The sequence below is a fragment of the Tinamus guttatus genome, unplaced genomic scaffold (assembly GCF_059628265.1).
Source record: "Tinamus guttatus ecotype Peru unplaced genomic scaffold, ASM5962826v1 Tinamus_guttatus_pri_ptg000125l, whole genome shotgun sequence".
In the NCBI taxonomy this organism is placed as follows: domain Eukaryota; kingdom Metazoa; phylum Chordata; class Aves; order Tinamiformes; family Tinamidae; genus Tinamus; species Tinamus guttatus.
This window is the reverse complement of record NW_028288659.1, coordinates 6774619-6846707: the sequence shown is the minus strand read 5'-3', so window position 1 is coordinate 6846707 and position 72089 is coordinate 6774619. Positions and strand designations below refer to the sequence as shown.

General features: G+C 36.4%; 1 protein-coding gene across 1 annotated transcript; it reads left to right on the top strand.

Annotated features, from left to right (window-relative positions):
- The first annotated feature begins 26734 nt into the window (after nt 1-26734).
- IGF1 (insulin like growth factor 1) lies at nt 26735-69303 on the top strand. The gene is made up of 4 exons (XM_010226657.2): nt 26735-26990; nt 31267-31423; nt 62003-62184; nt 69016-69303. The coding sequence occupies exons 1-4, from the start codon at nt 26928-26930 to the stop codon at nt 69073-69075; spliced, it is 462 nt and encodes a 153-aa protein (XP_010224959.1). The 5' UTR covers nt 26735-26927; the 3' UTR covers nt 69076-69303.
- Nucleotides 69304-72089: the final 2786 nt, after the last annotated feature.

Sequence of the window (72089 nt, the reverse complement as noted above, 5' to 3'; positions counted from 1 at the left end):
AGAATGTGGGCCAGCACAATGGACATTTCTTATTTAAATTCATTGCTTTCCTGCTGCTCTATGCTACATGCCTTAGCCAAGAAAAACTCCTACTGACTTCCTGTACTAGGTCCATCATTATTATTTAGCAGATTGATAGAACCAGAGTGGTACCATCTATTACTACTGGCAAATAACATTCATCTTCCCCTTATTCACAGGATGACTCATTCTGTGTCATACACACTTCATTTTTGATTTATGTAAGACATACATTTTAACATCCTTTCTGAGACTCACAGTTATTTAATCTATTTTTGTCATTCTATTCATTCGCTTTTTCAAGTCATTTTGCATTAATAATCAGTCTCCATTCTTCTTCATTATTTAGTATTATTTGGTATAATGGAGTGTGTGCCAACTAACACTTCTGGGTGAGTCTTCTGGATGACTGACACATTTACTGATGAAAGTTAAAACATATAAAACTTCAGACAGCAAAAAAGCAGCATATTTGTAGAAGTACTGTCTAGTTTTGAACATCATGATTGTGACTTGAGCCAAGTTAGTAATAACAGTATGCTTTTCCCAGCTATTTGTATCCGTAAAAGAGATGAATATTTTCTCCCCAACAAGTCAATACTGAGAACCAGAAATATAGCTCTCCTATGTATTTGAAATACCTTTTCATTACAAGGAATGAGAGGCATTACTTTAGAAGTTTTATTTAAGAGACATTATTTACCATCTCATTTATCAGCTAATCATTTTATGTGGCCTGTTCTGCCCATAAAACCATGGGCAGAATCGTAGTTCAGGACAACTGAGGAATGCTCAATGGCTTCAGACATTTCTTCAGTCTTTCAAAGATTATTGAGATTGGCCTTGCAATGACATAGGCCAGCTACCTCAGCATTCTTAGATGATAAATCCCTCAGTAAGATTACAACATATTTAGAAAATGCTATCAAAGTATTCCGGTAGGTATTTAATACACGTATATCAAAAACAAAGCTTGAATAGTGTGATAGATCTATTCTCTGCTTTATATTTCATAGAATCATAGAATCATAGAATGCTTAGGGTTGGAAGGGACCTCTAGAGATCATCTAGTCCAACCCCCCTGCATACGCAGGGACACCTAGAGCACGTGGCACAGGACTGCATCCAAGCGGGTTTTGAAGATCTCCAGAGAAGGAGACTCCACAACCTCTCTGGGCAGCCTGTTCCAGTGCTCTGTCACCCTCACTGTTAAGAAATTTTTCCTTAAGTTCCTATGAAATTTTTGATGTTTCAGTTTCCGGCCATTTCCTCTAGTCCTATCAGTGGCCACCACTGAAAAGAGACCATCACCGTCCTCTGCACTCCCTCCCTTGAGGTACTTATAGACACTCATTAGATCCCCTCTCAGCCTTCTCTTCTCCAGGCTGAACAGGCCCAGCTCCCTCAGCCTCTCCTCATAGGGCAGATGTTCCAGGCCCCTGATCATCCTTGTGGCCCTGCGCTGGACTCTCTCCAGAAGCTCCAAATCCCTCTTGTACTGTGGAGCCCAGAACTGGACACAATACTCCAGATGCGACCTCACCAGGGCTGAGTAGAGGGGCAGGATCACCTCCCTCGACCTGCTGGAGATGCTCTTCTTAATGCAGCCCAGGATTCCATTGGCCTTCTTGGCCATGAGGGCACACTTCTGCCTCATGGTCAACTTGTCATCCACCATGACACCCAGGTCTTTCTCCGCAGAGCTGCTCTCCAGAAGGTCGGTCCCCAGCCTGTACTGGTGTCTGGGGTTATTCCTCCCCAGGTGCAGGACTTTGCACTTGGCCTTGTTGAATTGCATGAGGTTTTTCACCACCCAGTTGTCCAGTCTGTCCAGGTCCCTCTGGATGGCAGCGCAGCCCTCTGGGGTATCGGCTACTCCTCCCAGTTTCGTGTCATCAGCAAACTTGCTGAGGGAGCGCTCTGTGCCTTCATCCAGGTCATTGATGAATAAATTGAACAGGACTGGACCAAGGACTGACCCCTGGGGGACCCCGCTAGCTACAGGCCTCCAACTAGACTCTCCACCGCTGATCACCACTCTCTGGGCTCTGCCATCCAGCCAGTTCCTAATCCATCTCACTGTGCACTCATCTATCCCACACTTCCGGAGCTTGCCCAGGAGGATGTTGTGAGGGACGGTGTCAAAAGCCTTGGTGAAGTCGAGATAGATGACATCCACCGCTCTCCCCTCGTCTATCCAGCCGGTCATTTCATCATAGAAGGCTATCAGGTTAGTCAGGCAAGATTTCCCCTTGGTGAATCCATGCTGACTACTCTTGAGCACCTTCTTGTCCTCCATGTGCTTGGAGACAACGGCCAGCATGAGCCGTTCCATCATTTTTCCGGGGACGGAGGTGAGGCTGACTGGCCTGTAGTTGCCTGGGTCCTCCTTCTTGCCTTTTTTGAAGACTGGCGTGACATTGGCCTTCTTCCAGTCTTCCGGCACCTCCCCCGTTCTCCAGGATCTTTCAAAGATGATGGAGAGCGGCTTAGCTATGGCATCTGCCAGCTCACGCAGCACTCTGGGGTGCATCCCATCAGGGCCCGTGGATTTTTGGGTATCGAGTTTCCTTAGGTGCTCTCTGACCCAATCTTCCTCTACCCAGGGCAAGTCTTCCTCTCCACCAGCTTCTTCTCTTGTCTCTAGGGCCTGGGGCTCCAAAGGGCTGCCCTTGGTAAACACCGAAGCAAAGAAGGCATTGAGCAACTCTGCTTTTTCTGTGTTATTTGTAACCAGGGTGCCCATCCCGTCCGCCAGCGGACCCACGTTTTCCCTGATCGTCCTTTTGCTGTTAATGTATTTGAAGAATTTTTTTTTGTTATTTTTAACGTCCCTTGCCAGCTTGCCTTCCACACGTGCCTTAGCTTTCCTTGTCGCATCTCTGCACTCCCTGACTACGTTCCTGTATTTCTCCCAGGGGGCCTGTCCTTTTTTCCACCTTTTGTATACCGCTGCCTTCTGCTTGAGCATTGCCACAAGCTCCCGGCTCATCCACGCAGGTCGCCTGCCCCCTCTGCCTCCCTTCCTACACACAGGGATGCACTGCTGCTGGGCGTGGAGGAAGTGCTGCTTGAAAACTAAACAGCTCTCTTTTTTTCTCTCTCATTTCCCATTTTCTCTCTCATTTCCCAGGTTAAGATTTTAATGGAGATTCTTTTATTGGCCTTTCTCAGCAGTAACAGTAATTAGTTACTGCTCTTACTCTTCTTGAGAGGATGGGAGTAGCACCTGAGTCCCATTCAAGAGGCAAAGATTGAACAAAGTTCATCTTACTAGAGATGTGTCTTTTATTTTAAAGTGACTGCAGTAGGAAAGGATTAGGTAAGTAAATGGTCAACAAGAGATAAAGTCAACTGGGCTGCTACAAGTTAAATATTAAGAAGGCTAGGGAAATTTTTGAGCATCATGTTAGCAACTTTCACTTTTTCATCCAGAAAGAGTATAGTTGGAAGGAGTAAGTGTACTCAAGTCTGTGATCCTCATTATAGCAATTTTGGCCATTATTACACATTGCCGTTTGGCATCATCCTCTCACACACCCTAAAATATCTATAACAAGGTGTTAAATTCCCAAAGTAAAGGAATATCATTCTTCTTTGACACAAACCTGTACCAATTAACTACCAGAAGAGGCTTTCAAATCCTTTATTGTTTGGCTAATACAGGCATCTCAAAGATATATATAGTGTGAGCACAGCCAAATATTTCTCTAAGACATTAACAGTAATATTTTCAGCATAACTGATATCCAGCTCCTGCATATACACACCATGTCACTGTTTCCCATACCTATATTTCTGTTAATTCTCTGGCTGCTTCCACAACTGGAGTTTAAAAACCATTAATCACTCCAGTGACATTGGGGAAACCAACAGTGATACACAATACCTTCCTCAGTGTGGTGTTGTGCAGAGGTAGAGATGTCATGGAATGCCTGGCTGAGACACAGCTCAGTGTCAACATAATTAATTGCTCTTTCGGGACACAGACAGACTCATTGCAAGTCTGTCCCCTGAGCTTGGGAGGAGAGGCTTCCTACCTTTTATGGAAATGACATTAAACATTATACATGGAATGGCTCATGCATTTCCATAATAGCCCCTCCAAATGATATGGCAGATTTCACTGCCATCTACAAAACTTTTCTTTATACTCCTACATAGGCCTGTCAGCCACAGTGCCAACTTCCATACTGACAGAATTATTCTGAGTACATCTGCATGTCAGAAGAGCAATACTATGGTAGTAGTCTTTTTTTTTATGTTTTAACAGGAGGATAGAGAGACAGGAAAAGTCCAATTTTTCAAGGGAATTAAGTCTCACTACAAGAATTGTTTTTTAGCTAAACACTGGGCATCAGACATTACTATTTAGCTAAGTAATTTAATGAGGGCTAGAGAACAAAAAGGTGAATGTGAGAATTTTTTTTTACTGTGCGATTCAATATTTTTTATTGACAGCTTCAGTTTACCTGTCTGTAAATTGAAGACCCTAATTCAAGATGTTTGAAAAGGTCTGAATGAGAATTGGCTATGGTAAATGTAAACAGTATGAATGTAAATTTTATTAATTACAATTTTGAAAAAATTGTGAGATATTCTGCTGAAAGAGCTATAGCCATGGAAGTTGTTTTTATTATTATTTTATATGTTGCCTCTCTGTCTAGAAGGAAAGTATATCTGCTAATATCTTTTATTTTCCATTATGAAATATGTAAAAACTGCATATGCAAATACTTTCTATATGGAGGATCGCGTATCGAAAGAATAAATGATAGGAAATTATAAATACCCATTCTCTCTCACAGGAAGTGACTGTGCTTTCAGTTTCTTTCAGTAACTCTGCTACTCAATAAAGTAGTAAGGACATTCTCTTTCAATTACTGTTTTAGGCACCATATCCTATTTCTTATTTTTATTTTGTGATTATAGTAATCCAGTAAAATGCCTCACTGTTAACAAGTACCTGGAAGTATCTGTTTTGTGAATTACTGCATTTGCACAGGAAGTAATTTGCATTATAAATTCTATCATCGGGTATTAAGTTTTTTTTAGAATATTTAGGATATCTTTCAGTAATAACTCAGAAACATTACCAAATTGCCCAAGAAATTATCATGCATCAGGTGATCTCTGTCTGCCACTCTTAGAAGCAAAGGGAAAGTACTGTGACTTAGCTTAGTCTATAAAAAAAAACTTAAACCGAGACATAGTTTTGCCAATTTACATTTCCCAGAGCTCAGCAAACACATGATAACATGTTAGCACACCATAACCTGACCCAGATTTGAGAAGGACATAGCAGCAACAACAATTTGGGATCTTAGCTTTGAAAAAGATAAAAGCTTTTCACTGCTCTGCTCTATATTTGTATCTTCTGGGATATTGTGGGAGAAGGAGGGTTGGAAGGTGTCACCCAACTTCTCTAATTAGCTAAAACCGAGTAACAGACTAGTAGCCTAAGTTGCCTGCAAGAACACAGAAAGGTAGCTGGGAGGGAGCCATAAGTATGCAACATACATGCAGTTACACTCATCTAATAAAGAGTATATGCATACAATCTCCATGATTCAAGTACGCTGTTTTTTCATTGGTGGACTTTAGGACACAAAAGTGTCCTAAAGACACTTCCTCTCTTTTCCCCAATTCGTTTTTCTCCAGACATTTAATACAAGTTTTAATGTCTTATTGAATGGCAGTACCACTATGATGTTTCTGGGTAATGCTGTGTGTAAAGAGTTCCCCACAATGAAACATATTCCTTTTATTATCAAAATGATGCTAGCACTTCGTAAGCTAACAGCATGCAAAGTGTTTTAAAGAGAGAAATTTCATGTATTTCAAGATCGCTGAACCAGTTCAATTAATTTTGAATATTCCTTTACTAATTTGATGGGATTCTAAAAGTATTAAAGCTCTCACATTCTGTTTGTCTAAAATTTCACACAGTGGTAGGTTAAACCTTTTCAATGGTTTCAGGATTAGCCTTAGCTTTTAAAGCTCATACAAGGGAAAGTTCTATAGTCCTTTCATCTGAAATCTTATTTTCTTTAGGATTATGAGATAATGCATCTGGAACAACATTCATTCATCCAGGTTTGTGGTTTATCTGAAAGTCAGTCCAAATTCCTGTACTCACAAATGACATCTGGCTAAACATGCACTTGGGTCAAGTTTAGACCTCAGCCACTATAAAAGACTGTGGTTAGATAGCATGCTAAACTTGACACCTTCCAAACACAGCACATGCTCTGTACACATCAGCACAACAAATTAAACTTTTTTTTTTTTTGTGGCTCAACATTTTCTTTCAACAGTCTTCAAGATTTATTTTCAAAACTTTCTGGAGTATTTGTATGCTGCTTTCCTTTAGAAATTCTGCTAAAAGATACTCAAGCCTACATGTGATACCTTCTAGTGTTGTTGAAATTATAAATCAAAATTCCAGAGTTTTAATCATTGGTTCCAAAAGACAAAAATATGGTACACAATTTGAACAGGCAATGAATTTAAGAGAGTAAAAAAAAAAATCAACAAATTTAATAGTATAGGACACATCATCATATTTCAGAATGTCTGTAAATCCCAAGTTAGCCGTAGTTTAGTCAAGCTGTAACAAAACGAGGGAGGTACAGATGTGTTTGCATCAGCTGTTTCAACGGAATTCTTGGTGACAAGCGTTACCCTTTCTTATTCTTGTTAGCCATTTTTTTTGTATGGAGGGAGTAGTGGTCTTCTCTCATTATTATTTTCTTTGGAGCTGAATGAGAGACCAGCTTTCATTTCCTAATTCCTCCAGGGCCAGGGGCTGGCCAGCCTAGCTAACATTTTTAAAGGGTCACATAGAAGAATGTCTCCTTTTGTATCAGCAAAGCTGGTAAATCTCTTTGTAGAATTACTGCATCTAATATCATTCCAGAATTGAAAATCAAACGATGGATGGAAGCTTAAAGAAGAGCAATTCCAGTTCTCACATCTATTTAATGTTATCTGTCTACTGATTATAACAATATTCTGTTGAGTGAAGACCATCAGAAATTAAGAGATGAGTAGATCTGTTCAAAATGCAGATATTATGTTTCCAGTGAATACCTAAACTATTATATGAAATATTATTGTTCTTCTGTTAGGTGGGTATCTTTCTTTTATTTTAGCCTTGATTAATACTTCAGCATGACATTGAACACAAACGATACTACTATAAATCCACATAAAAATACAATCTATGCTGTTATTCTTCCTAGGCTAGTTATGTCACTGATCCCACATTTCAGTATTTCCTCTTTACCTTCCAGAATTTCAGGCATCACTTGTCATACCACACAAATCTATCCTCCATTAGGGTTCAGAGTCTTAATAATAACTCTGAATACTTTTGCTGACACAAGTTATCAACCATGGTATTCAATGACTAGACATTCCTAATAGTTTAATTAGAATGAAAGCATTTCCAAGAAAAAGTTCTTGAAACAGTAAAATGCCTCTCTTCTGTATCATCATCCACCTAAAGTTTGCTATCTCAAATTCTCAAAATCACTGCAGCTGGTAAACAACAGCAGCGAAAAGGAGAACTATGCTAAAGAAGGCAGATAACCCATGGGAGTGCGAAACAATAAAGAAAAGAGAAGACCATGTAACATAGGTGAACTACAGCTAAGAAAAATACTTAATACTCTGAAAAATGAAGAAGAAAACAGAAATGAGATGGCAAGAGAGAGAAAAGAAGAACAAGCCCCTTATAGGAAGAACAGAAGAGAAAGGTTAGATAAGCACTTGATTTAGTATTTTTTGAAACATCTGATTCAGCTTGACTTTGGACAACTCTCAAGACATTCCTACACTTTTCTGACTTTAAAAATGTGTTTTCCTTTGAACATATGTATTTATATTCCTTGTACAGTCTCTGCTTACTCTTATTACTGCTTTTAACTTGGCCCTTTATCTTCTATATTTACAGCTCTTTCCTATTCCCTTTCCCCAGAGCATCTTTTTAACTGCCGACTGTCCCTTTGGCTCCAAACTGAAAGTAATACCTATGCTCTTAATAGTTTAGCCATGGTCTTATAATTACTTCCAGCTGTTTTTCCAGGAGGCTTATTTCTAGAACTGTAGGTTGCTTTCTCATTTTTCTAATTGTCAGATACCTAGGAAAAACCTATAGGAAAAACCTATAATCCAAATAATTGTATGATAATTCTTTTGCTAACCAACTCAACAGTTTTCACATAATTTCCACAAACCCTTCCTTTACATTCTTAAGTAGAAGCTTCACATTTAGCATTTGTGTTCATTAAAGGTTTTCTAAAGTTTTTAACAGGAGTTGGGGCAATTCCCATTTATTGCAATTTTCAGTACATATTATCCGTGTAATATTGCAAAAGCAATTCCTCGTGTGATAAAGACTGCCCAGGTAGTGTCAGTAAGAATTTGCCTTTGCTTTCACAGCAAACTTCTCTTAAGAGGAGTTCCTTGTTTTTCTGGATACAAAACAAATTGTCTTCTGACTGCATAATTTCTAGAGAATTATTCTCTTGTCTTTGGAATGAGAGAGAGAAAAAAAATGCAGCCTAGAATATGGGGTGATTTTTTTGGAAAGTTTTAAGCTGGAATGATAGAGAAGTATATATCTTCAGTGAGACAGAACTCTGTAAAAATCAGTAGGTTACACAGAGTTAAATACCATTCAACATTAAGGCTATAAACACATTCTTTAGCTCAAATTCTCTATCTTTTCTTGTCAGTTTGATTAAAGGCTCAGATTCAGTATAACTGATGTCTAAGGAACTTTAATTTTCCTTTGATAAACTGACAAAAAGTCATTTCTTTAATGTTAATCCAAAGGGCATAATGTTACAATGGACTCTTTGTGTTGCACTAAAACATGTGAAAATCTGTTCTTATCTTCAGAACTCCTTACTAGCAGCCACTCCGATACCCTGTCAGAAACAAGAGTACATGCAGTGGATTAGTCCGGAGCAATTAGCTATCAACATTTCATAGCTGCTATGGTGGGAAGAGGGGCATATATAATTTCCCATAATGATGACAGTAAGAGAGTCATTGGTCCAGAATCAATCTAGATAGAACAGGGAGTATCTAAAAGTAAGCAGGAGAAGCTGAGTAAACATTAGTGCAGTATCCCTGCACATTAAGGATGTCTGCTCCTAATGCAGCAGAGGAGAATGGTGTGAATCTCTGGATTGCACTCTTTTTTCTCACTGCTCTTTCACAATTGCCTGGGCAGATGGGCATCCCACCTTAAAATTTCTATGCAGAGTAGAGCATAGAATGTATGGTGTAAAAAACAGTGGAATTAGAAAATACAAAATCTATTGAAGAAGTGGGAAACGGAATTTGACCTTAACAGTTCTAGGTCGGTGCTACAATGCAAGACCACCTTTCTGTGCCCTTTCTGCCTTTCCTCCAGAAAGAAGGCTCAAGGCATTCTCTGTGGTCTTGTACATGGCATACTTAACATCCATCTATACTTTAAATGGCTTCCCCTGATACTTTGTGCGTTGCTTCTTGAAGCAGAAACTTAACATGGCATAAGTTCAGCTCAAAAGAATTCATCATGTCTGTATCATCACTGGAATGAAATGTCTCTCCCTTTCCTACCCTTATTTCCATTTTCATTCAAATTGGACGGAAGAAACAGCCGTAGCAGATTCAACTCGTCAGCTATATTGCTGGTAAAAATCTGTTTGGAAACCAGATTCCTCCACATGAAAATGTGTGTGTTAATTAGCCCCTTTTGTGTCAGCCTGTTTCAGAGCCAAGTCTAAAGAGTCATTTGAGGGCATCGAATGTCTGTTCTGAAGAAAGGCTTACATGATTGAGAGTGTCATGACCACTTGAAAAACTTTCTTCAAGGATGAGAACTTTTCTGTTGGCAACATGTTATCAGGAACATCTTGTCCAGCATCATCAAGGATTTTTCTGTTTATTTTAAAAACATGCAGACACCACAACTCGTTTTGGTTGTAGTGATACAGGGAATTAAAGGCAAAACTAAAAATGTTCATAGAGAGTCTGATTTAATGAACTAGATACATTTCATCATGAAAAGGTTTAAGTGCCACAAGTTTACTTATCAGTTCCTGATTCTTCTGTAAATCTTTCAGGCATTGGCCAAAGCTAGAAAATAATGCTATGACTAAGATGGATTAAGATGACTGCAGAGCACTGGTCAACCTATAACCAGCAGAAACATATCCAGGGGCTCTGCAAGGTGTGTGCCCATTTTTACTAAATAGGTAAAACCTAAACCTTTCACTTTTGGCTTATCCAGCTGTGGCCAAAAAGCCACAAAGTATTCCAAACCCGTCTGCCTTCATTGGCTCATATAGGGTCCCAATCCTCTGGATGGAACTGGAGTGAACAGGGAAAAACTAACTGATTTCCTAACAAAATCAGCAAGTTTCTCCATCCCCTTCCCCCACTCTACCTTTCCCACAACTCTCTTCTCAAAGAGGCAAAAGAGTTATTTTTTCTCATAACCACCCCAAACATTTCTGAAAGGATGCTGCTTCCTTCCATTCTTACAAATTCAGAGGCTGCCAGAGGCTGCCCCTCTTCCCAGAAGTCACTCACAAAGTCAACAAGCAGTTTACCCTCTAACTGTTTTGATGTTGGCCTGCCTTCCAGCAATTCTCAATTGGCACATAGTCTCCTGCAGACTATAATCAGCTTGGCACATGTTAAAACAGTCATGGCAGAGCTATGGCCAAAACAAGTCAACTCAACTGCTGTGTTGCAGTTACAGCTTGCCTTGTTAAGAGTTTCAGCAGCACCCTCAAGACCAAATTCTCTGACTGCCCACATTGTCTGGCACTTGGAATGCCCTTTATATTGAACTGAGAGCACTGCAGTTTTAAGGTCAAAAAACAAACTTTAAGAGGGCTCTCCTCCAGCATTCCCCAAATTCTTTATGCAGTGTTGATGCTCTGCACTTCAGTCAGCACACCCCATTATTCCAAAACTTCTTACCAAGGCACAGAGCATAGCCTAGACCACCACAGTCTCGTATCAGACCCTTTAACTCCCCATATATCTGAACAATATACATCCCTTCAGATGGTCTGCTGAACAGACAGAATCCATATTGCAGGCATTTGTAGATAAGCTACTTCAGAAGTGCTGTGAAGGGAGAGCACCACACAACTGGAAGAAGGACCTGATTATGTCCCCGAGGATAAGCAACAGAAATTTTGACTTCATCTTTCCCTAGGAGGAGAAATATCACAAAGCAGACAGCCAGGTCTCAAATCTTGTGGATCCCTTTGTAGATGATTTCAGTGGAACATCTATGTAATTGATGTGGCTGCAAACCTCTTCCCACTAAACCAAAAGGAAAGCCTGGATAGGCAGGATCACCATTCAGCAGAAGTAAGCAGTAAAGACAGACAGAATGATCCAGCCTAACATGATTACATGCACAGTACCGTACCGAGGCTTCTCACAAGGCAGCCAGATCTCTTCTGCTACCTTCTGTCAGTGGACAGCAGTCTGTAAGAAAAGTGCTAGCTCCTACTGGAGATGTTTAGCAATCAGGGCTTCACACAGAAGCGGGTTAGAGGCTGCCATCTCCTGAATCTGTTGCTGCTAATGAGCTCCTCTTCAGAGAACGAGCAGCACCACACAATAGCTGCAGGACAGAATCCCTGCTAGCGCTCCGGCAAGAGGCCCTGTTTTTGTGACCAGCCCTGTTATAGGTACCACTATGCTACTTTCACACACCAAGATGGTATCTTTTGGGGCCAGTTCATCTGTTTTTTACAGTTCTACATTGACAGCTCTGAGGAGTCCAGACAAGCAATTATATGCACATGGCCAAGAAGATGGCGCTGAGGCAGCATCTAGAACATCAACACTGGGCAGCAAAGTGACTGCCTAAGGTTTCCTAAAGGATGATTAGCAGACATGGAGAAGGGACTCTTCTTGATTTTTGATACTGTCTTTTATAGAGCAGGATGTCCTTTTTTCAGTATTACATAGAAACAAAGATAATAGATATTTTTTAATGAGTACACAGTCAATACGACATGGAAGACTAGTGGCATTCACTCTTTGGCTACTGCACTTTCACAGACACATGTTGCTGTTAGGGGACACTTTTATTAAATGTTTTGAAGGGTGTAGACAGTAGATAATCTCTCTTTAAGTTTTCTGCTTGTCCCTGATTAACTTGCCAAAAATCATTAACATGAAAGTATCCTCACATGAAAGTATCCTCACAAGGCAGCCCATCAAGGACGTGAACTTGTCTCGGTATTTCTGTGAAAAGCCGATACCAAATCTAAGCTCTGCTTTCAAGGAAACACTACGTTTTAAGCCTCTTTCTCTCCATGTGAGACTAACAAAATTTTCTTAAATTAGAAAGCAGAAAAAACATTTATACTTAACAAAGAAGGAAGCTTTTGTTATTTTACAGAAAAAATCTGTTCTATTGATCTAATCCCAGTATATATTGATATGCACTGCTAAGGATGATATATTCATCTTACCTTGCAAGGGTAATATCTGATGAGGTCATGGTTTTCACTGAGGTGGAAAAACCAGTGATACCCCAGATTCAATCATTTCGATTGGAAAGGTATTTTCCAATCCAAGATAGAGATAGAGATAGAGATAGAGATAGAGAGAGGTAAAGATTTTGTTCCATACTGCCGATCCACCTGTTTCATAGGCACTGCCGCTGTGCTTTAATTGAACCGAAGGCAAACTCAGCAGATATATAGCAGCCATTCCATGTAACTAAATTTCTTGTAGTCTCATCATATGATACTATCAAGGCATACTCACTGTGCATGCCCAGAAACACTGAGACACACAGAGAATAAACTCAGTAAATGCTATTAAAAGCAACCAAGACATGTTTTTGGTGCAGAAAAGAACAACCAAGATATGACTAGAACCAGCACAGGGACACGGTCCTCAAGATACAGTGACCATATGTGCAGAGGGCAGCAAAACGCTGTTATCCCTTTGGGCAGTAGGTTCATCTCTTTCCTTGAAGCTTCCTGCTCCCTCTGTTACTTCTCTCCATTCATGTTAATCATAGTTAGTCATAACAGGCAATCACAGAAAGATCAGTGAAGATGCTGAAGACAGAGGGACCCTTTATGAAAAGCAGCATAGAATATTTATTTAGAGTGAAGAATAGAGCAAATACTGCTTGTAAGAGGTAGTACAAGAAACTGCATCCCAGTGCATTTTGTGAACATGAATGACATGACTGATAATCAGTATTCATTGCAGCCTTGTATAGACTTGTACAGGCATTTTGTATAGATGCTTTACCCTGAGACAATCTCCCTGGGAAGGTCCTCTGGAGCAGTTCAGCAGGTCTCCATAACTGTGGAAGTTCAGGAGTCATTACTACAGCAAGATAGATATATACATAATGTTTCAACTACGACCTTCCAAGGTCTTTGTTATTTTCCTTCCTGAAACTGTAGCCCTTAAGATTGATGTTCATTTAACTTTTTGAAAATAAGCATGTCTACCTAACACAAGGCCAGTAAAATATAACCATATTGTTGATAAGTTATGGAATGTTACGTTTCTGTTTGAGGAAATTCTGAAATCTAAACAACTAATAAATAAATGCTTAGGTGTTTTATTTTCAGTTAATAAAGGTTATGTAATTTTATGGTTTATCACAAGTCAGTCATTTAATGGTATGCTTGAATCTGTGTGTGGTTTGCTTTCTTTCTTCCTTTTGGTACTTCTGGTGTAAGCTCAGTTTCAGAGTTCTTACAAATTTACTGTAAAGGATCTGTTTGACAATGAGAGAAGAGGTTGCCAGCCATGCCGATTATAGTGATTTTGTGGTGTATGACTTTAGGCCACTGGGAACTAAAAGCCCATGCCAAAAAAAAGAAAATGCTTTTCTAGGCATCGTTGTTTCTTTCACAATTGTATACACATACCCAATTCAAGCTATGGTTTACTAGTATATTATCTAAAGAGATTAGTTTTACATTAAGACTTTTCCCAGTATCTGATATTAAACAGGGACACAGAAGAAATTCCTTTTTTTAATCTTCTTTTCTTTTTCCCCTAGGAAACATCTGGAACAAATAGTCTTTAACTGATTATCATTAACACAATTGTGTTGTGTTCTCAAAGAGCTATTAAAAAGTGTTAACATGGTTACATCATGGACTTCAGCTGGTTCTTATAACACATGAATCTACCCAAACCAGAAATTTTCACATAATGCATATTTAAGATACTGCATTCTAAAGCATGATTTTGAGCAAATTTTCATAAAATTTAGGATGAGTTTTTCATACCTGTAGTTAATTTGGAGTTAGATTTCAGTACCCATTTCACACCTAACAGCACTTAAAAATGAATGTGTGTTTATTTGCAATTCTATAGATAGTAAGCCATCAATCAGTCTAGACAGAGGAGACAAAACTGTAGCTATTCTTTCTTTTCATTTGACTTTTTTTCTGTCTTGCCTATTATTCAAACATTGCCTTTAAAGCATTATCATATATGATCAAAATTAAATAGACTTCAATTAGGCTTCATAAATTAATTCAAAATTCATATTCATGGTGTACTGAAGGATCTGTAAGCATATTAAAAGTGTCTCCCTGTATAGAATCACAATGAAACATGACAGCATTTTTTTTTTTTTTTGCTCTCAGCATGGTGCATCAGCATGGTGTAAAACTTAAAGGAAAGAAAAATGTAACCATCTGAAACTGCAAGGCTATATACAGCTAGTACTAAAATCAGGGACCAAGGACATATCATTAACATCTGTTGAAAAGCTGTTTTTTTGGCGCTTGTGTACCCCCTCACACCTTTATGGAGAAAGCAGTGACAGATAAAACACTTATTTTAGCAGACAGACAGCTTGTTTAGGATAGCAAACATAGTAGCAGGGTAGTCTGAGACCACATGGCTACTGACCTCTGAAAAAAATTTCATGTATCTGGAATCTAGACTATTCTAGACTTCTCAGCTCACCTGACAATGATGAAAATTAAGACATCAGGCCACACAACAAGTTGCTGCTCTACAGTGCATCTGGATCACAAGGCAGATCTCTATACATACAAGGTCATGCAGTGGGTGCCTCCAGGCAGGCTGAGTCATGTGAAAACATAGGAGGTTCTTTCCCAGGGTGTATTTAATCAGCGAAGTTCCTGTGACTACATAGGGAATATGAAACTGAGAAGTATTTCTAAATTCCCAAATCCAGGTGCACATCTTCTTCACATCCTGTCTCCTGAGTCAAGATCTGAGCTGGCAACCTTCTTTGATTTACCCTCCAAATAAAGGTGGTGCCTGGATTATCTGTTCCATGAAGTCAGTGTAGACAGACTCTTCAAAAACAGGGTATCACTCTGAGTATAAAGCTGAATACAACAGCAAATGCTGTTTTTCCTGTTGTTTTTCTTGTCTTCAAGCTCTAGATGCCATGAATTTGTAGTCATGGAAAAGCAATAATTATTGTACGACATGGACTTGAGATACAACTTTTGTGGTGAGAAGAGTGAAGGATGAGTGAAAGAAGTGAGTCTTATGCTTAAAGCCTAAGAAATGACATATTTGCTACTAAGATTAATGTTCTTCTAGACTGGAAAGTGGTCTGGGAAATGCCAAACTTATGGCTGCTCATGTAGCCTTGATTCCATCTTTTTATTAACCTGTAATTACATGACCACTTAGTATTCTCCCCACCACCAAATCCTTCCTCATTCAGAAAATAAATTGAATGTACGATGACATCTGATAAAGAGTTCAGATGCAAATGTAAATCTTACCTTTTTCCATATCATTGTTCATTGTCCGTTCATATCTTGGCTGGAAATATCAAGCCCAAAATCTTCTTTTTAACTTACAGAAGAGGAGATGATATTTGTATGTAGTAGCAGTAGCATAGATTCTTCAAATAGAAGAAATATTGGCTTTTTTTTCAATATCATTAGACTCCAAAAATAGACAAAAAAGCACCTAGCACATTTTGTTGCTATGTAAATAATATAAGTATTTTACAGAGTAATTACAGAGTCAAAATTGCAGAAAATGATAAAAATGGTCAGTAAAGATTAGAAGAAAGAAAAAGAAACGGGAACATAACAAGCCTATCAGAGCACTGTAATCTTCCACAAAAATATTCAAAGATAATTTTTAAATAAAAATTACCACTGATTCTAAGCCTGTATGTTCTAAACTTGCTGCAGAATCCATGGCTTATTGACGAGTGCATTCATTTTTAGGACTTCTAACAGTATATAAAAAAATTTCAAGCATACATGACACAAAACTTCCAATAAAAACCACTGTGTCTGCTAAAATTTTCTCAAGTTTTGACACATTACTTTTGTACCTAAAGACAGCTCAAATGTTATGAAGGATAAAATATCATTTCTCCTTCTGCAACCAGCATCAACAACATCTCAGATGAAATGTGTTTCTGTTTTCACAGCTCATCGTCACTGACTTTTATTTATGAGGAACCCAGCAGCAGATAGGTCTGGTATTGATGATTATAGAAACACAGTTTGACAACTCAACATGTAAAGAGAAGCAGGGAGAATATTAAACGATTCACACTTTTGATCTTAAAGATCTTCAAAAATGTTTGTCACCATCACTCAGTGGGGCTTGACACTTGAAATGTCTGCTTATATTACGAGAGTATCTGTTTTACTGTATTGGTATAAAGTTGAATCAGTCTTCAAAACACAGATAAGTATAGGAAAAAAAAAAAAAACTTTGAAAAGTATAGTTAGATACCATGCCTGTGTTTATGCTTTCCTTTTGTCAATAGGCACAAGAGTAGAAATAGATGTCTTTATAAGTAAAGAGAAACCTTTTAAATCAAATGATTTTTGGTCCATTCATAAAGCCTGCTACACAGCCAGCTATGCTTTTCAAGTCTTAAGGAAGTGATTTACCAAAGATGGTCGGAAGCCTCTGAAAATTGCACTGATGTTCAGTTCTTCATTGTAATGATGATGCTACGAAAGTCTTAAACAGCAATGCATCTCTGAAGAAGCAATTATAATCTTTGATCTAGAAAATATTACATGTAATAGGAAGCTAAACAAGAAAAAATACAGTTCAATAAACTAAAGATGTGATAGCTGTAAAAGTAGATGTATGTAAAAGGAAAATCTTGTTTAAATAAATAAATACAAAATTTGGAGTAAATTTGTGTTCTCCTTCTCCTAACCTTCCATGAGAAAACTTAAAATTCCAAGCTTATGAGAGTCTTATTTCACTACACCATCTAAATTTATAATAAATGAAAGTGAATGATAATAATTCAGACCTTGACCTTTTTTAAGTCTGATAAAGCATGCATGAAAGCATATCTTACTTTCTCTAACCTTTTTTGTATGTGATGAAACCTTTCAAACCCTATTCTGTAAATCAGCAATGCGTACATAATTAGACTAGCATTGCTTATTACTTGTTCTCCTTCCTATACATCAAAAGTAATACAGAGCAATAGTAAATCATTGGTGTTCTCCAGCTCATGGATGCAATACCCCATACAGTTATATTCCATGGATTTAAGCTTTTATATTCCTGAATAATGTAAGTTTAAAAAACTTAATAATTGTGCCAATGGCATAGTTTTCTTAAAGAAGAGAGTAATCATGGAATCATTGGAAGGGATCTTTGGATATTATTTAGTCCAACTCCCCTGCACACACAGGGTCCCTTAGAACATGTTACACAGGACTGCATCCAAGCAGGTTTTGGAGATCTCCAGAGAAGGAGACTCCACAACCTCTCTGGGCAGCCTGTTCCAGTGCTCTGTCACCCTCACTGTCAAGAAATTTTTCCTTAAGTTACTGTGGAACATTGGGTGCTTCAGTTTGTGGCCATTTCCTGCTGTTCTATCAGTGGCCACCACTGAAAAGAGGCTGCCCCATCCTCCTCACTGCCTCCCTTGAGGTACTTATAGACACTGATCAGATCTCAGCCTTCCCTTCTCCAGGCTGAACAGGCCCAGCTCCCTCAGCCTCTCCTCATAGGGCAGATGCTCCAGGCCCCTGATCATCCTTGGAGCCCTGCGCTGGACTCTCTCCAGTTGTTCCATGTCCCTCTTGTACTAGGAAGCATTGGACACAATGCTCCAGATGTGGTCTCACCAGGGCTGAGTAGAGGTCGAAGACCACCTCCCTTGACCTGATAGAGACCTTCTCCTTGATGCACCTCAGGATCCTATTGGCCTTCTTGGCTACAAGGGCACACTGCTGCCTCATGGTCAACTTGTGGTCCACCATGACACCCCGGTACTTCTCTACAGAGCTGCTCTCCAGAAGGTCAATCCTCAGCCTGTACTGATGCATGGGTTTATTCCTCCCCAGATGCAGGACCTTGCACTTGTCGTTGTTGAACTTCATGAGGTTTCTATCTGCCCAGTTGTCCAGTCTGTCCAAGTCCCTTTGGATGGTAGCACAGCCCTCTGAGGTATTAGCTACTCCTCCCAGTTTCATATCATCAGCAAAGAAACACTTTTTTCATACTCTAATATATTTTATAAAGGCCCATCATTTTTACAGAATTACAGAATGGTTGAGGTTGGAAGAGCACCTCTAGAGATCATCTAGTCCAACCTCTCTGCTCAAGCAGGGACATTTAGAGTGGCACAGGGTCACATCCGGGCGGGTTTTGAAGATCTCCAGAGAAGGAGACTCCACACCCTTCCTGGGCAGCCTGTTCCAGTGCTCTGTCACCCTCACAATATAGAAGTCCTCATACGGAGATGAAATTCCTGTGTTTTAATTTATACCCATTTTTCCTTGTCCTGTCACTGGCCACCAGCAAGAAGAGTGTAGCCCCATCCTCCCTACACTCTCCCCTAAAGTAGTTGTGCATATTGACAAGATTCCCTCTCAATATCCAGGCTAAACAAGCCCAGCTCACTTAGTTTTTCTCATATGACAGATGCTCCAGTGCCATAATCGTCTTCATTGCTCTATGCTGGACCCTCTCTAGGAGCTCCACGTCCCTCTTGTGCTGGGGAGCTCAGAACTGCATCTAATATTCCACGTGCTGCCTCACCACCCCTAATCTGTACTCTTGCCTGGGGTTATTCCTCCCCAGGTACAGGATCTTCCCCAGGTACAGGTACAACTTGTTGAACCTCATGAGATTCCTCTCTGCCCAACTCTCCAACCTGTCTAGGTCCTTCTGATTCACTTTAATACACTGATGTGTATTAAATTTTACAAACATAATTGCAAATAAGATCTTTGATAAGCATACTTATGAATAGTGCATTACAAAAATAAGAAAATAAGTAAAAGGAAGCATCCTCTGGAAATTCTTACAGGTATTACCACTTTTGAAAGACTACAGAGATAAAACACAGAAAGGTCCAAACAATAACTGGTTACTTCATCTAGATAAACAGAGGTGTTTTTCTAGTCACTATGATGTTTTCCAAAATAATATACATCTTTGCTTGTACTTTTACCTTTACAAGCTTCCAAGTGCATTACCAAACATTTTGGAATTATCAGTACTCCTATGGGAAACTGCAGAATTGTTTGCACAAACGAGAATGAGGTAATATAGTAATTAAGAAGTAGGAATGATAATAACAGCAATGTTTAGGGCTGTTTTTACTACCTCAATATTCAATGTTCAGTGTTACTTCTATGTCAGAACACCTAAAGAGTTCTTCAGAGATCAGAGATTAAAGATGCATTTGCATTCATTTTAATGCATTCATATAACTATGTGTGGTGCTCTGACATCTGAAAATAAAGACTGACAAAATCAGTCTCCCTGACAGCCAATCAGCCATTACCTTTCAGACCACCTGAAAATATATCCAGTAACACAACAGCACATGAAAGACAAGGCCGATGCATATAAAAGAATGAAAAATGGATGTTCGCTAAAAAGGTTTTGCAGAACACAAAAAACATGCACTGGTTGTTTAAGCATACTCGGTCCTTCTGTGGCAATAAATGCAGAGCTTAATTCTGCTGCAAGTCCAACAAGCCTTGGAAAGATGGAAAAGAAAGATGATTTGGCCATTTAGTCAGACAATATTCTTTAGATGCCAGTTGTAAAGATGGTTGTTATATCCTAGGAATACAAGGTTTAAATTGCACTAGTTAAATCTTTAGCACAGAGATACTTTCATCAATCAGAAACAACATAGCTTTATTTGTGGCAATTTATCACTGTGTGGGCTGTTTTTGCACAGTCATCAGAATTTCGGCCCTTTTCATTAGTTCAGTACTCTAGTTACTAAGTAGGTTCTTAATGAAGGCACAGTGGATCAAAATCTGAAAGTTATAGCCAGGTGAGTTTATTCATGGGTTTGAGTTAATTTTTAATTAGCTCTTAAGGTTTGGATGAAAATAAACCAGAGGATTGTTGTAGCTAATAGTTCAAATTAGCTCAATGCACTTAGATCTATACCTGCTCTTTGCAGAAAAATGAAAATGTCTGTAAGGGGGCTTAGCCTTTGAAGGTACAGAACTTACTGGCTTCAGTCCACAAAACATTTGGTATAAATTTTATGAGATAAGCCACTTATGTGTATTAAATCATAATAGTGAATAGAAATAAATCCAGAAGGAAAAGTCATAAGCAATTCAGTAGGAAGCAGATTAAAAATAAGTGAAATAAATTAAAAATGGACTATATGGAAGCTCTTTTTATTTGGAGACTTCTTATTTCATTCCCAATTTTTTTTTTTTTTTTTAGAAAAAGTATAGACTTTAAGAATGTTTTCTTTATTAAAATTTAAGCAAAATACTGTAGGCTGAGATAAAATAATAGGTATTTTTGCCATCTCACATTGTCTGCTCTGCACAGAAATTTGCAATCTGTCTGTAATAAAATGCAGAGTACTTAGCTCTTTCTCTTTAATATTCCTTTCAGAGTCAGCACATTAGAAAAGATCACATATATTTATTAGAATCCAAAATTCTTTTTTTTTAAAAAAAAAAGGAGAAGGAGAAGGAGAAGGGGAAGGGGAAGGCGAAGAAAGGAAAGGAAAGGAAAGGAAAGGAAAGGAAAGGAAAGGAAAGGAAAGGAAAGGAAAGGAAAGGAAAGGAAAGGAAAGGAAAGGAAAGGAAAGGAAAGGAAAGGAAAGGAAAGGAAAGGAAAGGAAAGGAAAGGAAAGGAAAGGAAAGGAAAGGAAAGGAAAGGAAAGGAAAGGAAAGGAAAGGAAAGGAAAGGAAAGGAAAGGAAAGGAAAGGAAAGGAAAGGAAAGGAAAGGAAAGGGAAAAACACCGTCAAATATACATGCCAGGTTACATTTTGTACAAATGAATGGTCATTGATGAACCCTTCAGATGGTTCATATAGAAAAATGTCTCTATATTTTATTTAAAGGTGGAAGTAAAAGGTAAATTCAGTTCTGAGGGCATATTTTCGCCCTGTCATACAGACACTTAACCTAGAGCAGAGATCATCCTTCCTCTACCAGGAAGCTCTACACATATACATAAATCCCAGCTCAGGACAGTTCCCACTTGTTTTGTCTTCTTCCTGTGCATGGAAAAATAGAGCATTTGCAGTCATATTTCTCAGTTTACTCTCTTTGTAATTCTGACTTTTTGCTTACTTTAGGAGTAAGAAAGGAAGATGTTTTTTGGACCAAATATCTTCTATTCAGTACTTAACACTGGGAAAGAGAGGGCAAAACTACAGATGACTGAAACTGGGAAATTCCAGCTTAATGGAAAATTCTGGTATTATGATTATTCTGAATCAGAACAAACTATTTCAAAATTTGCCACAAAACAGAAATTAAAAAACTCTAAAAAAATACACTTTCAAGAATGTTGAAACATTTTCTGTTTGGGATTTTCTGTTTTATTTTTTCTTATTTTTTTCATATTTTTTATTTTTGTTTTGTCCATCATAATTAGACACTACCTCATGTGTGCTCTTAATAAATTCCATATTGTATCATACCTTATTTTTTATTTTAACTATAGAAACAACATATCCAATTGTCCATATCTTTTATGGGGACAAGAGAATAAATCATTATTTTCCTTTCCACTATTTTAAGCAGCAGTTGTTTTAAAATCCTAGGAAAATAAATGCTGCTGTTGCAAGTATATTGAAAACAGTAGTTACTTTAACTTATATCATAAAATAATTTTTTCCAGTCAAATATTTAATTTTAATCTTCCCAATATTCTAACCACACACTTTCTCTGTATCCTAGTTGCCAGCAATAGAGCAATTCTTTGTCTTCTATTATTCTCACTTCACAGAACAGGAATACTACTCTCACTACTACCAGCTCACAAGTATATGGATTAATTCTGACCTGTTCTTAACATCTGTTGTTTTTACCACTCTTTCCCATAAACAGAGAATGTGGATTAAGGTTCTCACAGATCTATTCTTCTTTTGAAACAACCAGATTTTTTTGATCATTGAATATGAGAGACTTCAATTTATTTGACCATCATTTAATCATGAAACTTGAATTTTGCCTGTTTTGACCTATAGAAAAACTACTCCTCTTTTCAGCCTCCTTTCAATTCTACCAGTGCAATGATCATCCAACTCATATGGTCTCACCCTTACAGTTAAATTTGGTTTTAGTTTTTCATGGAGTAATGATGCTAATTACATCACCATGAATAAAAGTATCTCGGATTTTCTTTTTTACACAGTTCATTAGCTCAAATGAAAGAATCATTTTATTCTCTAATCTGTCTTCATTCTCTAATTTCTTTTAACTTGATAAAGGAAATTTTCCACTATATACCTGACCTTTCATGAACTTCAACACAACATTCCATGTTCATAAAATATAATTCCTTTTCACCCCTTTCTCCAAAGTTTTTCCTAGGAGAGAAAGCTAAGCTTCTCCAATAGTGAACATAAAATATTTTGCAAATAATTCACTAGAGACTATATGAGCTAAACAATCATTTCGTGTTTCATAAAATAATAATAACATTGTAAATAACATTTTATCTTATCTAGAAGTAAGCAAAATGATTTATGAAGCAAATAAAAAGAGATAACTCCAATCCCAAACAGCTTAACTTGGAGCTAAGAAAAGAAGACTAAAGAAAATACGCACTCAGATCACACTGAAACTCCATGCAAATGTGGTGTCTCCCAGTTTAAAACCTCTATTTTTGGGATGAATGTGTCACAAAAATAGCTAGTGACAGAAGAAATAGTATCTCCTTTTACAAAGAAGACAAAGGTAATACTTAGGCCCAAGATTGCATTTGGGTCTGCATCAAAACAGACCATAAATGCCATAAGGTCTTATGGCAGAGTTCAGTTACTTAAACTGGTGCTGAATGGTGCTGAAGGTCATTTAAGATACCATAAAGAATGCAAGAAATCCATATGATGTCAGCAGATATGACACAAGAATTACAGGAAATAGGTCTCTTTCTGGAATGGAAGGTGAAGGTCATGCAGGACATTCCATAGCACTAAGACACTAAGTGCCTAGGTTTAGGCAAATGAACACTCACTTTAATGTCTAATTTCATGAGTGAGATGTCAAAAAAAGAAAAAAAAAAGACACAAAAAGTACAATTCCAATAGGCCCTGTCCACTGAATTCAGTCACCAGTCAGTAAACTAAGGGGTGACTGATAAGGTGTTGTTCCTATGGAAGGGTCTTCCACCTTTTCTGGGGGAAGTGCTACTGGCAGTGGCAGCAGGTGTGGAAGAGGACGGGGAACATTACTAAAGATACTTAAGATATTTCAATCATCTTTTCATTCAGTCCATGAATGCCTCTGCTTCTGTGCATGTTCTGTGCAGGGTGCATTTATTTAAAACAACATAACAAAAGTCTCCTTTTCTGGAATGTTCATATAATGAACAGCTCTTTACCAGTCACTGTGCTTATGTCTTCATTCATCCTGTCTTCTACCATGTTCTCAGCCCTAAAAAGGTGGTGTCTGTTATAGTGGTTCTATCCCATTATAAGAAAAATTAGTTAGAGATAATAAATAGTGAGGTATAGGTATCTGTGATTCAATAGACAGCGCACTGGTTCCTTCTTACAGCTCAGATTTTTCAGGCATTATGGTAAGTTTGCTACCTTTTTAGGAAGAATTTAAAGGATTTCATCAATAAATGTTTAGGTAAGAGTTCCTCTTGCATAAAATGGAATTCTCATTGAAAAGAAACTGACAAATGAGCATAACAGTGCATGAGTGTTATAACATGTCAAGGATACTCACACCATCATCTTGCAAATTAGAACAAATATGCACACTCTAGTTAAATAAGTACTTCTGACCTGGACATTTTTTATGGATATTTTTATGGCTTTCAGAAACTCTGTAGTTTACAAGTGCATTTATTCAATGGGGCACAGGTAACAATGCTTTATTCTACATAGGTTGAAAAGTGTCATTATCAAAGAACACAGTTAGCAACAAAGGCATAATTAGTGAGGAAGAAATGGACACATGTCCACTAGCTAGGAGAGTGCTGTACTGCTCTGACCATCAAAGAGGGAAAAGAGCAATTCCCAGATAAATATATCCTGAGGAATACTTATTTTAATAGGAAAAAAAAGACGAATTTGACAGTGAGGAAAGGCACTACAGTGTTTAAGTTCAAACAAGTAACTATCAAAAAAAAAAAAAACCTCTGGAGTCTATCCCACCTTACTGCCTTTTCACAATACCACTTTAAACCAAGAGCTTATGGAAAGAAGTGAAGTGCATAGGAAATTTAGCCTTGATGGGTGGAATAAGTATACAGAGTTCAAATGGCTCATGATTCTTTTGTGACCATGGATGCCTTTGTGACCATGTGATGCCATGGATGATCTTTATGCTACTCTTACTGCTTTTGCTGCTCTTGCTAGGTCTTATAAAACCTAGGAGAAAGCAAGCAGTGAGGAAGTAAAAATGGTTTGAATCTGAGCTGAGGGAAGAGAGTAATCAATGAATTAATTCTGTGAGAAAAAGAGGAAATGCACATATCATCTGTAGTCCTGTAAGAATCAGAAATACAGGCAATCAGAGCTTTGATCGCTTCTCTTCCATAATTCATCCAGCAGGCTGGTCAAATAAGTGATAAATACACTATGCATTATAGCAAGGTAGGTCAAGTTATGAGCAGAATCATGTCACCATTCAGATCTCTGAAACCGAAAGGGAAGAACAAAATATACCAAGATACTAAAATACCCTTTCTGCAATATAAATGATTAGAATACACTTTAAATATAAGTAATACTTGAACTAAACAACCTTACCTCAACTCCCCCCTGCAGTGTTTTTGCCATCGTACTACATTAGGAGAAAGAAATCCTTTCCAAAGAGTAATCAGCTTAGCTAACCATACACCATTTAAGACTACACAGAACAGAGTATTAGCCATTTAAATTAAATGCGTCCTTTCTGCCTGGCAAGTACCATACAGTTCAAGGTGGACTTGAAAACTGAGAATGGATCTGGGTCAATGTGATCTCAATTGTCATTTTCGATAACCAAAGTACAGCTAGCACCTCCACATGTAACTATCATGGAAAGGGACAGGGACAAAATGCAATGTTCTGAAACAGTTTTTATAGAAATTATGCACTGTTTCTGACATGTATTTGGTCTCTGGAGTTGTAGTCTGGTTTAATCATCTACTTCGCCACCTTTCAAAATGAAAGGGTAACAAGTACAAATTGTATCTATAAAATGGCATCACAACTTTATTCTCAATGGCTAAGTATTGAAATGCAAGCATACATTATAAATAGAAAAACAGCTGGCTTGGAGCGCATTGCAAGCCACTAACACAGTTGAGGGATTTGAATGACATCATAACCCGTGAGAGCATGTTGCTGGCCAGCTGGTGTTATTTATAATATGCTCATAATTGAGGAAAAATAAAAAGGCAAAACTTAGGTATTACAGAACAAGCAAAGTTGAATTCTCTTTCTCCCAGTGTCATTTAAATTATCAAGAATAATTAGGAAGATTGCTGATAAAAAAAGTGAAAATCACTTTATAATTATAATGGAACATTTAAGTTTAAAGTCATGGAACAGTCCCCCAAACTAGGCTACTTGTATTACTATATTCATAGCACTGTAGATTCTGAGAAATGATATTTCTCCAGTGTGGTTGCTAAAGGATCATGAAGCTATTTTGTCCTATTTACAAGTAATGTTCAACAACCCTTTTATTTTTTAGCAAATTAAAAAGTGCCATTTCAGGGTTAATAGCACAGAAGGATGGAGCTTTTAATTGTTACTCAGCATATAGGTGTGCCAAGTTCAATAATGTAAACATGCATAAGAAAATGGGAAGCTGCGTGTCTCTCTGTATTACATAAATAAAATGCCTGTGTCTCTATGCATAAATAAAATATGTGTACATGAATATGCAGGTACACATATATACTAACAATACCTTATATGCATATATTTGCATGTATTTTAAATACACACACAGAGACATGCAGATATACACAGTCATCTGAAAGTTAACTAGAATACATTTTCTTATTTTTCATGGCAGCATAAGCTTTTTTGTCTGCTAACCCCTCAGTCACTAATGCACATTCTTTTAAAGGGAAAAAAATATGCTTCTGTGCTCTAGTTTTAAAATGCAAAGGTATGATGTTATTTGTCACCATGCCCAAAAAAGTCCTTACTCGGTAACTTTGCCAGAAGAGGGAGAGAGAGAGAAGGCAAATGCTCCCCCAGCTGTTTCCTGTCTACAGTGTCTGTGTAATGTAGATAAATGTGAGGATTTTCTCTAAATCCCTCTTCTGTTTGCTAAATCTCACTGTCACTGCTAAAATCAGAGCAGATAGAGCCTGCGCAATGGAATAAAGTCCTCAATATTGAAATGTGACATTGCTCTCAACATCTCACATCTCTCTGGATTTCTTTTTTCTCATCATTACTGCTAACAAATTCATTTCCAGACTTTGCACTTTTAAGAAGCAATGGAAAAAATCAACAGTCTTTCAACACAATTAGTTAAGTGCTGCTTTTGTGATTTCTTGAAGGTAAATCTTTATTACTATTTCAAATCATTTTTGAGTTTTATTTTACTGTGTATTGTCTGCTTCTGGTTTGGAGAGTATTGTGCACTTTTCAATAACATTATTTTAGAACTGAGAATTATTTATAAATTGCTGAACATGCAATTTTATGTGATCTGGAAAATGGCTGTATGTAATAGTTGCAATTACCTAGATAACTGTAAGGGTAAACTATTGCAGATACATGTCTTAAATTTCACTTCTATTCAGGGAACTTTACGTATTTCAGTTATGTCATTACTAAAGGGTCCAATTACATCATTGTCTATATTGTTAATTAATGCTTCTGAAAACAAGAACTTTTAGATCTTTTCTGCAGGTGCAGGTTTTTATAGGAATGTGGGCTTTATACACATGTTAAGTTTCTGTAGTTTTAAATGCACAGTTACAGATAAAATGTTCATACTTTCACATTGAAACTTTTAAGGCATGTTGTCATTGCAGCAATTTTCTGGCAGCATTGTTGCATTTACTTATTTTTTTTACTTTCATGTATTAAAAGTAAATGTGAAGTTCAGTTTGTTTTCTACATTAGAACACAGCTGCAACTCTTGCTGACCTTGCATATTTGTATGGCTTAAGCAATTGTACATTAAGAAAATGGAATTTATCCTATATTTTTTTCTCCAAGTTTTCCCCTTGCAAGGAGGGCTGTTTCAGGAAAGTTTTCGTGTTAAGTTTCATGCTGTGATACTAAAATTTCTACTTACTAATAGAAATTCTCTTCAGATAAATTTGGCTTCAGTAGGTGCATTGACCTCTCTTTCTGTCAATTGGCCCTAGGTCAAGTTTCCACTATCAGCAAAACTATATCCTTCAAGAACTCTTTTTTTTTCTTTCTTTCTCTCTTTGTAGTGATTGCAAGCACACTGCTTTGCAGCTGACAATTCTCCAGGTCTAATTGCCTAAGGCCTAATGAATTTTTGTTTATACTGTCTGACACTTAAGCACATGCATCCCATTCTTTAATGTGATCCAAAAAAACATGCTTGCAATTGCAATGGATGAAACTATACTCTTAATGTGCAAATGGGCATCTCTTGCAATATTCTTGAATGGTGAAGATACCTTTGTTTTTAAAGTGTTGAGCAAGGCATTAAGTGACATTAAAATTAGTATGATAATTCCTCAGCTGGTGCAGAATGCCCAGATTCCTTAAAATCAAATGGAACATATTGATCTACATAAGGCTAGGATAAATGCCAGATTCTTTAATCAAAATCAACAGTATGTAAAGTTTGATCCATTCCAAAGTATGTATGCTTTATTTACATAATAATAACCAGAGAATACTTTTATTGCATAGTAATTACATACTTCTAACTCTACTATGGCTTGGTAATTTGATCCAACAGCTATATTTTAAATGTAATTTTAAACAAGCTCTTTTCTATAGCATGTATTTTCCATGAAAACACTGTTCAAGATATTTATAATTACTGTAAATGCTATTAAACAGTGACCAAGCATGTGAAGAATTCTTATGTACAACTTGTGCCAACTCAAGAGTTTGTTAGAATAAGGGTACTTACAAAGAAAACTTAAGACGTAAAAGAAATATCGAGTGTTCATATGTGACATTCTTTTGTGGTGCCACTCTTCTGTACTATTAAAAGAGGAATGCAGCAAAAGCTGGTTATTTTACTAAAAAAAAGAGGAAATTCCAGCTGTGAAAATATGGTCAGTCATTCTATGCAACTAAAAGAAGTGCTTAACCAGGCTCATCCTGAACCTGTATTCAATTTCCAAATGTAATTAGATGCTTCAGTAAACCCCACCCACATGCCAATGCATTTTTTTTTTAAACTCTCAACTTTCTAGGCAAAGTGGGGACACTATAAGCACCTTATCTGTTTGTAAAGTACCTGAGGCCATATTGGGTTACATCTTTGTATTTTCTTAAGAATATTCCCCTCAGACTTGAATGGGAACTTTGATTTTATCACTAAGATATTGAATTAGCTAGTGTTACATTTAATTAAAATGATGAAGTAAAGCTAAAGTCTTAATTCATGTTTTGGCATTAGCTTTGATGAAACAGCACTTATTTTAAAAATATGTATATAATTAATTGGACCCTAGAAACATATGAGTCTCTTCTCCCCAAAGTTTTTACTCGTTTGCAAGTTCTTAACTGTTTTTAAATTTGGGGATAAAGTGTAGAAATTCTCTGTGGTTTATACTGTGCAGTTTTTTTGGCTTCCACTAAAGGAAAAACAGTGGAGAATCTGTCTTGTCCTAGTTCAGTGCTGATATTTATCTTAAAATGTAACCCAGCTGAAAAGTCTAAAAAAAATACAAAATTGTTAAATGTCTAAGATTTATGTTTATTTCTGGCTCAAATGTTATACAAGAACAAACTGTTAAATACATAATGTTCTTACATTTATAATGTTTTTCTAGCCTCCTGAGGCTGTGTGTCAAACAGCTTTCTGCTTTACCTCTTCAGAGCTAGGAACCAGCAACCATCTTAAACTGCAGGTGCATCACATTCATCTTAGAAAATCAAAAATATGGCAAGGGAAAAAAGAAAGTGATGTTGTTAAAATATGGAAATATTACAGGAAATAATGCCTTATGTTATCATCATTCATTTATAATCTGATCTTCCTCCATGTGCCACTGAAGTCATGTCCATGCATTAATGCTTGTTGGCTTTTCCATTGTAAAGTTGGCTAAAGACTCCTGTGAATGGGAAAATGATTATTCTATCTCTTTATGATATATCATGGGATTCAGATTTGCTCATTATTTCACAGTAGAAGTATGATCAGAAAAAAAGAAATAAAAAGGTGGGGGAGGCAATATATTCTTACTTATTTACTGATTTTTATCCTATTCAGCTCTGATTCAAGTTGAAGTGGGGGACTTATCCACAAGGTGCTAAGGTCCCTTGGCAAGAAAAAAAAGGCATTCTTAAAAATTATTGACTTAAACTAGAAAAGGCTCAGTATCACAGTGGCTCAGATCCAGTATGAGTAGATAACAAAAAATTTCATCATTTTCAAAAGTTCAATGAAAAATATGATGGAATGGCCCCTGAAACCTTGAGAGAAACATGAGGGAAGACTTTTACTCTGATTTTTACTCACTTTACTCTGATTACTTGTACTTGTCTACTAATAAAAAACCAGCTTTAAGCCAAGGCTAATTGTACATGTAAGAAGGATTTGTAACTTCTCACCTGGCAGGAGTACTAGCCTTTTCCTTGAAACGGAATCAAATTGTATGTAGATTTCTATCCTTTGAAACTAACATTTTTGTTAAGTGGTCTACTAAACAGGTCAAAATATTCATTCGGCCCCTGCCTCACTGCTCTACTATGCAACATAGATGTTTTCCTACTACCTTAATAACAGTATTCAACAAAAATGCTGTCTTCTTTGACATATTGGTCATAATGTCAATTGATATAAATAGACAAAAAAAAAAGGAAACAGACAAGCAGAACAGTTCAGATTTATACCCCTAGAACTGGTCCTTCTTTAATCGTATGTCCGAGAAAAAAATAGTTTGTATACCAAATGTAAGAAAGAAAACAAACATTATCTGAACTAAATGAATGTAACAGAGATCAGTGAGTCATACTTTCACTAAACACAAATGCAAATCATTACCACTCTTACTAGACATCCTTTTAATTTCTTGAATTCTTCCAATTGTTATCTCCCTAGGAACAGAAGGCTAGAAGGAAATTCCTGAATCAATGAATTTGGTCCCCTACTTTGGAAGGTGCCACATCAACTGCACCATAACTTTATCAAGCTCTACTTTAAAGCTTTTTTGGTTTTGTCCATCTGTTTCCAAGTGTTTTGGGTTTAAACAGCTCTTCTCTGTCATATGTAACCTCTAATTTTCTCAGTGCATTAGCAGACAGTAGTCATGCTGCTAAGTCCCTCTTAGCCTGCCTGTTCTCAGACAAAACAATTCAAGGTTGTCTAGTGTTCCTAACCCTAACCATGCTGGCCTTTCCAAGTAAGAATTATAAATCATGATCCGCTTCTAGGAGGTTCCTTAACTACATGTGAACGAGAATATTCACTAGAGGAGTCGTCAGTTTACAAAATGTATGGAATATGTAGAGTTGCAATATTACTGTGAGACCTTTCCTGATGTTGTGGTTATTCTTGTTTAACAAATTACACTATGCACGCATTCTCAGCTCACAAGGGTGCAGTATCTCATTTTATTTAGGACTCTGCTGGGAAACTCTGACACAGTACTCTTGCTTCTTTGGCAGGTGAAGATGCACACTGTGTCCTACATTCATTTCTTCTACCTTGGCCTGTGTTTGCTTACCTTAACCAGTTCTGCTGCTGCTGGCCCAGAGACGCTTTGTGGTGCTGAGCTGGTTGATGCTCTTCAGTTCGTATGTGGAGACAGAGGCTTTTACTTCAGTAAGTCAACTCTTTCTTTCATATAACTGCTAAACTTCTCCTTGTAGACTTGGGCTTTGCAACTGCTCTAAGCAAGTGCAAAAAATAATTAAACTAGGCTTCAAAGCATTACTACTATTGTTTCTCTAAGACGTCCATATTTTCAGTGAAAAGGAAGTCCTAGCAAATCAGAGAGTTGTGCCTGTGTTCAGCCTCTCCAAAGTTTTAATGAATTTTCCTTTTCCAATATGGCATTATTTTTAACTATTTCCCACTATTCCACCTGCTCTACTACAACTTTCTCCTGGCCCAACACTAAAATTAAGGGAATGACTGGACATGCTTAGACCCAAGATATTCATGTGGCAGTACTGTATGTACCTATTATGTCAGACTACTTGTAAACAGCTTAAGTACACATTGTATCATATTAAAAACACAATAAGATTCAACATCTGTTTTGAAAAAAGAAAATCTGGAAGACAGCAAGTAGAATGTTACAGCATCCAAGTGTCCACATACTACATCAGTTAAGCACAGGTGAAGGAAGATTCATTCATGGTGAGATAATAAGGAATAATCCCAGAGCAGAAAATAGACAAAATTAAGTCTGTAACCGCACGAATATATTAGTATTTGAACAACATTTTAGAGCAAGACCTGCACTCTGGGTGTGAACATAACAATGTTTTTCCTTTGCTGTGTTTTAAATTGTGCAAAGTTGGAGCAATTAGATGAATTAACTCTTTTATCTTAGTACGTTCTTACAAGCGGTGTCAAGATCAAGAAGTACAGAACATGTAAATAATAGAACTCTATTTCTAATTTTCAACTATTTGCTACTCAAATACCATAAAGTTAATGAAGCTTTTAGGTGGGAATATATTCATTCTTTAAGACGCTTTAAAACATGCAAGAACTTGTGTGATGAGAGCCTCTGAAGCTAGTGTTTACCCTGTATAATAATGTGTCCCAGGTTGTTTGAAGTTACCTTTCTTTTATGCCCTCAGTTGTCTTTCTAAAAAGGAATGTAACTAAGAAAAGATCAGGCTAGTGAGGCTATAAAGACAAATATTTATCTAAAGGTTCTTTTCTATTTATTTCTGTGTTTTAAGGGTTTCCTTTCTGTAATGTCTAATATTTTAAAAACATTTGTAATGCTCTTTTAATCTCAATAATTCTTGCCTTCTAAGATATCATTTTTGTTTTTCTGATTGGGTTCTCCTTCTGCTATCCCTTTTCATTTTTATTCATGGAGAAGGATTTTTTCTTTGCTTGCTATAAAATAGAATCACAGAAATCCACACTTTTGCATCTTTATTTTGATGAAACCTAGATTTTGATGGCTAGATTTCCTCTACATGCAAGTTGCTGTCCTTTTCACTATCTTTTTGGCACTTTCCATTCAACTTCATTCTTCTGAAATTCAGAGACTTAGTTTCATATATGCTCAGTAGTTCATTAGAGAACCCTTAATTCTGTATTTAATAGTTCACCTATCGCTAATCCAATCTAGAGCATTGTTTAACTTAGCATGCTGGTGCTTAATAATACTAAAATATTGGGATCTCTCTTCAGGAACTTTGTATGTTTCCAACGATTATCTGATGTTCATTTGAACACTAAAATCTGTTATATTCAGCAGCAGCTGAGTTACACTTAAGGGGTTATTTCAGTGCCATGCAAATACTTTCTTTTATATGGCTGGCATGGATGAAAAGATAGTCAGTCATCTCCCTTTCTTGTTCCGTGTTCCTACACCAGAAAAAAATGAGACAATAAGCTATATCCTTAGCACAGTGTAGCAACCTTTTTTTTTTTTTTTTGACTGTGCTACTGTTTTTGCTAATCTTAAACATATTTTCTGTTATTTCTCTTTGGTACAATGTTTGCTACTTGTGCGTGGAATTATCACAATTGCTTACCAAATGACATTGGCTGGAACTCTAAATCATACCTGGAGTTACATGTCTTCTTTGTTTTCCTCAAGGTACAAAAAACTGTATAACTTGCTAGCCACCAGCAATAAATGAGCTTGATTTCAAAACCTAAGTTATTTTCAAGTTAAACAGTCTGTTCCAAATTTCTACATTCCCTAAACTAGAATAGCCTTATTTAAAAATAAAAACATGGATTCTGGAAGTTTTAAATGAGCTCATCACCTCTGTAGTCTTGACTTGTGTCTGCCATCAGTATAGACTCCTTGTCTGTTTTTCTTTGTCGTTTGCTTACATTTTCAGTTTTTACCTAAAATTAATTTAACTGTTGACCCCACTGTATGAAAACTAACCATAAGCAAGAACTCATAAATTGTCCCAAGTTCATTCAGCATCCTAGGAATCCTCTGTCTGATCACAGTTGTTTCTGTTTTGTAGTCTCATCAAGGGTTTATTAATCAACGATCACCTGATTTCAGAAAGGCTTGAACTGTTGTAATTGCAGTCAGCAAAATGCAGTTTAAACATTCACTGGAATTTTATGCAGTTAATGCATGGACCTTGGGTGCTAAGTAATGTGCATTCCATATGTGACTCAACTTGTGATTCATGAGCAATTTAATCTGTCTTAGTCTACTGTTATTTGTTGGCATTTAATGTAAAATATAAAACCATAGGAAAAAGTAAGTCCAGTAACACTTTTAAAATATCCTGAGATCTTGAACCTCATATCAAATATTATATTGCAACATGTTATTGTTTAAAATGCTATTCCATTTCACCGTACTTTTAAAGAAGGCCATATCATTTACAGAGGTAAAAATCCAGTGAACTATTTTTCTTTTACTGTGAAACGATTGTCAGTTTCAATTGTATTGTAAGCCTCCTATTCTCACATTCTGGTTCCTTTATAAAAAGTATAATCTGGGGTTATGTTTGCCTTTAATTTGCTCAGGAAATAATTGTGAGGGAAGTTTTATTCTTCCATCACGCTGTATTTCACTAGAGACTTCAAATATAAAGAATATCTTTTGACTGAGGTGGAACTCCTGGTTCAGATTCAAGGTCAAAACTTCTAAATATTCCTTGGGAGTTGTGGGTGGAAATGAAGATAGAAGAATTGTGTTACTTTCTGCTGAAACTCTGCATTCTACAACCACAAGGCTAGCTACAGCTAGAAATGGGAAAAAAATCCTTTATCTAGCTTATGCTGCTTGCAAAAACTGACTTCCTAGTTATAAAAGGAAATTCTTCACAGCTTTTGAAAGGACACACCAACTACTTACCACACACAGAGAAAAATATTGACCTCAAGAGAAAGTCAGAAGCATTTTCTAAAACTTTCTTTCTTTGAGGTAGACTGGCAAAGAGCTTTTTTTTTCTTTTCTTTCTTTTTTTTTTTTTTTTTTTTTTTTTTTTAGGGGGTGATGCCACAAGAACCCCAGTACCTGTGCATCTGCTTTTTCCCCCGGTTACATATAATCCCAGCCAGCACTGGCTACTCCTTGGACAGCTTTTAGTCTCCCATGATTCACCAGTGCAGATAAAGTTGTGGCCACCTTGTCACCTTGTATTTAGCAACTTATGTTTTTCTTCAGCATAATTTCTGCTACTGAAGTACCTGCTGTGCTATGTTAGGAGAAGCCAACAAAGCAGGAATCTGGCCAGTTTTCTATGCCTTAAAAATGAACCTCTGGAAGAAAACAAGCTCTAGTTTGATGCAACTATCTTCAGTCAATCCTTCTCCAGTTTCAAAAAATCTAGGTTTAACAGTCTTGAAGCCTGCCATGTTCAACTGACTGTTAATGTCTAGAAATGTCTATCATGCCACTACAAAACAATGCTGGGGGCAGAAACTGTAGGTAAGACTAAAAGGGCAAGTTACGAGACACTTACAGAAGTATTAGCCTGGAAGGGGGAAATTTTTGCTTGAAATGCTCTAGCCCTATCAGAAGATTTACTTTGTAGATTACTCAGAAAGGGAGACTGTTTCATTTTCTTCATACCAGCTGAGTTGGATGGACTATTTTAGCTCATGCTATGTCTTGAGGACTCAGGAACACGAATAAGGAGAGCAATTGCAAATTTGCTCTATAGAAAAAATGCTATCTTCTTTTTGATCCAGCTGCCTTCCTTTTCCAATAAACAGACACTAATTCAGTTAACAAAACAAGTGAGTGCCAATAGAAAAATAGCCTTATTATAGGTGTCCATACACTGTTTGGCTCATTCCAGTTTCTAAAGCATAAATTAGATGGCAATCAGTATCTGAGATCACGGTACAGGGTATCAATTTCATTAATTTATAAAACCTTTTTTCAGTTAAAAAAAAAAAAAAAGAGCTGTCAATCTTAAATGAATCTTCTGAAGCATCACTTGCACAGAACACAAGGAGTCAAATTTAGAGACCTGACACAGTGACTGATACTCTTCAGGGCACAGAGAATGACCTAGTATATGCTTCCTCATACCCAAGAATGAATCCTACAACAGAAAAAGGCTTAACTAGTATACAGCCCTAACGATCCATGTGTCAAATACTTTGTGGAGAATCATTACAAATTTTTACAGCTTATTTTTGCCACTAAGACTATCATCAGAACCATCCTTAGCAATATCCTCAACTCTGAGCAGCATAAGAATATTGGGTTATAATCACCAAAAAATGAGGAAGAGACAAATTTTGGGTAATATCAGATCTGTCATCATATCTCATTGCTTTGTAGATCCAAAGTATAAATGGAGGAATTGCTGCCTTATAGAGGAGGAAATTAAGAGCTTAGCAGCATGCAATTGTGTTTTGCTTCTTCCGTTCCCTTTTAGTTTAACAGCTTCTCGTTTACATCAGGAAGTCTGCTTTTAAGATGTTTTTAAGGTTTCCAGGCCTGTCAAATCTATCAACATAATTACAATAGAAGGAATTGCATTCAGTTCTTTAACTACTTCATACCTGTAGGGACTATGAGTCATCAGCTCCTCTGTGTGTCCCTGACTGAAAGCAATGTTATATTATAAGCCCAGGAAAGGAATGCTGAGAAGCTGAGGTGGCCTATGATGTTAGTGCAAAACTTTGAGAGGAAATTCTGGTCAACTTGGCTATGTCCACACTCAAACTAGAAGATTGGTTTTCAGTTTCTTGTTCTGACTACATGCCCCATTTAAGTCGAACTCCATAGCAAGGAGAAACTTGACTGTATTTCTCCGCATTTATCTGCAGGTTCCTTACTTCTTCCTGAAAATCTACCTGTAACAGAAAGCTAGTGTAGGTGCAAAAGGTCTCTGGGGTCCTTGCTCAGAACTGTTGACCCGGTGACTGATACATCTCAGTAAAACAAAGGACTCTTGTGGCTTCAGGAGTGAAATCAATACATAATCAATAGTACCTGATAAAAAACAGAACAGCATGCACTGCTGCCCTTTGTAGAAATCATCAAGGAAATTCTTCAAAAATAAGCCAGTCTGAATGAATTTTGCACTTTTTTTTTTTTTAACACGTTAAGAAGGGCGAGGGAATGCACATAAAAGCTTACCTTAATCTGTCAAGGTTAATATTCCTAAGATACCTCTAATCGTGGAGAGTGAAGTTCCTCCAGAGGATGCTTCAGGCACCATGCTAGGCTCCTGAATCATCTTCTAGAAAAGCCTGTTTATCTCCATGGACTAGAGAGGGAGCCTGGGAAAACTTAGCCCATGAAACAGACTGAAGTTGGACTCTAAAACAACTCCCTTCTACAACTACTTATCTTGTCCCCAAGGTTTTGATAGTTTTCCAACCAGTTTGCTCCTCCTTAGGTGGGACCACAGTAGTAATGATAATAATGAAGAGATTTGGAGCAAATCATTAATCAAAAGTTCCCTCTACCAAAACCAAATGAATACAATTTCTTTATAAGTTCAATTTATATGCACCATGTAATCTGTTTGACCTGAGAGAAGGCTTTCTGTGATGTTTGCTGTTATCTGTGCACTAGAGCAAATTCTGAATTTATCAAAAAGCTGTCATTTGATGCCTGAGTACTTAATTGCAGTAAGTATATAGATATTTAATGCATTGTTTAGTTTCACGTTGACTAAATTCACTTAAAGAAGCTCTTGGCAAGATCAGCATTAATTCTTGGCATGGTTGACTCTTATTCTTTTTCACTGAACTTTAAATACCAAGAAAAACCCTTCACTGATATCAGTTCTGGCATTTTCTTAATACAGTTGGCCCAAACCTTTGCATATGGTCTCTTTCCTTTGTCCTGAAATTAGTAATGGCTTTGTAATATCTGATCAACAGCAGCAAAACTCACAAAGTTAATTATTCAATTGACAGGACCCACGCAGTCTCTTAATTAAAACCTTCTGTTTTATTTACTTCAGCATCTACAGCCATCTATATGGAGTATTCATTCAAAGAAATAAATTCATATAGCCATTTCTCTAAAGCTTACTCTGTGCTTCAAATACTATGCAGCTGTTTCAAACCCTCTCATCACCAAAAAGCAAGAGTTCATTTTAGAGCTTTGCTGGACAATAATGAACTTTAAAATGTATTTTAACAATATCTAAATGTAAACATTTCCCTGAGATACAAGTTCAATTGTTCAAAAATATGATAACATATTAAAAGGAATAATGAACAGTTGAAACAGCCCGAAGTTGCATTAGCAAAAGCATTGCCAGCAGGTCGAGCATTCTCCCCCTCAGCCACATCAGGAGTACCGGGTTCAGTTCTGGGCTCACCAGTACGGAAGACAGGGAGATACTGGAGCAAGTCCAGCAGAGGCTTACAAAGACTGATCTCGCATATGAGGAAAGGCTTGGAGAACTGAGGCTGTTCAGTCTAAGGGCAATCTTGTCAATGTGTATTTGAGGGGAGAGTGTAAAGAGGATGGGGCAAAATTCACAGTGGTGCCCAGTGATGGGACAAGAGGCAACGGGCACAAACGGAAACACAGGAAGTTCCATCTGAACATGTGGGAAATCTTCTTCACTGTGAGGGTGACAGAGCACTAGAACAGGCTGCCGAGAAAGAAAATATTCTAACACTACTCATTAACTATTTCCATTACCAAACATATAAAGCACCTAAGTAACACCCCAAGCCACTTATAAATGGGAACTTTTAAAGTGAATACTCCTGAAAATTGTTTTGACTTAGACAGAATGTTCAGTCATCTCCTATTAATACTGTGGATGAAAGCTTATATAACACACACTACCTGTATTTCACTAACAAGCCTGAATTCTTAAGAATTTTTAAGTATTGTATGGCTAATACAGAGGTAGAAGCATAGAGTTGCTTGAAAGGTGGTAAATAAGATGAAGTTATGACTGTAGCCATGAAAAGATAAGCACATTCTAAACTAGCTTTGATGGTTGTGTGATAATGGTTTGGAGCAGGCAGTTGTTTTTCCGACTTGCAATAACTATACTGAAATATTCTTTTAACAGTCAGCCCTATCAAAATGACCAGATAAGAGCTTCTAATACAATTTCTATTATACTTTTTATACTTGTTTTATAATTCTTAATTAAGTTACATGAAAGATAATAAGAATATCTATTTTAGGTTAGTATGGTATTGAATTATACCTTGAAAGTCCTGTAGAAAAATACAAGGCAATAATTCGTTTCCACAACCCTGAATTCCTGAATTACTAGTCAACAGGTCTTCCATGAAAAAAACTTAGTTTTTCCTACGTATTTCAAGTTTTATGTTTCTTTCCATTAAAGTTTCCAGCCTTTCACAGACATATTTAGTTTGGCAGGAAGAATCTGGTGACTCATATACTGAAGAGATTTGAGAGCAAGCTACTGAAAATGTATCTAATTTCTTCTTGTGTAATTTGGGAGCAAGCTACTGATACTATGTCTAATTTTCCTAGTTTAATCAGATGTATTATTGGCAAATATATGTCCTGAATAAAAGCCATATTTATTCCTGAATTATATAGCTAAGATTAAACACCATGCATATTTGCTTATGGAATGCTCCTAGCTTTTTCTAATTGATTCTGGCATTGTACTCTAAATCAATGGGCACTGAATGAAAATACAACAATTTGCATTATATTTAGGACTTAGTATTAGTATATATTTAGGACTTAGTATTCATATTAGGATTTAATAATATCAAAAAAGTGGTGATGCTTTTTTTTTTCAAGTGCAAATTTTTTTCAAAGGAGGATAGAGGTGCATGGCAAAATAAGTGATGTTATTCCTCCATGATTCATATGGAAGATAAATGTAGTAGAAAAAATTTCACTTGCATTTTGCGTTGATGATTGTATTATTTCCTTCACCTATTTTCAGACAAAAAGACTTCTACATTCAGTTCTTTTATAGACAGACAGTCTGTGACGAGCTTGTATCATATTCCTTTATTCACATACCAACTGACCTGTACTGGTTGAAGACTAAACAGAGTTTGATCCAATACACACAAGGAGACTGTGGTTCAGATTTATGCCATCTACTTTTAGGCACTTAAGTCAGGTATCTCAGCTAGGAGCCTACTAATTCAAGCTCATAATACAGTCACTAAAATGAATTAGAAACTTTCAGAGGTGTCTTTAAATACTGAATATCCCTTAGGACATTTTTCTTTCTTCACTGATTGCATAAGGAGTCTATGGCAATTGGACACTTAAATTGGTGCCTAAGTACTTAAATTTTGGTGGGATGAATCTGTTTCAAACCCTATGTCAGTGAACTCCCATGTGGACATAAGGATGCAGTCTTATTTCAAATTAAAACAAATCTAAGCTTATCCTAGCTGCCATGATACAATACAATTCAGCAAAGACCCAGTGCACTGTGGAAGTAACGCCACTTAGTCTTGTTCCTGTCACCTTCTTTGTGAGCTGCCAGGACTTTAATCTAAATGTGAATTCTGTTGGATAATGGACTCCATACTGATACAATAAAAGCAGAAGGGGAAGGCTATCTATCTTTTTTTTTCTTGATATAATAGATGGAATACTGACATAATAAGTAACATGCCCACCATAATAAGTAACATTCCCTAATATTTTTATTCGTGCATAATGAGAAAAGTACACTTGCCCATGCCTAAATACCAAGCTAGGTTTTTACATTACTGTTCACACTGATTCATTTCTAGCTCTATGAATATACATGGCTCACCAGTTTTATAAGAAATGGAGACAATAATAAAATTTAAAAAAAGAGTGACATCTAAATATGACAGAGTTGTTTATCATGAGATACCGAAAGGGATGATTGATTGATTTTTAAAAGACTTGTGGAATTTCACTTCTATTTAAGGATACAGTAATTTCAAAAAGGGAAGTAGTAAATGTAACATGGTCCACTCAAAAATAATAGTATGGTTTTGTGTAAAATTTCTTTTTGAAAATATTGTAATAAAATAATGCAATTACAGCTGTAATGGATTTAAGTCAACTACTATAATTTTTGTTACATAGGGAATTCATTTTAGTTTATGAAATAGTAGGGATTATACCATAAAAATAATCAATTTTTTTCTGATATCGCTAAGGTGATAACTAACAAAATGAGCAGAATTTTTAACTGGTGATAGTCTTACTATTTGTAGACCTTTCAAAAATAAATTGATACTCTGAAATTAAACAGATACAGGTCACAGCTGTGAAAATAGATTTAAATTTTCATTTTTCTTTCTAGGATATTAATAAAGAAAGAGAAAAGAGTAAGAACCTATTCAATCATTGCTACTAAATTCACAGCCTTGTCCAAGAGCTTTTCTGCTTCACATCCAATCAAGAGTCCATGGATGCTCTTCCAAGGTTATCTGTTAACTGCAACTGGCTTTGGCTCAATCCACCGAGGATAATATGAGCTAATTTGAGGAATTCTCCATGTTCACTAGAGAAAATAATTACCTCTTATCATTGATTTTCCTAGGTATTTTGGCCATAAGTATCACTGTGCCACAAATATTTTCCCTTGACTTCATTCCCACTGGTTTCTAACCAGTCATCTGTTTTTTCAAAGAATTACTAGCTGAACTTCCAATATTTTTCCTCTCTGTATTATAAATATAGCAAAGAGGGTTTCTCTCGTGCAATTAGCAGATACTATTTGTGCCTGAATCGGAAGGCACAATTAAATACACATTAAAAATGCACTCATTCTTCATGTCCATTCAAAACAGCATGAAGGGCTTGGATTGTACTTCTTGTATTTCACATACACTTACCAATCATGTATGGCATAAACTACTGGAAAATACTAATTCTTCAGACTTCAGTAAAGCTGAAGTGCCTTAAATTGGCCTAACTTTTGTGGCAGCCGGATGTATACATTTAAAAAAAATAAATGAGGCCTAGTTTTTTTAGAGGTGTCATTCTACTTCCAAAAATGTGTATAAGTCTCAGGGAAAGTCAGTGAGACCTAAGAGGCTCCTAAAGTCATACGGGGCAGATATTCAATAGGTTTAGGCACTGAAGAGACAGATGGACACCCAAGAGATTTTCAAAAGCAATCACGTACCTAATTTGCATTCAAATCAATGATAGAGAGTCCTTGGAAATTGTTCCCAATACCGTATCTATGTTTTTAGTAGCCTTAGTATCTCTGGAAATAGGAGTCAGGGTCCTTAGCTATTCCTCAAAATTTTGTTTATGGACCTTAATGAGTGCTTGTGAAAATCTATCACCACTAAAAGCTCTTTAAGATAAGAATTGGCATAATGACTTGGCTTCCTCTCTGACGTGAAACATACTAATACGCTTAGTATGAAATCTCCTTACTTCCAGCATAAATGTGTGAGGCATCAGATGAAAGCTAATAATTTCCCAAGTGAGCTAAAAATAATGAGGTCTGTATTTGAATAAATATTGTAAGAGGCATTTTGGAACAGACAGTGGTTCATAAAGACTGTGAATGCTACCTTTCCATTAACCTCATTTGCAAGATGTCAAAACCTAAATAAAGATCATAAACAACGAAAACTTAGCAAGAGAAAACCAAAAATCACTGCAGAAAGCTGGATATAATTAATATTTTATAGTTTTATTTGTCTTCTACATTGAAAAGTATAACTAAAAATGCGTCCAAAGTTTTTAGGGGTTACGTCCGTAAGATACTTTATTTTGGAGGTTTATGTATAATGTGAACAGACTGATAGGACCTGCCTCCATTGCAATTAGCACCCGAAATTGTATTAATTCTAAATGCATTGCAATGTTAAAGGTGAGAGAATCTTCAGGTTTTGTGCAAAAGTATTAGTTTGTGTGATTCCAAATAATGCAAGGACCTATAAATTAAACGCCTGATGAAAGATCTAGTTACTGAAACTGTGTCTTTCATTAACCTAGGTGGACCTAAGAATCTCTTAAGAATAGGCAATGCTAGCCCTAATTTTGTTGCTTTATATAGTCGCAGGCAAATCAATTTTACATTATGATAGTTTGTCATTAAATGACTAGAGTCTTTTTAATAAAAATTTCATCTGTAGCCTACCAAAGAGGAAGGCTTCTTGGGAGAAGGAACAAGTCATTGAGATATTTATTGTCTCAATATGTCATGCTCTATTGATTTCTAAGTTCCAAATACTGCAGACAGTAAAGAATTGGTATCTTTCTCGTAAACTCTTCTAGAGTGTTCATCACTGAAGTATTTGACTGCAGCACTCAGACAAATACATTATATCTTACAATTTCTTAGGAAATTACCCCTTTCTCAGAGCATTCATAAGTCTTTTTGCCGTAGTAATTGCATATCCAACTGTAGATGGCAAAGATTCATTTTGCAAAGTAATTTTAAGATTTCTGCTAATACTCTATGGGTTAAAAAATAGGATACGAATGTCAGCTAATTAAACCTAGAAATATAGTTAAGTTGCTTTACACACGAGAAATTGAAGCCAAAAGGCAAAAGGAGATTTTATAATATGTGGCTGCAAATGGACTGCTCATTTCAAAACATCTTCAGTATACACCCTATCCTAAATAAGTTACCAAAGCACTTTTGACAGAAGAGCTGCAATCAAAAGCAATTTTTCCACTCTGATGTTCCACTCTTTTTCTTCAAAGCTACACACCTTTCCAAAGAATTATTAGCTTCTTTCTGCTTTCATTGGAGCAACAGGAATTACCTCATTCCTGTGAGCTGCAAAACTTCCAAGGCAGGTGTTATGTAGGCAGGAGCAAAGCACTGAGCATGAAGAGATGCTACAAGTAGCTGGTAATAAACGGAATTCAATAGGGAATCTTTGGCAATTTTAACTTAAAGAAATCTCTTGATCTATTCAGATTAAAAGCAATACTAAAAATACTAAATCTTTTATTTTCCTTTATCAGCTAACTTAGGAGCTAATTAAATGTGGTATAGAAAGGCCTTACATATGTTTGCAGGGTTCACAATGTCCTGTGGTTGTGTAAACATCTCTCAATGATAGGTGCTCGGCCTACAGCTGGAATAAGTAAGTCCCAACTTGAGCAATGACCGCATAATTTAGGCTTATCCACTCATGGCTGCTATATTGAAACTACCAACAGGGTGTCAAATAGTTCAAATATAATTTTGTGATGTGACTGCTAGCAGAGAACTTTGGCTCATTTCTCAACAGTCACTGTATAAAAATATTGAAAATAATGCTTTCCACTTACCCAGTTTGTTGGCAATGGACACTATTCTACAACAACAACAAACCCCACTATGTATGTCAATTTGCGTTCTTTTTCTCCTGTTTTTCTCCATACCATTTGTATGCCACACTCAGAAAAAAAAAAAAAAAGTTAGATTTGTTCTAAATAACCTAGGCAGATAAATAAAACTTTGTGGGCTGAGTCCGTATTAACCATCCTTAACTAGACTTTTCAGACAAAAGAACTGATAACTTCTCCTTTTCATATTATTAGCATATGTTATCTTTTGAAAAAGTATTCATTTAACTGCTTCCCTATAGTCTCAGGAGATGGAAAGCTGTCCAGGAACCTGTGAACTAATTCTGCCTCAATAGGAGACCATTCTTTTTGCGGAAACAACTATAATCACAGAAAAATTGAGTCTGAAGTACGCAGTTGAAATCTACAAGTCCCATCATCTCTCATTTTGAATCCGTACAGAAAATTCACCTTTTCTTTGAATCACATCTCTTTTCAGTCTGTATTGCATCCTTGTGCCATTTTTAAAAGAGTCATAATGCTATTTTAAAATACTGCTTTGAATTTATTTTAGACACATTTAAACTACAGTAATTTAGCTGACGGCTGCTTGATTTCAGCGCAGCCAGTGAGAAAGCAAGCAATCCAATGACCTCAAGTTCACTGAGATTTCTGGAAAACAAAAACAAGCACTTGGAAGGCCACTGCTTTAACACATAGAGAAATATATTGAATACTTTCAAAGATATAAAATTCTTAGAACTGTTGGACAGGCTTCTGTGTGTGAACTCTCCTGTCCAAGTGGCATTGCTAAATACCATGACTCCAATCAGAAGGCTGACATCATGTTGTTGTGTAACTCATAACCATAGCAATGTCACTTTTTAAAATGCATTATACATGCATTCAGCAGCTTAAAATTTCAATAATATCAGATGTTAAATACAGCACAATTTAGGAGATTTCTTTTGAAATATAAGTTCTTTATATTTTTTGGAAGGAGGAAAGAGAACGTAAAGCTTTGGAAGCCAATGCTAACATTGGGAGAGTGGATTCAGAAAACAGGCAGAGGTTTCATCACCAGTATAACTGATGGTGATATAGATTGGACCTCCTAAATGTATGCAGTACAACAAACAGCTCCGAGGCTGCTGAGCAAATGGTCTACCTGGCAGGTCAAGTTAGCATGGTATAGGTCGGGTGCAATGACTATAAGCAGTAGAGAAGAGCATGTTAAAGAAACTGGGAGTGTAATCCTCCTCTCCCTTTTTTCAAAGCTACACACCTTTCCAAAGAATAATTAGCTTCTTTCTGCTTTCATTGGAGCAAGAGGAATTACCTCATACCTGTGAGCTGCAAAACTTCCACAGCAGGTTCTATGCAGGGCAGGAGCAAAGCACTGAGCAGGAGGAGATGCTACTGTAAGGTGGCTGGTAATAAACAGAATTCAGTATTGCCAGGAACTAATACAGAGAAGAAACATGCATTCTTTGCTGCAAGTAACACAGGGATAGGGAACATGTTTTAGGTTACCAGTCCTAGAATACCAATTCTATCTTGGAGCTGTGAATCGGAGATGCTGCATCAGACTGGCTGACCCTTCCTGCAATCACAGTCACCAGCAGTGGGGTAATGCAGCCATTACCCTCTTCATAATCCACTGAGGAATCACTAATACTGTTTTCTGTATAGCTATATAAACTATGAAGTAAAGACTCACTATGCCTCTTAGATTTCATGCTATTTAGTGAGTTATGAGGCTGCGTTTTCACGAGATAGTGGATGATATGCCTCATAGTACACCATCCTGAATTTCCCTGGTGAGAAATAACAAAATTACTGTCCAGTCTTTTAAAACTCAACATTTATAATTGCCACTTAAAGCACACAAGAATTCTGGACGCGGATTACTTACAGCACCAAACACAGTCACTTGATTTTCTGACGTGCCACACAAGATGATGTTCTTGTTGCTAATCAAGTTCTCATACACACAGATTTGTTTATAAATTTTGCGGTCATAAAAAGAAATAGTGGCATGTTGAAACGGATAAGTCCAGTAATACACAATTATGGGTAACACAGCCCCTTTGTATACATCCCATGAATCCAGAAATAGGAATTCTGAACATGAGAAGCCTCATTGGTGGAAGCCCTCTCTCACCTTTTAGCGAGTGTTCTTTTAAACAGGCAGTGGATAAAGAATAAAATAGCTAGGAGGGCTATGGCTATTTCTAGCTCTGGCAGTAACTAACTTACATAACCTTGAAAAAATCATTTTATCTGTATTTGTCTTACTTTTACCGTGTGTGAAAATGAGGCAACAATGTTTATTCACCTTTTAAATGCTTTTGAAATCCATGGATTCAGGTAACCATTCACATCTATCCAAATCCTACTTTTTTTAGAAGGTCATCCATATGTAGCTCCACCACTAGTTAAAATTTTAAGCAAAATGACACTTTACCAAAAGTAAGATAAATTGCAGGTAAGATAAATTGCAGGTCATACTCTATCAGACTGAGAGAAAGTTTAGTAAATACAATAAAAATATACTAGTTGACATAAAGGATAAAAATTACCTACTGCTTTCAAACTATAAATTATTGTATGCCATATGATTGCAGAGAACCCATCAAAACTTTCATAAACAATATTATACAATTATATATAAAAAAATGGAGAGGTAAGTAGATCACTCCCGAAAGCGCGTTATCTACTGTAACTATATGACACGGGATTCATAGGTTACATGGGAATAATTCTATCCAAACAAGTCAAGCAATAGCACCTCTAGGCGCTGAAAGACAGTGCTTTTGATTTCAGTAGAAAGAGATGTGGGGCTTAATATATGCTATTTTGAACAAAAAGAATATGTTGAAAAGGGAAATATAGCAAAAACAGAAGCTTAGTTTGCAATTCATCTCTAAACATGCTCGCCTTTCACCTTGATGATAGTTTTCTAATACTTTTCTCCATCTGAAGACTATTGCAGAGCTCCAGTAAATTACAAGCTCTGTCTTCATGTGTGCTTCAGACTGCTCTGTTAATCAACCTGGTGCAGTGTTTCAGTCTTTATTTTACTTTGGGGTGTGAGTTATGAGTCATCATCATTTCATTTTCTCTGAGCCTCCAGCTCCTGTTTTCTCCCCTTCTTCCTGGATGTGTCATAACAACTGAATTGTAACATCCTAGTTAAATGGTAAAGGCCAGCAGACATCTGCTGGTGACACAGTATTGTACTCTCACTTTAATTCCCTACACATTCCACTTTTCATACCACCTTACTTGTATCCTTTCCATAAAATGATACAGCCTAGTAAGCAATTTCCTTTCATTCCCCACAACATTCTGCCAACACTAACACAGAGATGAGGCAATAAATCAATACAGTCATCTCCTGGAAAAGCCCACTTGCTTTGCATGCTCTCTTCCTAGCTACTCTTCTATCAATATTCCAGCAGGTTAACTTCCCTGTAGTCAGGACCTCCCTGTAAGTAGAATATGTGTTACTTCCAGGTCAGCACTATGTTAAGTAACTATAACAGCTATATTCTTCCAAAGTGCTAAGCAATTTTGATTTGATAAAACCGGTAGTGAAAAGTCATGTTCTTTCAAGTTTAATAAAAACTCTGTTCAATGGTTTCCAGCATTTCTGGAACATTATAAAAAAAATCCCCGAGGCTGAGCTTTGAGATCGCCATTATTAATTTAAAGGAGTAAATGCTCTCCTGTATTTCTTTTAAAAACAGTCTTTTTTTGTCATTAGAATTGCATGTAGAGGATAAAAAGGTGAGAACTGGCAGCATGAAGAGTGTTACAGGGGAGGCAGAAAAAATTCATCTGGAAAAGATGTACCAAAAGGAAACAGAATTTAAGACAGAACATTTAAAAGTTGCTATTGAGGTTCAGTGTTTGGCAGCAACCTTTCCTGAACTAGGACTTTGATTCTTTTGAGGGTAAATCATGTTTGAACCAGGTTTCAAGGACAGTTCTCCTCTCACAAACACAGCACATGAAGTTGCATCCATTTTTTTATGGCATCTGGCTGGGACGTTTACTAGCATTTGCATGTCAGTAGTAGCTACATAAGCAGCAGTCTGTAGTCCTGGCTGAAACCTAGGAATCTGTGGGATTTCAGCTTCTAAATCATTTGTGGATCTGATTTGTAATCCACTACATCAACTACTTCACATTTCTGCAGAATTTTGAATTAAACAAGAAATTAATGCTGTTTGTGTTTCTGTCTTCCCGCTGACATCAAGCGGAATATAAAAACTCCACAAGTCTGTTGTATTGAAGTAGCAAAATTAACTGCTCTGAGGCTGGGATCATAAATCAATCCTTCAGTTCTCAATGTTTCCACAGTATCCATCATATGATCCTTGTTTTCTAAGATCATTGCTCCTCATTTTCTGCAGCCCCCTTGTGTTTTTTTTTCTGTTGTTTTCTTTTTTTACTTTGCCTCTTCAACTTTATTCACTAAACACAACACTTTTCAGAGGGTCTCGGATGCTCCTTTCAGTCTCTTCCTTTAAAAGTACCTTCACTAAACCATTGAAGCACAAAGTAGCCACATTTTGCATTACTTCAGCCTCCGTAGAACCCAACAACCAATGCCTTTAAGAGAAATTTTTGCTCCCTGTTCAGATAGGAAAATGTCAATATCAGGATGCTAGTTCAGTTATGCCAGCAGTGACAAAGATGGCAGCCATTCCAATTAACAAAAGAGTTGCCAGATGACAATTTCTTGGCATTATCATGAGGGAGGTATAAAAACAGTTGTGGAAACATGGTTCTTCAGAGAATTATACTGATAAATACATATATCCGCCTAATAAATTATTTCCCTTTTGTCTTCACCAAATTCTTCTTCACATCATGGAAGTGTGTGGGTTATTCCATAAAACCTTTCCAGAGAAGAAGTGGTTACCTTTTACTACTCATTTTTTTAATACAGACAAAATCACATTGCTTCTAATCTTATTGTCAGAAACAACTCAATTGTTTTAACTATGTTTTTTTCACTCCCATTCCTTTACAAACAAACAAACAAAAATGACAAAAAGAATGCTATGCATAAATACACACAAACTGCAGCCAAAACAGGTAAGTTGGCTGAAGTTAAAACAACTTTTAGGAACAGGTTAACATTAGAATGTGCCAGACAATCTAAAATTTAGGTGATGCTACCTGCTCCAGACATGAGTATCAACAGAAATGTTATGGTATCAGATAGTTGTAATTTACATATATGATTAGCAGACTTTGTGTTCTGCTGCTTAGCTGATGATAGTCTTTGGGGATATTTAGTTTGCTTTTGTACAGTTATTTTATTTTCGAAAATTTACATGTATCCCATGTGCAATAAGACAACATGAATTGCCATGTAGGGATTGGGCTGCCCTTTACTGATTCCAGCTTGAGCTATTCTACATGCTCTATAGTCCATCCAGAAGAACTAATCCTTAGTCTTTTGTCTTCTACATCCATTACACACAACCTCACAGGATTGTGCCAGATGACTGGGACAATAGTGAATGAGTGGTCCATGGAACAATTTTAGCAATTTCTGTAGAAATGAGTCAAAATGAGTCTGAGCAAGATATGAGAGATGGTGCAATAATGTCTGGTTTCTTCCAAATAAAAACAAAGAACAAGTGTCCTATCACTGACATTTTATCTTTAGCCAGTATGGTGTATAAATGTGAAAATTTACAATGTGAAATAATAAATGAGGAACGTCTGCTCTATTAGGAAAACAAATACAGTACTCAATAATTATTACCAGCTTGAGTACTAAAATGGTAACAGCATGTTTGACTTCTTAAGTATTGCATTTCTTAGCAATTTTAGAGTGTATCAGCTTGAAAGACATGCTAGATACTTGCCAGATGTGATACCGTGGTAGAGGAAAACTATAGCAGAGAGACTATTTATCCTTAAATCACCTCTCTCTTTTCCTTTCATACCAAAGATAAATGACTTCAGAATTTCCTAATGATCTTGCAAGATAAATATTAAAAGTTAGAAGAGCTAGAAATTACTATATTAAAATGAGTATTATATATTTTTGCATTCTAGTGCTAAGAACATAAACCTTTCCTAAGTCCTGCTTATCAGCACAAAAGACCTAATGCAATGACGTCATCCTGGAGTAGGGGAAAAGATAATCTTCCTCGTTGCTGCATTAGCAAAGAAAGAAAAGGAGTTCTGATAAATGCGCCACCCATCATGCATAAATATTTAATTACACCCAGTCCTAAACTCTGCTATACCAGGCAGATGTCACAGATTGTACAAGCCATGCATTGTTTCTGATATTTCCAGTACCTTTTCTCTGTACAGTATAGCAGTATGTTCCAAGGATTTTTCCATGCTTCATCTCTGCTCTTCACCTTCACTCCACCAGCTGTCACTCCAGTGACATTTCCCAAGCTGAAGCTGACAAAGAGCAGGAGAAAGCCTAAGTGCTTAAGCTGTGGAGATCAGTAGCAATATCTTAAAATATCACATAACACTGTGTTTTGCAGCCAATTTCTAGTATTGTTACTTTAATGGCCAATGGTGTTTAGCACATAACCAGTCACAGGGAAATGGTTTCAGTTGTTTTAGAAACTGTTAAAAGACTGCTGAACTACAGGACATGGATACTTTCTCCTTAAAATTGTTGACTTACTACCATAATATTTCATTTAAAATATAAATGAAGAAAGCCTAAGCAGATGGACGCTAAGAAATTTCAGTATGGACAGTTGAAAAACTACTAAGGCTGCACAAAAGAGGCCAAAAGTATTTTACTTCCTGATTTGCACATATTCTCTACTAATTTGTTTTTCTTATTCTAGAATTGTAATTACTGGTCCAAATAATCCATGATTCTAGTCTATAAAAACAGGTCAAGAGCAATTATCATAATGAGGAACCTTTCTGTAACAGCTAAACTTCCTTCTGACTTTTTACTTCTTGTCTGTTATTTGAGCTACTGTAGTCTAAGATACAAATACCCCTTAGCACAAACATTTTGTTCAGTCTGTAAAAAAACTGATCCCCCTTCTAAAATTAAACTAATTCAGCCCTCCAGCAACAGAAGGATAACTTGACACAATTTTTAACAGACCCCCAAAAATCTTCCCTCAAGACAGCAATTTTAGGGAACATTCAAAACTGGCTTTCCAGTTTCCCAGCTGGCGTGCTTAGAGTGTTTAGCCATTTTCATGTGTGTCTATAAACTAAGGAGGGAGTGAATCTCAACTTCTCTTTGCACTGATAAATTTGGTGGTGTTTTTTGTTGTTGTTGTTGTTGTTCTTATTGCATTATGTAGCAGGAAGGAAAATTACCACCAGCCTCCCTGCCCTGAGCATGAGGTGACACTGTGATTTATGCAGAAAGGGATTTTGCGGAGCAGAGACACAGCAAGCTTGTCATGTTCCTATGGCGTGGCTGTACCCTCAGATTGCAGCGTGTTTTCACTGCTTTGGCTCCCCGGAACCGATACTTGGCTAAAGAAGTGTGCAGGAGCCCCCTAGTGTAAAAAAGGGACTGAGGAGACCGGCCGTATTCTGCACACGAGTAACCCTGCGAACCCATGAGAGCAAAGCCACGGTCAGGCTCCAGGCATTGCAGCAATGCACAGGAGCCAGCAGCTGCAACAGCTATAACATCTCCTGGATCTCTTCACTGAAGTACAAAAGTGTATATAAATACTTCAGGCTGGTCTGGGTGGGTTTTACACATAAAACCCCTTCAGAGCTAACGCGATCTTAGCTACAGCACTGCCGTTAATTGATAAAGGAATCCAAAACCTTGAGAACGAGGCAGACATAACCTGCAGTTGCTGGCAGTTAAATGATGGGCTTGAATTTTCTAAAGTACAGGAGACCATAAGAACTATTGATAAAAAGCCTTTAAAGAAAAGAAAGTCTTTCCATAGATTCAACTCACAGGGTTAATTTTTTCTATTCTGTGTCAGTCACAAACACACATCTTATAGAGGTGTAAGCAGTTTGCTCTGTAATATAGATAAAACTCAGAAAAATCCAGTGCTTAAATCTATTAGCTACTGATATTATTTAACTGTAGCAGCTCTATCTCTCTATCATGAGGGATATATCTCTATCCAAGAAATATATTTCTATGTACGCCACCACAGCATTCAACTGCTATAAAATTCTCATAATACATACAGTTAAAGACACAAAAAGCCATTCTAAAGGCAATATATGCACAGTAGTACCTGTGGTATGCTCTGAAGACACTGCATAGTAGCTATTACAAGAAGATCAGTCACATGTAGAGACAGAGAGAGGGATTCAGTCTCTACACAGATCAATACAATGCAGCTATTTCCTGCATCAAAAATTTTGGTGTGCACGTTGTATCACTACGCTGAAAAAAATGCAAACATGATGCTTATTTTGATTGGGTTTCATTGTCAAAATTACGAGATATATATTAAGTGTACTTGGTCTACAAATTATATTGTTCCTAAAGTTGTATAGACAAAACATTATTCAATAGTTTATACCTGTGTTTTTAATATTTAAGAATTTAGAGTGAGCACAGCAGATTGCATAGAAGTTTAATGGTTTCTATTCTTAAAATAGAAAGTAAAAACTATTACAAAATTTAAATTGATCGTTAATCACCACTGCTAGAAGGCTAAGAAAAGAATACCTAAAATGCTGGAATATATTTAGGAAATTCGTTAAGTGAGTCCTTAAGTGATATTGGAACACTAGAATTAATGTGTGAGAGGCATAAGCAATAACACGTAAGGAGAAATTGCAAATAATTATGAGAAGTCTCAAGAGAGATTAGAGAGTGTTTAGAGAAACATTTAGAAGCCCAGGAAAGAAAATTTAGGCTCATTGTAGACAAGTGGAATTTTGAAGTTGACTTCATCTTACTTCCCACTAGGTTTTCATCCCAGATGAAGACCTGAAACTTTGCTGAATTTCACAAATGGAAGTAATGAGTTCTGCAAAATCAGAGCATCATTCTGCTTCAGGCCACTGAGCTGTAAATCTTGCATGAACAGCCACTCTCATTAAACTTGCAGAACTTCTCACTTCCGGCCAGGCTGCTCAGCCTCCCTGGGTTTTTCTGGCACCTTCTTTTCTGGCTAGCATAAAGGAGTGCAGAGGAATGCAAAATGAAAAACAAGGGAAAAAATGAATCCAGCTTTCCCAAACCACAGAAAACTTTCATTTGGTTTCCTTTTTGACCAAAGCTTCAGTGAGAGCAATGGTCATATTTCATCTAAAAATCATTCTGCAAGGAAAGACCAGCTTTGACACAGGAGGACTAAGACAGAAATATATCTGTATTCATACTCAAAGTATGTATATTTATTAAAAGTGAGGGAGTACTGTTTATGGATTGCTAAGAGATCATAACTATTATAACATTTATGCAGTAGCACTTTTTCGTGCACTGAAAGGAGAGTCAGAGGAAACTTGATATAGCATAGCCTATTCCACCTTGTAGTGGAACTTGAGTGCTTAAAGACAAAGTCAATATGACAATGATACCAAAAAAGAACCTTCTAACTGCAGCCTCTGTGATATCAGAAAATGCCTTCACCTCCCCAGAAGACTAGTCCACTCCTTGATTTGTATGAAATTAGACTGAAGAAGCAAACAAGAAGATATTACAAGGACTACAGGTTAATCAATTTGGAATTATTTGTTTTCCATCATTATATACATCAATACCATCAATATATTTAATTCTAAAACTTTAGGATAATTATTTGAAAATATTTATGGTCCTATAAAGTCAAACTTTGGGAAACAATACAGTACATCCAACCATCAGTTTCCTATATGCAACTGGGATTCTTAAGGCCGTGTATTAGTATACTAGATTATTAATTTCAGATACAGTTGATTAGGTCATTTGTAAGTACAGACCTAAATATCTAATGACACAGAACAGAAACATTTGAAAAGTCCCTAATACTAAGGCCTATGTTCCAGTAATATCTCAACCCAGAATCTATGTTTCCAGATGATCAAAAGTTTTCTTCAGAATCCTCCAGGCTTTAAGATGCATTAGCAATTAAAGAGGTAAAAATTGTAGGTGTTGAAGACTTGAGAATTAAAAATATCTGTGCTTTTTAATAACCAAAGAAGGAATAGAAGAGATTCTCTAGAAATGCACTTTATAAGAATCGCTGGTCTCTAGGTTGCCATTTTTTTCAATGTATTTTTTCATTCTGCCAGAATACATATCAGAGTTTCAATAGTATATTGGAAAATACATATTTAGACCTTGAAACCAACCATAGCTTGCTTCCCTGTAAGTCATTGGTCATATTTCACAATGAGAAGAAATCTGAAAAACTAATAATTCCTTATTCAAAACATGCAGGCTTACATCTTTGATCCTTACAGTCTAATGCAGAATATGTCATGATATGCAAAACCACTGGCCCAATGTCGGAATGTTTTTGCAAACTGAAGTATATTTGAGAGCATTAGCATTTACGGAGTCACTTGAGCGACTGTAGAACTTGACTGCATGAATAATATAGGTGAAAAAATGTTCAGCATTTCAAGGATACTTATTCATCCTGCTTCTTTTTGACTAAACTCCATTATTTTGCCTAAATGCTCATGGACGCACAAAGCTGATGCCCAAAAGAAGTCAGTCATACTCCAGTAAGTGGGATATAGAAGCTAGACCAGTTCCAGAAAGAATAAGGATGAAAACTTGATTCTTTTCAAATAAGTACTTCAGCATGAACACAGCCCTTTTAAAGTTTGTAATATTCCTGGTTAATCCGAGGACACACCTAGTGAAACAAAAGGACAAGATGGACAGATAAAAATAAGACACTGAGAAAAATATTTTACTGATGCTGAAGTTATCAATCAAGTCTAAAGAAGTCAGAAAGGAAATATCAAGGGAAGTAAATAATTCTGGTTACTTAAAAAAAGATTATTTAAATAAAAATGAATTGCCTTGATAAGGCCATAACAATTTAGTAAGTGAGAACTTTAAAAACTATGACAAGAGAGGATATTGTCAACCTTGAACAACTAGTTGCTTTCTACTTGCTTTATAAACAAACTTCTGTCCATACCGTACCAGATCTGCTTTGATTCCCCTGTACTCTTCAGTAATGGCACTATTCAGCACTGACTTCCTTTGGTTTATGCTGTTGTCACTAGAATCCTTCCCCTGCAGTACTATATCTCTGAAGCATGGAGCAGAACACCAGTGCGAGTGAAAGGTTAATCAAGAATAACTGTATTTTAGCTAAGGCTTTTTTTTGTTATCAGACAAAACTCCCTGTCTTGCCCCAGTAGCTTCACCCTCACTCCTTGATGTATTTCACTTCTTCTCTTAGCTCGTTAAACAAGTTTAACAGGAGCACCATGACCTCAGTTAAATGCGTTCTTCCAAGATCAGATTTTTACGAGCGCTCCTGATTCAAAATATGATTAAGAGAAGACAGGTATGTGGTTAAGGCACTGGCCTAGCCCTTGGCAGATGCAAAGGAGATTCAGCTCCTACTGCTGTCACAGCCTTCTCCAGCGCAAAGAATTTATTGATAGATTCTGTAAACGTTACCCAGACTAAGCAGTATCTTTCTCTACAATGAGCTTTCTTAATTTAGGACAAGATGCTACTTAATGTCAGTGAAGGTAAAAGAACCTGTTTGATAGCCATTCTGTCTTAATTCTCCTGATGAACGGAATGGTTAATTTGTCTTTGCTAATCAGGAGCACTGTGAGGCTATTTTCACAAGTGAAAATACCAATCAAAAATTTCCTGGAATATAATTCACATTTAAAATTTTAGTCATAAGAAAACTATGTGCAGGATGTCAAAAGCACTGTGTAAGTCATCTTTATGTGCTTAAAGTAGGCAAGCACTTTCTGGTAACTACAGGAAAGTTTAGTAACTAAAAGTCTAAAAATTTTTCAGGCAGTACTGCTCAAATTACCGCGTAGCTACAAAATGGAATCTCGCTGTATAAGGTTGTTGCTTTTTTGCTGGCAAAAAAGCTACAGAGGTTAGAATATGGTGTAGAGAAAATCCACCGGAACTAACTGCATTACACAAAAACAAATGTAGCGTGAGTGCACAATGAGCCAGTTGCTGTTACCTTTTTTTTTTTCTCTCCTACTTTCTTTTCAGTTGTCACCCTTGCTTCTAATAAAGGAAGAAAAAATGTCTATCTTTGCAGAAAATATGGCGACAATGGCCTGCTCCCAGCTGCTAACCTTCTTTAAGGACTATTGACATAGAAATAGAAATAAGTGTGACTATAGGTGAACTCACAGGTAGCATGACAGTATTGGATGAATAACTTTATTTCACTGTATGCAAAAGACATTCAAACATTCTGCCTCTATCCTTTGCTTCTGTTTCAGTCAATACTGAAGGTCAGGAATAAGAACAGCACATTTGCCATTTGTTTCTCAGAACACAGCTGAGGAAGAGTGTCTGATGGGCACCACATAGTTAAAATATTCATTACATAGTGAAAAATAATGTATTGTTAGTTGCATGTTTAGTGTTATTAACTCTGGGAAGGAGTTATTCTGCTTCATTTTACATGAGTGTTCTTTGGTTCTTACCTACTTCAAGGAATCACTTAAAATCCACTGCCAGAAAACCTTTCTAAATGCCACTGAGATACTATTTATTCACTGCTCTGTATGGTTGGAAGAAAAAGGAGGGGATTGTTCCTTATCAGCATGATCCCAAGCCCACTAAAGGCAATAGGAATCTTTTCATTGATTTTAGGAGACTTGGATCAGGGTTTATGTAAGTAGCTTCTGGCACCTGAGTCATCAGAAAATAATCCTGGCTGTACTGAGAGATTTCCCAGTGACTAGGATTTCACCCAGCTATGCTTTTTGGTTTGTTCACTTGTTTTGTTAGTTTTTACAGTGTAATTCATTTTGTAATCCAATTAATAGGCAGTTTTACATTGGCTATAGGATCAGAAGAGTATAAAAGGTCACATCATGATTAATTGTCCTTCCTCCACGCACAAGGGTAAGCAGTAATTGTCTACTGTGAGAGAAAAAGCAAGTAGACAAGACTATGTAGTTTCATTATGGATGGAAGACTGTATTACCAATGCCCTCCTGGATGCACTGGAGTGTGTAATATTCAAATGTAACAATGACCTACTAGTTTCTAATTATCTTGTCCTAAACCTTGATAAACCTGGTTATTCTCATAATAGTGAATTTCTATCCAGCAAAGCATTTTGCTGGCCAAAGTATATAATTTTTGGCAGCATCTGCCCCTTTCCAGATCTGGAATCTGATGTAGGCCTGTGAATTGTGCTATGTTGGCAAGGTTTTCGCCCTCTGGAGCATTGCACTGGTGTAAAATAATACATTATATTGTTTCCCTCTATTTCTGCTATTTTTTTTTGTTTTTCTTCCTCAAAAGAATTCTAACCTCTAAAAGTTCCACTTCCTATCCCCGTGCAATACTCACGAAACTATAGGGTTCACTCTTCACACATTGTAACTGGCTTGGAAACTCCTGTGTGAAGCATAGTGTGTCACACAGCGAATATACTTAATGGCCTCCAAACAGCAACTCCATAAAGAGCACAAAGAACAATAAGACTATCTGTGAGCGAAATACCAGTGAGGGAAAATTGTTACAAACTATTTTGGAAATAAACTTAGGGAAAGGGGATTTTATTTTTAAGTAATTATCCTGGAATGAAAAAAAAAAACCCTCTGGAAGCATATTTCTAGATGAAAAAAATGACCTCCTTCAATCGTGCGGCAAACTGTCTGATAAACACAGACCATGTTAAAAATTAATGCATGTTAAATCTATTATGGAATAAATCTACATACACAGATGAATTAATTTCTCTCTAGATAGAAATCTCCTACAATCTTCTATCTATGACTTTGCATAAGTAAAATATTTGTTTTATTCTCCAGTTGTTCTTTATTTTAAACTCCATTATGAGTTTTTATTTTCTCCTGGGGTGAAACTTACAAATATTAATTTTGGGGGAAAAACTCTCAATATAGTCAGAACTTGATAGATTTCACTTATAGCAATGCTAACTGAGGGCGTAGGCTTTCCCAGCCTTACTCACTCAGAATTTTAGAGGACAAATCTTTTAACAATTAGCAAACATCTTTCTGCCTTAAACTTGATAATTAATGCAATCCAGTATTCTACAAAGAAAAGGCCTAATGCAATTTCTCAATATTAACCAATGCATATGCTTCCATAAAGATTTTACTTGTGCATACTGATAAAGTTTATACTCTATTCTCATGCATATTAAATTAGACTTCAGAGCTAGAGCATCCATTCACTGAGTATTTATAAATGCTAATATATGCTCGTTTTGATGAATACAAACAAAAATCAGTCTAAGCCTAATTATTTTATAGCACTAACACAACGTAGATGGAAAAATGGAAACTAGATATTAAATGCTATAGTTTTTTAGAAGTAAACTGTATGCAACTTACTTCTATGAAAATCAGATTGCCTGCTTTATGAAGTTTAAGCCTTGAGATATTTCTGTTACGGGACTTTCCAAGAGATCTAAGATTTTTTGCCTCCTTTTTTGTATGCTTATTTGTTTGTTTGTTAAATTCATAGAAGTATCAAAATACAGTTCTTGCTGATTGAACATAGACTCATAATTTTCAAAATCCTGATTAGAAACTCCGGATTACGCTCAAGAAGTGTAACATATAATAGTATACCATTTATCTACTATAACAAGAAGATAAAATGTGATATCAAAAAACTCTGATTAAACAGCAGATTGGTCAGTATGTTTTTAGGATCAAACATATGTTATCATATTTAATTATTAAAATGGAAAAATAGGAAACTGGCTTTGAATTACACAAATGACATATACTTTGTGACCAAGGACGAATCATTTGTAATAGAATTTCTCCTCAATGGGAGGTTGTAATTCTTCACAAAAAGTCCAGGTAGCTTGACAATTGAAAATCACACAATCTACCTATAGTTGTGTTTCTAACATTGATAACGTCAGCAGAGAAAAAAAAAAAAAAAAAACAAGCAATCAAGCACAAGCAAGCCCTACCGAATTACTCCACAGGCCTTGCATTATTTGAAGGGAAGTGCTGTTAGTACAGAAGCCAGCTGTTTAACTATTGGAATTCTGTAACTTGGCCTGCTTTCAGTGAAATTCAGAACTGCATGACTAAACTGCGTATCTGTTTGTAGCACATGGAAAGAAACATTCACATATTTGGTAGAGTAGATTAAACAAGAGCCAAAAATTCTATTAAGTAAACTTTGACCTACATGATATGAAACCGCTTTTGAGCTAACAACGACAAAAAAGGAAAGAAACCACCAAGGACATTGGTGTACGTCGGCAAAAAGGAATGCATAGGACTGTTATATGTCCACAGGCAGCGCTTTGAAGGTGGAGTAAATATAAGGAACTTTCTGATAACAGCTGGGGGGCAGCACTGAAACTGTGTCAGAATGAAGAGAAAGACTCTACGGGTGCCCAGTATAGTAACATAGAAGGTTCCGTCACTATTTTAAGGTCATATCATCAAAAATTTAAGGAAAGGAAAACTGATATTAAATATATAGGACTACCAGCCATTTTTTTTTTTTTACTCATATGGATTTCAGGCTAAGTCAGTCTCCCTGTAGACAAAAGCTCAGGCGTGTGCTTAATGTTGCCTACAGGCTTTAGGCCCATTGACTGCAAAGAAGCTTGAACATTTAGTTAGATCTAAATCCATGTCTTAGTACCCTGAAGAAATCAACACATCAGACATGATCCTGTGTCCTTCACAAGCAGATGCGCAAAGTGCTGATAATATCTGCAGAAGCAATAGCATCTCCTTGTAATTCATTATTGCATCTTTGTCTATGATAAGAGCTGCAAAGGCCAAATGACATGTTAAGAGGACAACAGCAGTTTACAATTTGTTAATGTCAGATGTGTCTCAAAAGTAGAATTTAAAATTACTGAAAAAAAATCCTATTCTTTTCGGCTTATTTGCTTTGTTTGTTGTACAGCACTTCAGGTAATATCAATTCCTATTTCATATGAATCTATTTCATACAAATTCTAAGCTTACTTAATTTGCTTTTTGCAATTTTTTTTCTTTGAAACACCTTGGGATTCTTTTTAAGAAAGAAATTTTTAAAATATCATTAGACCAATACTAATGAGAGAATGAGCATGTAGCATGCCGTATAACAAAAGAATAAGTTTGTCTACAAATATGTCAAGTTTCATTGTTGATCACAGCACTAATGTGTCAGTGATTCCAAACTCATTATATGTTTCTTAGCATATAATGAGCTACAAGATGTTGTATCTTGCTTTCTAAATGTATTATTCTATCAGAAAAAAATATATATTTTGTATATATCTTTGATTATAGTAAAAATAATTTTGATGAACACTGAAATAACCCCTTCATAAGGGATGGCTACTTTCAGAAATGCCAATGACAATCATTAGTCTGTGAACAGTCTTAGAAGAACAGTCAGGCCAAAAAATATCGCTAAGAAAAATTACCCCAGAACGGCTCTATAGAGAACTTGCCTCCAGTTCCAGAGAAGTATTGACTTCAGTAAAGAACAAGAACACTTATTTTCTTAAACTATTTTTACAAGAGAAAGACATTTGTAGATCTGATACCCACGGAAGGAACATTTCTTCTATCAAACTCTGTTGTTAATCTACTGAAGTTCCTGGACAAAACATTTCATCTTATTGACTCTAAATTTTCCCACCTACAGATCATACTCTCTTTCTTTTCAGAATGCTGGGAGCTAACATTTGTAAGATTCCCAGAAGTGCAAAGATTCCCAGAAATGCTAATATTTTCTGTTAGCTTCATAGATTTTTTTTTCTAAAGCTAAATTCTTTTCTAGGTAGAAAGACTGTAATAAGCCCCTTGAAATTAACAGATGAACTGTCCATCACTATTTTTACTATTATCAATAGCACTCCAGGAAACCAACTAAGCATCAACACCTGTTAGCTGCTGTGAGGCACCATTTAAAAGAAAAATCCCGAATAGAAGCTTTTAGAGGATGTTTGCTTATGAGAAGTTGATAAAAAGCAGGGAAAAAAAAAGGGGGCAAGATGACTTATTGACTATTGATACCCATAATTCAGATGCATTTATTAGCAAGAGTTACACATGCATATCCAGAGCAAGAGTTACACATGTATATCCAGGTATAGAATTTGCCCTGCTATGTTTTAAATGTGAAGCAAATAAAACAAAATGTAGAAAAGCTCATGGTATCCAGCACAATAATGTCACTCCACATTTCATTCCAACTGCTAGATTTTAGAAGAGTATTAGGATAAGAGAGCCTGATTAACAGGCTTCAGAATAATCTCCAGGGAGAAGCTTGTAATTTGTGTTATAATTTAGTAAATGATAATGATCTCTTTTTTTTCCTTTTTCTTCATATTTATGCTCTTCAGCGATACACAGAATAACATACAAATGTGCGTGCACATAGACAAAAATCAAAATATTACTAACCCTGTTTGCTGTTCTGTTTAGTCTTATGAAACAAATAATTTAGTAGAAAATGTACGGTACAGAGGTCCTCAGTGGATTTCAATGTACCAAGTAAGCATTTTTTTCTTTAATTTGCAGTCCCTGGAAAAAAGATATTTTAAAAAATGATTGTCTGAGTTTACAAATCTTACAGGGATAATTAGTTCTGGGTGGACTGTATTGCTGGCTAAAATGTTAGACATATTTTACCACTAGAGGTCTTGGTACTTACGAATGTACCGTGGCCTCAAGGGCTCTTCATCAACTTATGTTTTAATCAGGGAATTGCAAACTCTAATATTGTCTCCTAACAGACAGTTGCAGGATGGGTATATGCGTATTACCAGGCAGAACCTTTGAATGCTGCAACTGAAGACAGGACCTTAAAGTAGATGCACAGAAGTAATGTCTATAACCGTCATTGTCGATTCAGATACAATAATGTAAGTTTCTATGGTTGCTTCAGAGGTCTCTGCTTTTCTTCCTAATACAAAACTTTCCCTTTTTGTTTTGCATAGGTAAGCCTACTGGGTATGGATCCAGCAGTAGACGCTTACACCACAAGGGAATAGTGGATGAATGCTGTTTCCAAAGCTGTGACCTGAGGAGGCTGGAGATGTACTGTGCTCCAATCAAGCCACCTAAATCTGCACGCTCTGTACGTGCTCAGCGCCACACTGATATGCCCAAAGCACAAAAGGTAGGCCAGGCTGGAAAAAAACCAAAACAACAACAACAAAAAATAAACAAACACAAAAAATCCTCTCTTTCAGGGAGGAAGAATTCTGTCAAGGTGTGTGACATAAGCAACAACTGATTTGTCCTGGAAAACAGTGGCTGTGGTAGAAAACAGGTAGCAAATGGAAGTGTTCCCTCTTAGAACATTCAACAAAATTTTGAATTGTTAAGCTAGTACCTGTGGGGCTTCACTCTCTCTCTGAATATTAACTGACTGGTACTCGCATCGTCCAATCGTGAATAGCACCAATCACCTCTTTCAAAAGAGAAATCAAACACTGACTAATTAACAACTAATCTCTTCAGAACCTTGCTCATCTTGCTCATCTTGTCATCTATGTCAAGAAAAGAAAACGAGTGACCAGGAAGAAAAGTGCAGCTTTTGTTATTCATGTTTACTGTGTAAATGAACATTTTTTTTTTACCCCTTGAATCAGGATTTTGGCTTCTTTATTTTTTTATTTACCAGACCAAATTAACTTGATAGTGCAATCACCCCATATTTTGTAATAACTACCTAGTGTCAAAAGAAAGAGCACCATTAAAGAGAAATATATTGTAAAAGGAGAGCATTGATCAGAAATAGAGAAAAAAAGTGTTTCTTAGTGGGAAACTGAAAATTAAATAAGAAAACTCTGATGGGAAAAACAAATTCAATTTTACCTTGATCTCTGCACATGGTGAAGACCAGACTGAGGAAACAAAAATACAGCAGGGTGAGGAGAACTCAAAAGTCAGATTTATGATAGGTAAGATGAAAATACAGAGAAAGAATGAGAAGGGAAAGAGAATGCATTAAAAAGTTAATGCAAAGGCAAGGGAATTATAACAAGATGAACTTTTTTCATAGCTAAAGGTTTAAAGACAGAAGCGCTGCTTAGTTGCAGCCACTGAAAATCATTGACTTGTTCTCCCCAACACTACTCTATTTATCTATGTTATCTATAGTCAGTAAGCGAAAGAGTTGGAGATTAGCATAATTCAAGTAGCTTTGTAGGCAGCAAATATATATACAGTTGGCTCCACATATGTGGAGTGGCACACATTTGGAGTTTAAACTGACACCCTATTCTCATTTTAAACTGACACTATATTCTCGTTTTTTTTTCCAGTCAGCTATACATACCTGAATTAAGAAAAACAATGCTATGTTTGAACATTTTATTTTTATATGAATGCACTAAACTAATCCATAGTGTTGATATGTCACTCTTTTAATTAAAAAAATAAAACAAAATATTAAAATTATTGAAACTAATTTATCTGCTTTGAAATATCTTGCTTCTCCAGTTGTGTCATTTTCCCAGAGTAGTCAATGGCAATACTTCCAGGCATCACAGGGCATATTTTGTCAGTCTTACCTTTTTCTTGAGTTTGAAGTTCACATCTTTTAGAATGTAGTTTAGGTTTCTTTAGGAGTACCTAACAAGAAGTATAAGTTTTGCTTACTGACCACTGAAACTAAACATACTTAACAATTAAATATAACAAATTCCACCTTTCATTCCCCTGATTTCCACACAAATTTTACTCAGTGTGTCCATGAGACTGAAAGAGCCAGGCTACAATTCTATTTCAAGTTCAGGGCTATGAGGAACAACAGGAACCAGGACAGCAGGAAACTTAATTAAATATGAAACAAGGAGAACGAATAGTCTAAATCCATGGTAGGAAAAAATATTAATTACAAACAGAAGAAATACCTTCTGAAAATAAGTATTTTACTCAGAAGTATTTTTAATATCTATATCCTCTCTTCCTCCCACAAAAGGAAAAAAAATGACTGCTAGTCCTTATAGATTTTGACTAAAAAGAAGGAAAAAGAAATAGAAAAAATATCAAAAAACAGTTCTATGGAGTCTTTCATGTAAGGCTCTGAAAGCACAACTATATCTGAGACTCACAGCACCACAATTACTAGATGTTATTCTTATTTAAATATGAGCTATAAATTAAGTGGAACATGTAAGGTGCTGTTTTGTCACTCTGAGATGCCATACGCAATCTATTTCCTATGCCTTTCACATTTTCAGTATACTTTTAATGTGGCATTATCTCACAGTCTTTTCAATAGAAAAAAAAACCTCTTGATTTTGTTTTTGGATTAAATGGTTTTGTAAGAGGTCTACTTTTCAAAGTTCTTGAAAAAATTATTCCTCTTGTCTTTGTAAACAGGCAGATCCTCTGTAAATTTAGTCCAATGGAACAGAGTTGTTTTTCTTCCTATAAGTTATATAAATGATGATTTGTAGTCATTAGTGTTCTCCAAAGAAGTGTTTCTACGCTATAGGCACAAACTTGAATGATGAAGGCCAGGAATGTGAAACGATTAATTTAATTAATATAATTAATTACATTTTTGGGAACCCCAAATGTCAATCTTCTGACGGAGACCAGCCTCAGGAGCTAATTTTAATCCAATTACAGAGACTGTACATGAACAGTCAAGCACAACAGTCAACAAACTAAAAATCTCCTTTGTTATAGAACCGTTGTTTTTCTTGTTATAAGACCTTTATGCACAGGAATGTGTCAGGAGCACATACCCAACCTTAACTCCATCCTTGTGTTGATGTCCAGCTTCCATCACCTCTTTAGTTGCTCTTTTGCTCTCAGCCCAGGACAAAATTACCTTAAACTAGAGCAGTAAGCCAAATTTGAACTAACTACCTGAACAGGGAAATGACATCGCAACACAATGCTGTAGCTACAGTCTGACCATAACAAGTTATCTAGTGAACAGATGGGATAACTCAAGAGTACCTTTCCAGACGGATTTCAGCACTGTGGGCCTTGAGGAGGTTGTGAACAGCAGTAATATACAGCTCCTATTAGCCCCAGCAGGCAGACTTCTTTCTCAGGGATCTGCCAAACTCTCATCAAAGAGTGTGCCCTATCTATTTTCACACTAAATTTATGATTACAGTTTCAAGATGTGTGTGAAACAGCAGCAAGAAAGTTCTTAAGTTCTTGCTTTTGTGTTCCATCTATCTTTTCCTTTCATTTTTGCTGAGAAATGCTGTTAAAAGTCTACTTATCTTTAAATGAATGAAGATTTAACAGCAAATGAGGAAATGGCTGAACAGAATTTTGAAGAGCAACTGTTCAAGGAAGGAAACTGCTATTTCCACAGCAATTTCCAAAACAAGGGCAAAGACTTGTTTGAATGGAACACTTCTATTATACAAAGTTATCAATTTAAGACTACAGTGCACCAGGAAAATCACTACATGAAAGGGAACCATTAAAGCTGTTTTTAAACTCCCGTAAGTAAAGAGTAAATGCTGTCCTCTTGCATCCTGAGTAAAAGGATTAGGGAAGTAGACATAATTTTGCTCTTCCTTGGATTTCTAGTCGTCATTTCTCTTTAGGCCCCATATGCAGAAATATACATAAATATATGCCAACAATGTAGCAATAGGAAGTGAATAGGAATAGAAAGATCAGATGCTAGCCAAAATTTTATCTAATATTTGAAATTTAAATAAATACTAGTAAGTGGAACCAAGAGAATGAGGGAGATGACATTAATATGTTTACTTTAAGAAAATACCAGTAAGAAAACAGATATTGCATTACTTCTCATGCATTTTTTGTAAGATTGGTGGTGTCTTTTCTGATTGGCCCTATAATAACTCACAGATACATTTGTAGGTCAAAATATGTATAATGACACTAATATTAATTTCTGTTACATCCATGCCACTTTGGGAAAGTCAATGAAAGCACATTTAGGTGTAACAGCAGAATTTGTCCCTTTCAGTTCAGACATTTATTCTCTCCCATTGCTCACTTTCTAGCCTTGTTATTTAGTTACTGACCACACTGCCTACTGAACTAAAATCTTCTCAAACAGACCCCAGAGAGTTCGTAGCTAAGTTATAATGTCTGTTACTACAAACATTAGACTTTTCATTTATTAGCAGTAAAGCAAAAGGATATTTAATGCCAATATGAGGTTTGAATATGCATCCTAATAGCATAAGAATACTGCTGCATACTTCCTAGTACCCTTCATCCTAGTTAAATGACGTTTCCTATCACTGAGGTAGCTGTTATCCTTGTGTTAATGTGAAACTGTCTCAAAAATCTTTGCTGAAGATGACATGGCAGAAGTTGGCACTTCTCCGTTCGTAAACCGACTTATACAAAACTGACATTTTGTAACCGTCATCTTAAATGCTAACTTTGTCCAGGTCTGTAATGTCAACTCAGAGGACCTGATACCTAAAAAGGCATCATAAATAACAAGCTTATTTTTAATTACCATTTTTTTTTCAAAGAGTTGAGGAAAAAAGGCAAGCTTTTAAATGCCTGTTCAAAAGCAGGGCTGAGGATCTTATTCAGGCATTCACACTTGTTTTCAATTGCAAAAAATTGTGTTATACGGGTCAAAGCACTTTCTGGAGTGCATGTTACTGCCATCACCACCACTGCCACTTCTTTATACTTATGGATTTGAAGGCTTATTCTAGAAGAGAAACTGTTCTGAAAGTCACCTACCGTATTCCCTGAGTTTCAGAGGTAATTTGTGGTTAGGACAGCTCTTTTGCCATCTATGCACCAGCAGTAAAAGCTATAACTGAAACTCTGCTTCATTTTAGTATATGCTGTGTTTGGATGACTAGACCATTACAAAGTTAGACAATGACTTTAGAAGTAACAATTTATCTTTTCCTTTGGGAAACATATGGCTCATTTTAAATATAAGTATCTTTTGGAAGCCACTACAATGCAAAATGGTTGTCGTTTCATAAATTTCGTATTTTCATTTTATAGATGACTTTAAGAATTTATGTCTTTTTGCAAACAAGCTGTAACAAAAAACTCTTTCCCCATATGCTGGTAAATTGTCCTCAGTCAGGAGAACCTTGGGGCAGCATTGATAAGGTTTTTATTTTGTTTTATTGCCATGAGGAACTATTAAGCTAATGAGTAAAAAAATTCTGTTTTCTTAGCGTGTTGTTACCCCTATAATTTGTAGCATTAGGGAGGATCCTTAATAATGGAAGCCCCAAATAACTTGCTGCAGCAATGATTCCATACAGAATCAGTGAAAATTGAAGAGTTCAACCAGAATGAGTACTTGGAGGTGAAAATTAAAATACAATTCAGGGTACACTAAAGTCAGGAAAGGAAATTTCAAAAGAGTTGGAAGAGAAACAGGTAGGGGAACAGCTATATATATGTGAATGAACAGTATCACTGTTTCTATATTCGATGTATACTAGGAAAGATATCCTATAGAGATTTTAATATAATTTGAGGAAGGCAAGCCAGCATTCTCTTGAATGGATCTCCAGCAATGTCACTAGATGATTAATCTTTTCCTCTTCATTTAATATAGCATTTGAGACTAAGAAAGTCTACTAACAAAGATATCTCTTCATCATGAATATTCATGAATGTTTTACTATGAAAAGATTTGACTCTCCAGTGATGAAAAATCTTAATTTGACTCAATGATGTTGACGATTTGTTGGTGGCATCATTATTTTAACACCAGCTAGTATCTCCTGCTCTTTTTTTTATTTTGAAAATAGTAATTCATCTCCTATTCTGACCTGAAATCTGTGAAATTAGTGAGCTCTGTGTCAACACAAGTTTTGCTGTCCATTATCAGTTTCTGATTTATTTGGTTAGTTTAAACAATAGTATTTGTAAATATATATGTATAGACTATTTGGATATTTATAAATACACTTTTTACAGAATAGCATTCTATGAGAAAATCATTTAAAACACAAATGTAATGAGCACAAAATCCAACTTCCATTTTCTTGCTGTCCATCACAAAAGCAGGTAACATTTTCATCATTTCCTAAATTTTAGAATTAAGTTTCCTTAAGGCTAAAAGATAAGGCTAAAAGATAATTAAGTTTCTTTAAGGTTAAAAGATGTCGTGGGACAGCTACATACGCATGGCTCACCTTTTTCAATGACCAATATTTATTTTTCATTTTTCTGAGGGCAATAGACAGGTTTTCCGTAAACAAAAAAAAATATTTCTGAAGAGGATTATAAATATTGTGTATCCCTTTTCCTTCTGGTCTGGTGTAGAATGGGCAAAGATCTGTGTCTCGCTAATATTTATCAGCATAGTAAATGAGGAAATCAAACAGACAGATACATGCTGCAACCATTACTGCTGCTTGAAACAGTCCAGTATGTGGAAGAGAGGGAACTGAGGGTATTAGTCATTCCAAAACTTTTATGATTTACCTTACACATTACCTTGTCTGTTTATGAAAGCACAACTGATTTGACAGCAGCTTCTCCAGACAATCAGCACTTTTTATCATGCTAACAGCCTTATCTGATAAAACCCAGGAGGGTCCATAAAGCCCTCAGTCAATGCTTGAAAGTTCACTGAGCCCTATACATCCTGCTTTTGCAAAAGATCTTATTCTGAAAGTGAGAAAATCTTTCGTACTTAGTAAGTACCGAAGTAACTAAGCCCAAACAAGTTCCAGTATGCAGAGATTTCCCCTGCTTCAATGCCTCCAAAATATAATCGCAGTATGGTAGGCATTCTCTGAATATCCTTTGTGTGCAAGAGTGTGGTTACGCTGAAACTACTCAGATCAACAAGAGCAGCAATCAAAGTGCTTCTCCCTAAGAGAACTGGGAATTCAGAGTACAGAAGTTTTGCATAGTCAAGTTCTCTGTGGTCTGGCAAAAGAGATCTAATAATTCTACCACTCAGGATAATTGTTTTCCCACTAATGCAAGTTGTATTATCAAACACATATTAAAATCTATGAAGAATAATTTCTTTTTTCTACAATTCCAGGAAGTTCATTTGAAGAATACAAGTAGAGGGAACACAGGAAACAGAAACTACAGAATGTAAGAACATGCCATCCGCAAGAGTGAAGAATGAATGTGCCATCTGCAGGATACTTTGCTGTAAATAAATTATTTGTTAAACGTGGGAAGACTTAAAGAAAACTATCATTTAATAAGCTTGATGCAATCTCAACCAATGGGCATTCTCCCCGTGAACAATGCAACTAAACATTCCAATATTAAGTCTTTAGAGAAAAGAACATTTTAACCAGCCCAGAACTTAAATATATATATATATCTGTGGTTGATATATTACTGTTCGTTAACCTATTTTAAATGTCCTGCACAAAAACTCTTAAAAGTCTTGTGCCCCTCAAAAGCCTACAAATTTATGGGCCTTTGATGGATCCAATTGCACTAAATTAACCTATGAATGCTGGCTGCTGGAGTCATTCATCAGCCATGTCTAAATGTTTTTTTTTTATTTGCACTTCTATACAAGCAACAGGCTGTTTGTTTTACAGTGACTGATAACATTGTTTGTCTACCCCTTCATATTTGCACAGTTTGACATTCCCAGTAGCAGCAGCAGTAAGGTAACATAAACAATTTTAAACATCCATTAATTCCATCTGTGGCATTTCGACAGAGTATGGGTTATAGATACAGTCATTTTAGGACAGTTTATTTTTTCTTTCTCTTGCAAAGATGCAGTTTATCACAATTTGTGAGACAAATGATTTTTAAAAAAATGTTCAAGCATACATAGACTCTCAAACCATTAATAATTCTTCCAGGTGATTGTTTTGCAACAGTATAGGTAACTTCTTTCTTCCTCCATATAATGCAGTATGTAAAATTTAGCATATCAATAATACACATATATCAAACAGTATGTAAAAATCTGTTTTGTAGTACAACGGTGCTATTTTATAGTTTGTTATATGAAAGGGTCTGGCCAAAACTGTAGGAGGTAAAAGCAAATACGGAAATACTAAGCCAAAGACGAAATTAAGAATATTTACCTTTGCTTTAAAATGAACTTAAATGACTTTAGATTCCAGTAGAAAAATAGCTTCCTCTTCTTCAAAAGAAAATCCAGATATACTTACTTTCTTTTAGAGGCTTAGATGATAGTGTATTGCAGTTGTTTGGAACATTGATTCATAGCTGCATGGGCTCAGAGAAGACTATGTAAAAATCAGCCTTCAAGTTATTTCATAGCCTCACTCTTTCTGAAGTATCAGCATTCTACACTTTTGTAAAAGAAGGCTTAATCTGCCATTTTAAGTTTTCCCTCAAATTGATTATACTCAATCAAGTGTTAATTAGGCCACTCCTAGTGCACCCATAAATCAGCAAAATAATATAATATCCCAAATTACAATGCAAAAAAATTGTTCAGAAATGGGTGAACCATCAAGTCCTTCAAAATGCTACTTACAGTAGCCTTTCACGCACTCTCATACAAGATTTCTGGATAATTTCTGCCATGTTACCTTGCTACGGAGTACATTGTTTCTACCTTGAATTGCGCCATTTCCCATTCTCCATTTTCATATACTATTTTAAAGCTAGAACTGAGCATACAGCAAAAGGGTTGGGCAATCAAAGTCATCCCAAGGAGAGCAATGAACTTTTACTTAAAAGCGGGGAGAGAAGACAGTGACGAATGCGTTTTCCAACTGTCCAGAGCTGCAATGCGGTTCCACTTGTCCTTCTCCGGCCATCATGGCAAACTCTGACAAGGGAAGAAGCATTTCTTGGTCAGCCACAAAGACAGCAAGGGGAGTACCGTATAAAGACAGCAACTAGAGACATAGGGAAAAGTGAGATCAGCTCTGTAAAGGAAATATTTCTTTAAAGGCTCCATTCTGCTAACCCTTACCTTCTACCAAATTACTGATCCCTCAATCATTTCATTCCTTTAGAAAAAATAGTTTTTGTATTTTTTCCAAGAAAAATGCAGTACATTCTCATGCGGTTCTTTAAACCCTCCTCTTTCTCTAGAACGCATGTTTATAAGCAAAACAGGCTGCCATTATACCATCATGCCATCATAAATGCAGAATAGTAAATGACTAAGGAGAATGTGTCACTGCTGTCATTGACAGAGATAGATATATTGAAAAAAAGGGGAAGAAGGTACAGAGAAGCAGTTGGAGAAACTAGCCTAAACTATTTACCACCAATTCATTGAACAGAAGTAGCAGTTCTGACCTGTTACAACTCTTACAGGGGATTTTTGCTAGGAAGGGGGTTGATGGAGGGATTTTTACTTCAATGGTCATTAGGAATTTTGAAGGACACTCCAAGAATCAGCCATTTTTTTGATCTGTCATAAATATAATACATATTTACATTTTGTGTCCCATGACTCCTGTCCCTTACCTGCTCTCAAGATCTGGGCATTCAAAGGAGAAAAAGCATGAGCTCAAAAAGCAATTTACAGATCTCTGTGAATGGCAGCTTTCTTCAGAGATGATAACATTTTGTTGATGCAGTGCAGTTTTTCTAAAAATCTAGACAACATTTTGTTATTTAAATTGCACAAATTAAATCCAAATTTTGTTCCTGACTTGGGGTTCATCTAATCACATTACATTCCATGTATTTTTCCCTTGACTACCATAATCAGAAAATGTCTCTGGTAGACGACACTGTCTAGCATCAAAACTTGATAGCTGTCCAGACAAATTATAATTCTTGAAAGAAAATAAAATAAATAATGAGAGGCTAAAAGTTTCAAAAGAAACATCTTGTTTTACAAGAGAAGGAACAGGATTGAAATACAGGGACTAAATCTACACCTGTACAGGCAAGAAATACATGGATAGAGAATGCATATTTACATGACAATTCTCCAGACCTATGGCAGGACATTACGTAATGTACTAGTCAATGCAAAAGAAAGGGGTTGCATTAGCTTAATAATGTAAATAAATCCATTACTTTAGGAAGAAAAAGTATGAGCCAAAACTTCTCTCTCTCCTAACATACAAAGTAGTCTAGCTTGAAAACCTTCTTAGTGAAATTCAAAGGTTCAACCAGACTTGAAAAAGCACTCCAGAGTTTTAG

Coding starts and splice junctions, on each gene's coding strand:
- IGF1 (XM_010226657.2), top strand. CDS start 26,928: ATGGAAAAAATCAACAGTCTTTCAACACAATTAGTTAAGTGCTGCTTT. Junction 26,991..31,266: donor GCTTTTGTGATTTCTTGAAG/GTAAATCTTTAT, acceptor CTTCTTTGGCAG/GTGAAGATGCACACTGTGTC. Junction 62,185..69,015: donor ATATGCCCAAAGCACAAAAG/GTAGGCCAGGCT, acceptor CTACAATTCCAG/GAAGTTCATTTGAAGAATAC.